A 72,089-nucleotide genomic window follows, 5' to 3' on the forward strand; every position below is an offset into this window, starting at 1 on the left:
CGGATTAATGGAAACCACGCGCTCATCAGTCAACCAGTGGGCACTTGTTCCTGATTGTACCCCTCTGGCCTCTGGCCATCCACCACGGGCTCTCGTAGCCATACAGTTAAAGGGCAGGCTGGTAAATTTGTCTGGCTAGTAGTAGGCAGAGTTGGTGGATTCCTGTCTTATTCTCCATCGTTCGTTTGTTTGTTTGTCCGACTCTTTCTTCTTATTGGACGCCCAAAAACCCAAACCATTGGCGTTGCATAATCATGTCTGAAACCGCCGCTGGTTTTATTATACTGAACTCGACGAATTTGATCAATCTCTCTCACCCCCTCTCTATATATAACAATCCCAGATCCAATCTTCTTCCCCAGGGCACAGACGAGTCAAGCAATACTTCTAAACCAAAATTCAGAAACAATCAACCAAAAGAAAAGAAAGATGAGTTCCACAACCAGAGCTTGGGTTGCCGCTTCAAGCATTGCAGCTGTTGAGGCATTGAAAGATCAAGGCATCTGCAGATGGAATTACACTCTGAGGTCGTTGCATCAACACGCCAAGAATAACCTGGGGTCGTTTTCTCAGGCTAAGAGGAGCATCTCTTCTTCCTTAGCGATGGCCTATAACAAGACATTGAGAGATGAGCAGCAGATGAAGCAATCTGAGGAATCTCTCAGAAAAGTTATGTACTTGAGCTGCTGGGGTCCCAATTGATCCACTCCCACACCTCCCTTAACACTACCAGTGTTACAGATTTTGACCCAGCAAACGAAGAATGGCAAAATTGGGGTCGGACAAGAAGCTGAGGTTGCTGCATCCCCAACATACGCAAACGCTGCTCATCGGTGGAGGCTGAGAATGAAATATACCAAGAATTTTGTAATTACTACTGCATATAAACACCATTAAATCGTGATCTTAATTACAAAAATATATACTTCCTTATTATCTCAAATTCTTCATTTTCTTTTATATTGGCCTTCATGATTCAACGGTGAATATGTAAATGTTTCATGCATGGATGGGTTGAATCACGATTGGTTTCCTGGATAAGTGGACAGTGCAGAGGTTTGGCTATCTATGAATCATTATCTGTTCTTCAATAGGTGGTGATCGTCCAAGTTATCCGTCTAAGGAGAATGAATCAATGACCATCGCCTACACATACTTTCTAGTAAAATTAGGGCTGTTTTGCTTTAATATATTATAGATTAGGCTTTCTCTCAAGCCAAATTTGGTTTAAGCTAAAATAGTGAAAATTTGAGAGAATAAAGCACTAGTCCTATGGTCTTCCTCCCTCGGTTGTGAAATATACTTATATAATTGCATTGCAATTGTTACAGGGATAAGCTAAAAACAGTGTGAGAGACTACAAAGTTGGGGTCATCAAAATGCCCATTCAAACTTATGCTCACTTATCTTCCAAACTGCTGCCCAGTTGGATATCTTGTATGGCATGGGACCCAGACATTGATCTACATCAGACACATGGGTTCAGCCCATCCTCTGTTACAAGGCCTGGCCAAATTCATTATAGGAGACAGTGAACCCCTGAGTCCATCATCATGAGCTCTTAATGGGCCAAACATTTACACTAAATGGTCATTGGGTCAAGCCACCTTATAAAAATCTAAGGACTATGGGCCGATGCAAGATTAACCCATCAGGTATTACCCACAATGGTCTTACACTTAACCTCTCAGCCCATAATGATCAAACACTGCCTGACAAGAGAGGACCTCTCCCTCAGCTGCAAGGAACAGTGTTGCACTCTCTACTCACATGAATCTCAGGAATTAAAACATTTTGCAAATATTTTGAAACCATAATATGTATATATCTATATAAATATATTTTGCAAAACAAATTTCAACGGTTGAAATCAGCTACTGCCAGCTTTGGTTTTCATCAGAGATAGTGCATCCCTGATCATTCACTTTGTTTGATAAAGGGGCTGATCCTATCACTACGATCACCTATCAGATGAATTCTCGGACAGTCCCAACATACTTAGGTTTTGACCCCCTCTAAGGATCTCACTGATTGGCATACCAAAGGTAGCCCAAGACACCTAGTGCAGTATCATAATCGAGTCTAGGGGTCAGGTGTAACATTTCAGTTTTGCCTATCTATCTCCAAGGTCCAGGGCAATACTGGAATTCTGGTCTAGTTTAGGGTTTCAAGAAAACCCACACTGCATGTACCTCATGTCTCACCCTGGCAGCTGAGACAAGCCACCCTAACCAATTTGGCAGCACATCAGTGTCAGCCTTGGCAGGATAAATCTCCCCAGATCCATCCAACGACTGTGCAAATTCTAAACTAACACGAGTCTCACATGTGTACAGTTTACGGGTATTACACAGAAACACACCATAATAACATGAATCAAATATGTACTTTATTCAATTACATTAAATGTAATAAGGTGCATCATTCTTATTGGAGCTAAGGGCAAACACTGTCTAACAACTCCCACTTACACTTAGGTCCAATCTGGTATAAGCTTGAGTTCCATGCTTTCCACGTGTTTCTCAAACACTTTCTGTGTCAATGGATTAGTCAATGGGTCTGCTACATTTTCCATTGATGCTACCTTCTGAATTAGGACGTCCCCTCTTCCAACTATCTCCCGCAGTACGTGATACTTCTTTTGATGTGCTTTGACTTCAAGTGGGCTCGTGGCTCCTTAGCCTGAGCGATAGCTCCAGTGTTGTCACACAACAATGGAATGGGTGATGTGCTGGATGGAACTACTCCCAATTCATGAATGAACTTCATCATCCAAACAACTTCTTTGGCAGCTTCACTTGCGGCAGTGTATTCGGCTTCTGGTGTAACCATTTCAGCTCACGTATCATTTTTTGGCTAAGTACCTCGTCAGCTCGCCTGCTCCCAAGTGGCCGATGACTCAGAGGCTGAAGTGGTGCTCCCTAGCGTAGCGCAACCCGGCTGCTCCCGCGGAAGCCATGAAGAGCTCGTCTTTGTAGAGAGGACCTCGTAAAGAGGACTGGTGATGTTTTATCTGAATCGAAAGTAAAGTTGATAGAGCTGCTTAGTCTGTTAGCTCCCTGCACCGTCTTTGAGTTCATAAAAAAAAGGGAACTATAAAGTGAGAGCTTCAATTTCTAAAAAGTGAGGGCTTAGCTTTTTGGGAGAAGAGGACTTAGCTTTTTGTAGGATGAGAACTTCGCTTTTTGTAGCGTGTTCCCATAGACGGCGCCAAATGATGTAATCGTTTCTGGTCACGTATCATTTTTTGGCTAAGTACCTCGTCACCTCTCCTGCTCCCAAGTGGCCGATGACTCAGAGGCTGAAGTGGTGCTCCCTAGCGTAGCGCAACCCGGATGCTCCCGTGGAAGCCACAAAGAGCTCATTTTTGTAGAGGGTACCTCGTGAAGAGAACTGGTGAAGTTTTATCTGAATTGAAAGTAAAGTTGGTAAAGCTGCTTAGTTTGTTAACTCCCTGCATAGTCTTTGAGTTCATAAAAAAGGGGAACTATAAAGCGAGAGCTTCAGTTTCTAAAAAGTGAGGGCTTAGCTTTCTGGGAGAAGAGGACTTAGCTTTTTGTAGGATGAGAACTTAGCTTTTTGTAGCGTGTTCCCACAAACGGCGCCAAATGATGTAATCATTTTTGGTAACGTATCATTTTTTGGCTAATTACCTCGTCACCTCGCTTGCTCCCAAGTGGTCAATGACTCGGAGGCTGAAGTGGTGCTCTCTAGCGTAGCGCAACCCGGCTGCTCTCGAGCTGAAGGTGATCTGCTCATCTTTATAGACGATGACAACTGAGGAACCCATCCTCCCTACAGGAGATGACCTGCATGAATTGAATTAGAGAACCCGGGGGTGCTTACCTGACGAGGGCACTCCGATGGCTAAGTCAACACTTAGTAGTGAGCTGAGAATGATATTAGAGAGTGAGAGAGCTAGAGAGCAGGGGTTACCATCCATTTTTTCTTGCCTCTCCTTTGCCCCTAGGGGGTGAGGTCTTTATATACTGGAGTCCTCGTGGGTTTGGTGGAGCAGTTCCTGGATTCCCGCTGTGATGGGACCTGCTTTCGTGTTAGGTGGACATAAAGCCACCAACCGGAAATGTTGCCCATTTCCAACTAAATCGGGGAGTGGATGAGCTAATATAGCCGTTACAAGTCACAATCCCGTAAAACATGGGGTATGGTGGTGGGCTCCTCAGGGTTGTCATGCAGTGGTCGGTCTGACTAGGAGGCGAGCTACTCGTAAGTGGCGAGCTGTCTAGTGGCAAACTGCCTAGTGGCGTGCTGCTTGGTCGCAAGCTGCCTAGTGGCTAGCTGCCTGTGCAATGCCGAGTTGTCTAAGTTGCTATGCTACACGATGGTGAGCTACCTGTGAAAAGTGCCAGGCTGACCAGGTGTCGGGCTGCCTGTGAGGGGTGAGCTACCTGTGGCGAGCTACCTGTAAGTGGCGAGCTATCAAGTTGTCATGAGGCTGCACTTAGTTGTCATGAGGTGCCAAGTGTCATAATGTCATTGGAGGGCCAAATCCGCCCTCACCAGTCCTCTTCGTGAGGTCTCCTCTACAAAGACGAGCTCTTCGTGGCTTCCGCGGGAGTTGGCGACCAACAGACTACATGGGTGCCCTTGCTGGTTGAGCCTTTCAAGGCTCCTGTGCGAGCTGCTGACCTAAAGTTAGTGGTACTGCCCCCGAAGGTTGAGTTCCTAGTAGCTTCTTGTAGGAGTGGGTGATCGGCGTCACGAGACTGATGCAGCGCAATCATAGCTCTAAGGCACCCACCCGGCAGCCTAGCTGCCTGGCCCTGGCGTGACCTGGCGGCCTGGCCCTCGCGCGATCTGGCCTAGGCATGACTTGGCAGCCTGGCGACCAGGCACATGCGCTGGCGACTTGCAAGACGTTCTCACCGACGAATTTGACATGCATATCCAAACACTCCCACGATCCTTGGAAGTTAGTTCACGTGCCTCGCGTTCTGAAGGGTGGTCAATGTGCATGGCGGTTACCTCCAGGAATCTCGAACCACTTAGAGGACCTTGCAGAAATCTCAGATATGGTGCGTGAAGCCCACGCTAAACAATGTCTATATAAAGGCACCAACCCCCAAAGCAAGTAAGCAAGTTCTAGCTCTCAGACTGTGATTTTTAGCTCGTAGTTTACTATGAGAGTACTGACTTAGCCATTGGAGGGACCTCACCGGGTTAGCCAACCTGGGTCCTCTGACATTTAGTTCCTTGCAGGTCTCTAAAGAGCAACGAATCTCATCAATCCAACTCAGTACTTGGTCAGCCCGGTGCCTCACAGGCAGCCCGGCACCTCACAGGCAGCTCGACACTTGGTCAGCCCGGCACCTCACAGGCTACTCGGCACCTGGTCAGCCTAGCACCTCACAGGCAGCTCGGCACCTCACAGGTAGCTCGATACCTAGCCAGCCCAGCACCTCACAGGCAGCTCGGCACCTCACAGGTAGAGACCTCAGCACTACATAAGACCTAGTGGCCTCTTCGGCATGGGCAAAGTCCAGGAGTGGACTACAAGTTGCTCCCAAAGCCTAAGGGCTACAATATTGCTTAAGACTCAGTCGCCTCTTCGAAATGGGCAAAGTTTAGGAGTGGACTATGAGTCGCTCCCAAAGCCTAAGGGCCACAGTACTTCTTAAGACCCAGTCGCCTCTTAAGCATGGGAAAAGTTCAGGAGTGGACTATGAGTCGCTCCCAAAGCCTAAGGGCCACAATACTGCTCAAGACCCAGTTGCCTCTTTGGCATGGGCAAAGTCCAGGAGTGGACTACGAGTCGCTCCCAAAGCCTAAGGGCTACAATACTGCACAAGACCCAGCCGCCTTGTCGGCATGGGTAAAGTCAAGGAGAGTGGACTACAAGTCACTCCCAGAGCCTAAGGTCTAAAATACCGAACTGGCAGAGACCTCGGCACCTTATGGCCAACTCGCTTCCAAGCAGCTCCTAGAGCCTAAGAAATTGAATTAGCACTTACGATCTCATCGAATTACGGGCCAAAAGGAGAAATCTACTCCCTTCACCGAGTTACTTTTAGCTCGGGAGTGGAGGGCAAATGATGAGGGCGGATTTGGCCCTCTAATGACATTATGACACTTGGCACCTCATGACAACTAAGTGCAGCCTCATGACAACTAGACAGCTCGCCCCTCACAGGCAGCCCGACACTTCACAGGCAGCTCACAATTGTGTAGCCTGACAACTTAGACAACTCGGCACTGCACAGGCAGCTCTCCACTAGGCAGCTCGCCACTAGGCAGCTTGCCACTAGGCAGCTCACCACTTATGGGCAGCTCGCCTCCTAGTCAGACCAACCACCGCATGACAACCCCGAGGAGCTCACCATCGTACCCCGCATTTTTTGGGATTGTGACTTGTAATGACTATATTAGCTCACCCACTCCCTGATTTATGTGGAAATGGGCAACCTTACTGGTCGGTGGCTTTATGTCCACCTAACACGAAAGTAGGTCCCATCACAATGGGAATCCAAGAACTACTCCACCAAACCCACGAGGACTCTAGTATATAAAGACCTCACCCCTAGGGGCCAAGGAGAGATAAGAAAAATGGATGGTAACCCCTGCTCTCTAGCTCTCTCGCTCTCTAGCTCTCTCACTCTCTAATATCATTCTTAGCTCGCTATAAGTGCTGACTTAGCCATTGGAGTGACCTCGCCGGGTAAGCACCCCCGGGTTCTCTGATTCAGTTCATGCAGATCATCTCCTGCAGAGAGGATGGGTTCCTCAGTTACCGCCGTCTACAAAGATGAGCATATCACCTTTAGCTCGGGAGCAGCCGGATTGTGTTATGCTAGGGAGCACCACTTCAGCCTCCGAGTCATCGGCCACTTGGGAGCAGGCGAGGTGATGATGTACTTAGCTAAAAAATGATACGTGACCAGAAATGATTACATCAACTTCATTTGTGGAATCCGCCATGGATCCCTGTTTGTTGCTTTTCCAACAAACAACACATGATCCTATCATGAAAACATACCTAGATGTAGACTTTCTATCATCTGGATCTAATTGGAAGCCAACATCAGTATACCATTGGATTTGTAGTGAACTACCATTGAATACCAGACAAAACTCTTTTGTCATTCGAAGGTATTTGAGTATGTTTTTCACAGCAATCCAATGCTCTTGCTCTGGGTTTGACTGGAATCTGCTTACCACACTTACTGCCTGAGCAATGTCAAGATGAGTGCACATCATGGCATACATGATGCTCCCTACGACTAAAACATAGGGAACGTCCTTCATGCCCTCAATCTCTTTGAGAGTCTTGGGAGACATTCCCTTGGAGAGAGTGACTCCATGCCTGAAAGGAACATTTCCTTTCTTGGAGTTCTCCATGCTGTATCTTTTGACTATATTGTCAATATAAGCAGATTGGGATAATCCTATTATCCTCTTCGATTTATCTCTATAGAGTCGAAGACCTAGTATGTAGGAGGCTTCTCCAAGATCTTTCATGGAGAATTGTTGTGAAATCCATACTTTCACCGTAGTTAACATTCCTACATCATTCCAAATGAGTAGAATGTCATCTACATACAGAACCAGGAATGCAACCTTATCTCCACTAGATTTCCTATAAACACAGGGCTCATCCGGATTTTGCTCAAAGTCAAATTTTTTTGATGGTAGAGTCAAACTAGGTGTTCCAACTCCTGAAGCTTACTTAAGTCCATATATGGATCGGTTTAATTTACATACCATGTGTTCTTGACCCGCAGCTATAAAACCTTGCGGTTGCTGCATATTTGTTTGTCGAAGACCCACTAAGATCTCCATTAAAGAATGCAGTTTTGACATCCATTTGCCAAATCTTGTAATCATGGTATGCTGCTACAGCTAGCACAATCCTAATGGATTTAAACATGGCTACTGGAGAAAATGTTTCCTCATAATCGATTCCTTTTTTTTGAGTGTACCCTTTCGCCACAAGACAAGCCTTGTAGGTCTTAACCTTACCATCAGGGCCCTTCTTCCTCTTATAGATCCATTTGCAACCAATTGCTTTTACCCTAAGCGGCGGATCTACTAGAGTCCAGACTCCATTGGTCTCCATTGAGTCCATTTTAGCTCTTATGGCATCTATCCACTTCAAGGAATCTATGTCCAACATAGCCTTTGTATAAGTCATGGGATTTTTCTCACTAGTCGTGGCTTCCACCAAGTAACTATCCTAGTCATAGCCAAATCGAACTAGAGGCCTGGAAACCCGGGTAGATCTTCTAGGTTGGTCATTACCTAGAGCTTGTGGGACATCTCCCACTACCCCTGAGCTCTCCTCATCAAGAACAACTTCTTGACGATGATTGTTCAAGATGTAATCATCTTCCAAGAAATGGGCATTTCGACTATAGAACACCTTCTGTTTTCCTAGGTTATAGAATAGGTAATCCATAGAGACTTTGGGGTAGCCTACGAATAGGCAATGACTGGTCTTGGATTCCAATTTGTCCACACCTGTACTTTTAACATGTGTCGGACAACCCCAAATATTTAAGTGTCTCACACTTGGTTTCTTACCAGAAAAAAGCTCATAAGGAGTCTTCGGAACTGATTTGGTTGGAACCTGGTTCAGCACGTATATTGCAGTCTCCAATGCGTAACCCCAAAAGGATGTGGGTAACTCTGAGTGTATGAGAAGTGATCAGACCATATCCAATAAAGTCTGGTTCCTCTTCTCTGACACACCGTTTAGTTGTGGTGTAGCAGGAGGAGCTAACTGTGATACTATCCCATTGACCTTCAAGTAGTCATTGAATTCATCAGAGAGATACTCGCCACCTCGATCTGATCGAAGGGTCTTAATTTCTCTCCCTAACTGTTTATTGACCTCTTGTCTGAACTCTCTGAACTTTTTAAAGGATTCAGACTTGTGTCTCATTAGGTACACGTAACCATACCGTGAGTAATCATTGGTAAATGTTATAAAATAAATGTGCCGGTTAACACTCATGGGACCACATACATCAGTATTTATAAGGTCAAGCGTGCTTGTACATCTTTCAAACTTACTGTTAAATGGCCGTTTCATCATCTTACCTTGAAAGCAAGGTTCACATGTTGGAAGATCTTCTATAGTTAAAAATCAAAAAGACCATCCTTTACCAACCTCGTGATACGATCTATGTTGATGTGGCCAAGTTGGTAATGCCATAGACACGTGGGATTAACTGTATCACGGGTTCTTTTCTTGGAGATATCATCCGATGTAGTTTCAGTTATATTAGTTTCCAGAGAATGATGGAGAACATAGAGACCATTCTCAAGTTTCTGCATGCGAGGAATTTGTTATTTCTTTTAATAGTAATCATATTAATAAAGAAAATAAAATATCCATTTGCACACAATTTTGAAACAGAAATCAGATTTCTTATCGAATTCTGTACATAAAGATAATCTTTTAGTACAATAATTCTTTCTCTGAAAATTAACTCTACAGTTCCTATAGTTGTAGCTGCAATACTTGTAGAAGTTCCTAAGTGAAGGGTCACTTCTCCATCACTCATTCTTTTGTTTATCTTGAACCCCTATAGTGAATTACACGCATGAGTCGAATCCCCAGAGTCAATACACCAAGAAGCAAAAGTTACTAACAAATTGGTTTCTATGACACAAGATTCAAAATTACCTTGTCTCTTGGATTCTAGGTACTGAGGACAGTTTCTCTTATAGTGGTCGTCCTGCTTGTAGAAGTGACAAGCATCTGATTCTTTTTCCTTTCTCTACCTCTTGGTCTTTGTAGCTTTTTTGGGGGCATTCTCTTTACCTTCCTCTTCTTCTTGCCCGATTTGCCAGCTTCAATAAGCATGACAATGGGCCCATCCTTCTTAATCAGTTCCTCGGCCCTCAACATATTGCTGAGTTCCTGGATGCTAACATTTAGCTTGTTCATGTTATAGTTCATGATGAACTAATTGAAGGAAGGAGGCAAAGAATTTGGGTGGTGTCCACCTTCATGACATGGTCAAGCTCAGATCCAAGAGCCTCAATTTCATTGATATAATCACTCATCTTAAGACAATGGTCATGAACCTATTGGTTCTTGGACATCTACGCGGTCATGAACTGCTTCAAGACCTTCTATCGAGTAGAACAATTTTGCTCTTCGTACATCGTCCTTAGACTATCTAGGATATCCTTGGACAATTCGATCTGATCGAACTATTACTATATCGGATTGTCTAAGGATGCTATGATGTAGCAGCGGGAAAGGGAATTTTTCTCTTCCCATTCTTGGTAGCCCCTCCTACGGGCCTCAGAAGCCCTATCACCCAGACGTTCCGGGGCAGGTTTCTTAGCTACTTTGTCCAGTTTTTCTGATGTCAGGACCAACATAAGATTACGGTACCAATCAACATGGTTAGGGCCCTTAAGTTTGTTGTCATTCAACAATTTTGCGAATTGTTCATTTGCCATTTCTGAAAAAAAGCAAATATTAGTCCACAACCTTATTTGATTCATGTTATCTACATAGATATGGCTTTTAATACTAGAATTCTACTCCGGTTCAGGGTTTCAAGAAAACCCACACTGCATGTACCTCAGGTCTCACCATTGCAACTGAGACAAGCCACTCCAACCAACTTGGCGGCACATCAGTGTCAGTCTTGGCAGGATAAATCTCCCCGAATCTATCCAACAACTGTGAAGATTCTAAACTAACACAAGTTTCATATGTGTTCAGTTTAAGGGTATTATACAGAAACACACCATAATAACATGAATCAAATATGTACTTTATTCATTTACATTAAATGTCATAAGGTACATCATTCTGATTGGAGTTAAGGGCATACACTGTCTAACAAGAAGAAGGTGGGCCGAGAGAAGCAGTACCACAAGAAGATGGAAAGTCTGTTGGAAATGAGTGTTGTGGTGTTGGTGGTAACTATAGAGAGCCAACTACAACCTAATTGGTTATCTGCCATGACCAATTTTGTACTAATTCTTCCCAATTTTATATTAAAATAGTTTAAAATATCCAAAAGGTGGATTTTACAATGGTTAAAATATAACCCTATTTAAAAGGAAAGAGGGTGGCAACTCCATTGGTTATCTACCATGACCATGTTGAATAAATAGTAGCTTAAAAGCTTATGTGAATTTTGATTATTGATTATTTCTTTTGTTTTCATTTTTTATAACTTTCATGGATTAATATGTTCTTTTCTTTATTTTTTATATATATATTTTTATTAACAATTCACATGTCTATGTCAAATAGCAAAAATATCATTGTTAGTAATCGCTTTTCATTTTCAATTTATTCCATTAATATGATTACTTTCTTGTTAGCCCCCAATTTTTGATCGGTCCCTTCACCCTACCTCTTTGTACCCTCATTTTAAGACCCAAAAACTTGAAAACATAATCGGACCAATTTGAGACTTGACGAAACCTAAAAATCCCTCTTTTGATGCAATCCGCATGACAAACGAGAATATTGAGATCAAAACCAAACATCTGATTAGACATGACCCCTATACTTAGGAAGCTATAGCTTAATTATACATTAAATTTCGTGACCAAACTCCAAACATCCTTCATTCATCACACCAACCTCCTCTCTAACGGCCCCAATCTACATGATGTTCAAACCTTAACTCTACAAAGTCAAATCCAACACATCCATTGCCTCTAGCCAATATGACTCAATCAACTCCCAAATCTCACATCAAATCTATGATGATCAACCTAAAAAGATGCCAAGATTCTATTTCAATAACCCCGAATGAATAAAACTAAACAACCAAGACCAACAAGCTTTTTCTTAAATCTAAATAGTCCACCCGACTCCTCATCACAATCCATGCCCACATGCTAAGTTTCAACTAAAAAAATCCCTTATTTAACTGTCCAATCAACAAAAATTCCAATTGGATACATATAATTAAATCACACAAGAAGCCAAATCCAAAACAAAGCGGGTACCTCTCATTAAGTCCAAAAAAACCCTCTTGTCTAATTTCGACCTTAAAATCCTCTAGTTTCTCCGAAAATGAGCAAAAATCTTTTTCAAGCCTTCTCATTAGTTGATAAGTCATAAGCCAAAACTTGATCTGAACCCAATCTTTTAATCCACATCTTTGAACACAGATTCATATTTTCCATCACATTCGAGATCCATATTTTCCATGATGGCTGATGTCAACCCTATATTTAACTAGTTCAAACACCTAGACCAATAAAATTTAGTCTAATAGACTTAAAAAAACCTAAAAACCCAAAGATACCCCATTTAAAGTTATGAAAAGACAAAATAATATTTATGGGTGAGTCAATTTTTTGTTTTATGTGATTGGGAGCCCAAAATATGAGATTGCAATGTTAGACATGCCCCAAACTCTCATTGGATGTACGAAATTCATGAAAAAACCCTAAATTGAGGAAAATCATTGCACCAAGATGGAATGCTTGACTGAAAACCATTTCTTTGAAAATCTTTGCCCTTTTTCATAAAACAAACTCTTTTAAAGCCTAAGATCTGTGATTGCTCCATTCATGAGAAACCTCCAAATATTTGTACCTTAGACTTCAAAACCATCAACTATGTTTTAGATCTGAGATTTGCACGAAATCTTCATGCCCTTATTAGTTTCAGACCTCTCTTGAGCTCGTCCAAGCACTCTCGAGTTTATTTTATTTCTGGGTTGCTTGAAGTTCTAAAACTTTGGAGAATTTGCATTTCAGCTTCTTCTAAGGTAAAAGAAAGAGTTCGAGAGGTGAGGGTTTTAGAGAAAATAGTACATAAGGCTCGATAACATTACCTTAAATCAATTTTGGGAGAAGTTGGGAAAGGTTTTACCAAAATTTGGGGACTTTTAGCAATCATTTTGTTAGTGTTTCACTGTAAATTAAGTATTAAAAAACTCCTGTATTGTGCTATTGCAACAGCTTGGAGAGAGGAGTTCCTAACACTTTCCCTCTCCTAATCTTTGGAATCCGGAATCTCTTGGCTAAATGCCTTTCTCGTGTAGAATGAAGTCATTATTTTGAAGATAAATCAAAATTTTCAAAGCTGAAATGAGGGCACATTTCTTTTGAGAAATGGGTGGTGATTCTATCTTATTTGAGCTGATCATGAGATTCCTAGAGCTCACATTCCTAAATCTAGAATATAAATAATAGGTTACGAGTGGTTCCTGAAAAGTAATTAATTGTGTTACTAAATCTTTTAATGGTTAAATTTTTGTAGTAGAAAATCTCCCAAAATTTTATTTTATTTATTTTTCAACTGTGTATATGTACTCTTGCATTGCTTGTTACTCTAATAACTTTTGGCTAATGATATTCAAGTTTCCTTGAGAACCTTTAGAGTTAATGAAATTTTATTTTCATAACTATGATCTTACAATTTGTTGTTTATTGTTACGGACTTCCTCTTTTACCTTTAGTTATGGAGAAACTTGACTTTTTTGCTCGTTTGGTGGCATCCAAAGCCTTATGTTCTAGATTTTTATGATGAAATGTTTTCCCATATTCAACATTTATTTTTGAAAGAAGAGAAACTGATGAAAGTAAAAAGGGCCAACTCTGTTTCCGAGTCATTGTCTATTTTTAGAGTTTGGATCACGAGGAGCAAATGTGTTCCATTGAAGGCATTTGGGGACATTTTTTATAGTCATAGTAAGCAATCAAATTTTAATTGCGACACATGACCCCTACATAGCAACAATATTAAAAGAATGAAAACGATAAACAAATAAGCAATGGTTAAATAATTATGAAGTATGAAATTAACACATTGTGTTGAATTTACAGAGGGCCTTCCATGTTTATAACATTATTTGGCAAAGATGGATCAAGTGGATTTTGGTCAATTTACTCTTATTATGAGTAGTATTATCACCATCTTCCGACAATTCCTCTAAAAAGTACCAAACATATTAATATAAATATTAAATAAATAAAAACAAAGATAAATATGAATAGAAAATGTACCAAATCTGTTTGGGTTTTCTTTATGCAATGCTTGCATTTCTCCAAACAACTAACTTTTCTAATGTTGCTTCCATGCCCTTTGTTATCCTATGTCTTTATAGCTAACCCTTTGACATTGATTTCATTACCTTTGGATACCACTTTATCATCTTCCTCTAAATTATCTTTTGAATCTTGAATTACATCACATGGTCCGTATTCACAATCAAGATTCAAATTGGTGCTATGGGAAACAACATCAAAACTTGGGGAGCTTTTGCCTTTAGAATCTCTTCTACCTCTTTCTTGCATGGTTATACACATTTAATAAATATATGAATGTCTCCTTATTATTTGTAGCTTGTGTTGAAACCTCTTTAACAACTCTTTAAAGTTCCATAAACATTTTAGAAAACTCAACATTAGGGTCAAGTTCAATTGAATGGCCACAATAATCAGTTACTTCTCAAGACCTTGCATTATTTATCAATCCTTTTAAGACATATTGTAATAAGAGTTCTTTTATTTGTGTTTGAGAAAGAATATATAATGCAAGCATATGTAAAATTCCCGCAAACTCAAACTTCTTACAATTACAAACAATTTCTACACAAGAAAGATTAATTGTCACAATATTCTCACCATGTTTATTCAAGTATTTCACTTTGTACTCATTGTTCCAACCTCTACTGCATTTTGGATAAGACAATCATGACTTTTTTAATATTTCTTTTCTTCAATTTCTCTAAGCACTGTTGGAGCGTATATAGATGCAACCCGCTTTAACATGTATATTGGAAAAGTTAAGTGAGGGATATTCTGGCTCATTTTCACTTCTATTTGTAACTCTCTATGTTGACGATCTGACATAACTCTACCAAAGTGCTTAAAAAATTAATGCAAATCGAGATAGGGATTTAAATAGCCTCTCAATGAACTATTCATGCTCTCATTCCTTTGTGTAGTTTTCATGTTAACACAAAAATTGTTTCTTTCATGTGCTAAAACCCATTTCTTTTTCATTTGAAACAATCATGGTAACCAAAATTTTTCAACTAAATCATATTTTGAGATCATCTCATGTCATGCCATTTGAAATTCTTCATCCTCTTCATGTTCATATATGCATCTATTAAAGTCCTTATCAAAAGAAGAAGAAGTAGCAAAAACTTGCTTCAAATGTTTGGTTGCATTTTACCATTTCCACTAATGAGCTTTCTCGCGAGCTCTTTCTTCTCACGAACATCTCGAAATCGAGCGGGCAACAAGAATAAATAAATATGTATATATATACATACATACATATGCAAAGACAATGACATGTGTTTAGAAACATTTGTTTAATTGCATTTGCCATCACTAGATCTTGGTCAGTTAGAATTATCCTTCAATGTTTTCTAGACATTGATTTAAAAAAAAAGATTGAAATACCTATATGAAGAGCTTAATGCTCTCAGCATACATTAATGCAACTCCAAAAATGATAGTTTTCTTATGATGATTAATCCAACAAAAGTTGTAAATGGTTGTCAATTGTCATTTTCCCTAAAGTGGTATCAAAGTAAGCAACACAACCAAAATAACTATAATCAGCCACCATTCTTGTATCTGCCCAAAATATGTTCGTTATTAGACATTTGTTATCAATTTGAATTGAGTGAAATGATGATATATTCTTTTTTTGCAACTTATCAAAATACTCTAGTATAGCTCATGCACCTTCATTTTCTATGTCCATTTTCCTTTTAGCATAAAAGTAGTTATTATAATCAACTAGTAAACCCAAGATTTTGGACTCCTCCCTTTTTGCCTATGAATTCTACCGTTGAATCATCTACAAGATTTGCTTTGGCTTTTCGTGCTACTACTATTTTCCTTTGTAGTCACCACAACATATATGATCTACTTGGAGTTACAATCAAATGGTTTTGAGTTGCTTCAAAATTTGTAACACAACATTGCCCATTACTTTGCAACGCAAGTCATTCATGCAAGATAACCAGTTCTTTTTATATCATTGCAACATTTTACTTCTACTCGTCATTTGTCCTCACGATGATATCCTTATTGACAATAAACAAATATTCTTTTTCTAAAATCACCAGTTTTTCACTTATGTCCATCCTGTATTGAACACTAAAACCAACATTTGTAGCATATTCATTATAGAAATGATATGCATTCTCCTATGTTGAAAATGTCATCCCAACTTTTGGTTCCTCATATTGTTTATCTTCTGCCATAAGAACATTAGTTTATAATACACTAAGAAATGTTATAAGGATCAATTAACTAATTGTTGACAATGAAGCATAATTTTTCTTAAGAACCTTTTATTTTTCTTATTTTCAATTAATCAAATGAGAACATTCTATATAGAGAAAAAAAGGTATAATATCTTTACTGTATTTTCAAAATCTTTTGAAATAATTGAAACCAAATAAAGTGGCATAAAGGGGGGAAAATAATCAAGAAAAATAATTATGATAATGCTAACTAAGAAACCATGTGGTGGGGGTTGTCAAACCATAATAGGTACATGCTTATAAATTATGATTCCTTGATACATTCCATCAATGTAAAAGTAATTTTATAATTTTATTTGGTGGCCATGTAAAAACATGTATTGGGTTTTCATATATGTGTACAAATTTGCATTAAGAGAACTATTATAAGCAAGGCCCTTTTGGTCCTAAATTCTTTACAACTAAATCTTTAATCTAGAAATACTAGTGAGGATTCATTTGGAAAGAGTGCAAAATCTGGTTCAATGCATATATGCACTCTGGTTCAGGCCATGCCATGGGCCTGGGCAGATTGGGCCAGGTCAGGCCAGGCCTTGGGTCTAGGCTAAACCGGGCCAAACAATTTTTTTTTTGTTTTTTTTGAAATTTTGATTTTTTTTACTAAAATACTTCACTTTCCTTAATTCAATAATTCCCTTGAGCTTTGGGAACAAATTAGAAAAATAAAAAATCTAACAAAGAAATTAAAAAAAATACTTAAGTACTTAACAAAATGCAAAATGGACAAAAAATTGGAAAAATAGGAATTTTATTTCTTGAATTTGAATAATACAATGGTCAATGGACAATGGATGAATGAAATATAGAAAATGGAATAAATATAAAAAAATATAATACAATTATAAATTGAAAATAAAAAAATTACATTATTGAAAAAAAAACTAATATAAATAAAATTGAAAAAAAATTACAATAACTTTAAAAATTGAAAAAAAATTACAATAATTGAAATAATGAAATATTGAGTATATAAAAGAATAAAAATATTGACTCCATCATTTTTCTTCAAGTTCCACCTCTACTTGCATCTTCATGTAATAATCTCCTTAATTGCCATCATATGCTTCAGGTGAAACATCAAGTGTAATGTCATGATGCCCTCATTTGTCTTGTAATCTAGCTTTAGCATCCAATCAATCTTTAAGGTAGTTGCACATCTCCAGACTTTCATCATTCTTACAACTTCTCTTGTCGTCTAGCACCTTAGTACCTACACTAAAACAAGACTCCGATGGAACTGTAGACACTGGAGGGGTTAGTATATCACGTGTCATGGTGGCAAGGACTGGATAGTTTTTTTTCATGTACTTTCCATCAGGCTAAAATATCAAAATTATCCCATCCCTCATTGTTGTAGGAATCAATTAAAGTAGAAACACTTGCTTGTAAATAAAAATTAAGTTCAGTAAATGAATTTGTTGATTAATTGGTAGTAGATTTCTGTCTCTTATGTAGTAGAGGTTGAATCTTGTCTCCACTACTGGAAATAGAATTAGTTGTTTTAGAAGTGGAACTTTCACCTATACAAGATTTCTTGTATCAAACTTGAGATTCATATAAATTACACATTTCAAATAATAAATTATTAATTTATTCTATTTTATTTCCAACTTCAATATTCATATTTTCACAATATGATTCAAGTAAAATTTTTAAACCATCTTTCCTAATCCTAGGATCTAATATTATAGCTAAGCAAAAAAGGAGTGAAATTTTCTCTCAATATTTTTTAAATTTATTTTCCATTATTTCAGTAATACTTTGAAATTGTGGATTTTCCTATATTTTGTAAAACATTCACTAATTACAAATAATTGATTAATTAAAAGACAACTAGTTGAGTAATAAACACATAAAATTTCATTAGTTGCATCATAAAAAATTTATAAAATATCTTTATACAAATTGCCATTTCCCAATCTTCCTCATGTATAGGATCAGGTAGCATTTTTGCATTATGAAAATCATTAAGAATTTGTTTGTAAGCAATACAACTTTCTAACATAGAATAGGTAGAATTCCATCTATGTTAAACATCTAATACAAAATGTTTATATTTTAAACCATAATTTTGACAAATATTTAAATTCTTGTTTTCTTGCTTTAGAACTTTTAATATATATTATACAATTTCTAATTTTAGAAATATGATAAGAAATAATATTTAAAGCATCTTGAATACATAAATTTAAAATGTGACATTCACATCTAATATGTAATAATTTACCATCTAAAAATGGTTTTAATTGAGATTTTAAAATATTTATTGTTGAATCATTATTAGTAGCATTATCAAAACTAATAGAAAAAAGTTTATTTTCAATTCCATAAATATGTAAAGTATTTAAACTACTTGTAGCAATAATTGGGCCAGTATGTGGCCATTCAACTCTAGTAAAACTTAAAATTCTTTTATATAAAGGCTATTTTTCATCAATAAACTGATTAGTAACACAAATACAACTTATGTTAAATCTAGATGTCCAAATATCAAAAGTAATTGCAATTTTTAAATTAAGATTTGATAACATAGAAATTAAATTTTGTTTATATGATTAAAAAATTTTTAAAGCATCTATTCTAATAGTATTTCTAGAAACTTTTTTTACATTGTGGATTTACAGATCTAAGTAAAATTTTTTCAAGTTTAGTATCTTCAACTAATAAAAATGGATGCTCAGAATGCACAATATATTTTGCTAATTCTTGCCTCATTTTTTCTTGGGAATATTTAAAAATAACAAAAATCTCACTTCCTATTTTTGCTTGTGATGTTTCTTTCCCTTTTTCTTTCATTAAATGGCGTTTCAAATGTCTGTCCAAGTGACCAGTACCACCACTACTACATTACTACTATACCTAAATTCACTCCTACATTTTTGACAAATGACTTTCTTTCCCTTCCCCTCAACCTCCTCTATTTTAAATATTGTCCAAACCGGTCTAATCAACCTAGTGTTCTCCTTTTTCTTTCCCTTACCTCTATTAGCAGTACAAGGGGTGGGAACATCAACAATATTAGTAGCATCCATATCAGCGCAAATGAACATTGACATTATTGACATTGATTATGTTGGGGAATTGGTGTCAAGAGTGAAAGGAGCCGACCATTTTTTTTTAATTAGAAGAAGATAAAAATTAATTTAATTGCACCTACTTAGATTGCCAATTCAGAATTTCAACTTGATTTCAACGGTTGAAGTCTCTAAGTTTCCTAAATTGCTAACTTGAGATACCCGTGCAAGCCTTTTTCTTGTTGAAACTTGAATCAAGTTGAGAATTGGAGAGTAGAGAGAGTATGGGGGTATATGTGAGAGTATGATGTATAAGAAGAGATTGAGATTTGAGAGAATATAAGAGACTAAGAGAGTATGAGAATTGGTGTGATGATAATGGTGGAGGATAAGGCTATTTATAGGAATTGAAAATAATTTTATTCCCCAAAATACCCTAAAAATTAGTTATTTTTTAGTTATTGGAGGGGTATTTTTGTCATTATAAAGTCATTTATCACTTTACCATACTTCTAAACTAGTTGTTATATAGTTGTTGGGTGGACATTATTGTCATTTTATCTCCCCCAAAGCCAAAATACATACGTACCCCTTATATAGCATTTTATAATTGTTGGGGGTATTTCTATAACCCGCCCCCCTCCCAAAAAAAAAAAAGTTGTAACTAGCTATTGGAGGGGGGGGGGTGTCTCCAACGGCTAGTTCTTTGGACAGGCCGAGTGGAGCCCATTGCGGGCTGGGCCATGCCGAGCTGTGCTAGCCCACCGGCCATGGGCGGCATGGCACAACAATGCAGGCCATGCCGCCTTGGCCTGTCGACTTGAAATCCCAAGCCCGACACTGTTCATCGGCCCATACAATCATGTCGGGCCACGGGCAGGACGGGCTGATTTACACCTCAAGTAGGTCTTAATTGTAATGAAATCTTATCAATCAAAAGGAAAAAAGAAAATCTAACAAGAATGGATAAGATAGCTACAAAAATACAAGACAAAATAAATAAGATAAAAAAATAAAACCTACATACTAGACAAAAGTAAACAACAGAAAAAGTGGAACCTGCATTTGGTTGTGTGGTCTTTCCTTTGGACATTTATTTTATTAATTAATTAATTAATTAAATTAATTGACAAACTAAACTAATTAATAGAATTATAATCATAAATGTTAATTGCAAAACAAGATGTTTGCAGATTTTTGTTTCTTTTTGGTCCTTGCGTGTTTCTTTCCCTTCCAAACGTTGTATTATTTTTAATTACAATTACGTTTCAATGATTATTGTTCCTGGTTGAAGGATTTGCATATAAGCGTTTGGTTTTATATAAACAAGAAAATAAATAAACCAAGAGAAAAAAAAAAACCCGGCATTACTATTAAAGTAGATTAAGAACCAATGGACGTTCTTAGAGTAGATAAATAATCAGTGGGAAAATCACCAAATTAAAAGAGTTGGCATCTGCCATATGGTTTTGTTTGGTGATGGGAAATCATGAAGTGAAGTTTTGTTTTGATTTGAACTCTGTAAAATAAAAACACTTTGAGACAACGGTGGGCAAAACTAATATGGGTGAGGCCATCATTAGGTTTGAGTGGCCCTTCCCTCTTAATTCTAATTGGCATATTAATTTAAGTAAGCACGTTGAATAAGCACTTGACAAGTATTTTGACAACTGTCAAAAGTGGGTTTTAATCTTTTTCAATGGGGAAAAACTTTAGCTGTTAGGGGCCAACAGCCTATGCTGTTGAGAGAATTTCTATTAATGCCACGTTACCATGAGAATGGGTAAATTAGTAATTACATCTTAATTTGTTTTTACTAAAAACCAAAGCATGGGCGTGAATAGGTGAACTGCCCTGAACGTGCCCAGCCCAGAAATTGTCTCAACAGCCTATGCTGTTAGGCCCCAACAGCCAAAGTTAACCGTTTCAATGGTGGGCTAAGGGTATTTTAAGGGCTAGGTTTCAAAAAAAAATTTAAGTGCTCATTAACCTAAAGGAAAAAACTATTTAGCCTCAAAGTCAATTTTAAAAACACTGGTTTTATTTGTTGAGTGAATTAAATAATATTTATTTTGAAATACAAATTACTTAATTAATTCAATTAAAAATTAATTATCTTGTAAATCAAAGTAGATTATTTAGCCTAATATTATATCATTGAATATACCCACTTTAATATAATTATTTTTATTGATAATTATAATTTAAATATATATATATATATATATATATATATATATATATATAATGTATATAAAATTATATTTAAATTAAAACGTATATGTATATATATAAAGTTAAAGATTTTAGGAAATTTAATGGATTAATGAAGAGCAAAGAGAATTAATATCAAGAGTTATTGAAAGAGTGAATTAATGGCATAATTAATGAAATATGATAATTAAAGGAGTTAACTAGAGAGAGAAGAGGGAGTCAATGGTTAGTTAATGAGAGGATATAAAAGTTTTAAATCTTATTGGTCACTTGTGTTATTTTGTCCAATTTTAAAATGAGAAAATTCAAAAAAAAATACAAAAAAAAAAGATAAATACTTCTCAAAAACCACCAGAAAAAAATAAATGCTAGCTTCTAAAAAATAACCAAAAATCAAGAAAGTGCCACCTTGGCACATTCCATTTTAATACATAGATATAGATAGGTATGTAAATTTGACAAGGTATTAATTGAAGAAAAACAAAATAGTCTTTAAAAAACACAAACATTTTTTAACCATTTTCGTCATGTATATTTTAAACAAAATGAGGTTATACATGTCTTTTTACAAAACATAAATGATATAAAAATCAAATTATAGAGAGGACAAATTGGGATTTTTTTTCTTGGCTCATTCAAGGAAGGATGAATTTGTCCTCCCTTGATTTGTTACTGGTCCAAGTCAATTTATACAGTTCAGATCAGGTAAGCAGAATGTTGTAAGCACTTTTAATGAGCACTTGAAAATTTTTTTGGCACCTGTCCCTTAAAATACCCTTAGCCCACCATTGAAAAAGATTAAAACCCACTTTTGATAGTTGTCAAAATATTTGTAAAGTGCTCATTTAATGTGCTTACTTATGTTATGCCTACTAGATCCGGTCCTATGTGTCAATGGTTTAACTATCCAAATTAGACAAATCAAACTGTGACGCATCACCCATCTGTATATGTATAATAAGATTACATTTTGTGTCAGTATATATTATTTAGGTTTAGTACTTTTTATTTTAGCTTTTAATTTTTTAAATAAAAGAGTTAGAAATTGAGATTTGTGACCACAAAATATACATATCTATATCTATATATATATATATATATATATATATATTTGTAATTGTGGGGTTATATATATATATATATATATATATTATAATTGTGGGGTTGCAAAGATCATGAAAAGTTACCCATAATAAAAAAAATCACCCTAATCAGACAACTGAGCACAAAGTTAAGTCATTTAGAAGTTTTCAATACATTGTATTTGTAACCCTTGATCCAATGAGTAGATAAAAAAAGGTTAATGGTTCAACTACCTAGGTTGAATGGGTTTTGACAAAATAGTAGGTCTTAAGAAACCTTGAATTACAAATAGGGCCAGGAGATGGTTCACATGGTTTAACCATCTTAGCCAATGACGAGTTTAAAACATTGAATAAAACTTCATAAAAATTATAATTTATTAATTAACCATAGTAAAAATTACAATTTATTAATTAACCATGGTTCGCATGGTTTAATCCTTTTATATTCCATTTGAAATAATAAAAATTAATGAACCATAGTAAAAATAATTTATTAAATTACTTAAATAAGACACAAATAATTATTAATAAAAAGAAATAAATTAATAAAAAGTAATAAGATAAATTAAAAACTAATGTTCATTTAAAATTAATACAAAATAGTATACCATTTATTAGTTTTATAATTAATTTTTTCTAATGAACTTAAATTCCATTGAAAATAAAAATTTAATATAATTAACTAAATTTAATAAGGATTAATAAAAAGAAAATTTAATAAAAGCCTTATATATAGTTTAATTAACATAAAATAAACTTAGATTCTATTTTAAAAAAGAGAAAATTATAAAAACCTCCTTGGGGTTTCTAACAATCCTATGAACCTCTCCTATATATGTTTTGTCCTTAACAAAGATCTCTTATATTGTTTTGATAGAAGGTGCAAATACTTTCCTTTAGTTAGCATTTGAAATAGAAAATGTTAATGTAATGCATTAATTTTCTTTAAAAACCAAAATTTTCCTTAACCACTTATTCAGAAATAATTACAAACAAAACTTTAGCATTAAGACACCAAAAATAATTATAAAAATTAATAAAAAAATTTATCATTAAGATACGAAAAATAATACAAATTTATCTTGAGCATAGGGAATTAGCCACTCTCACTAAAGTGCAACTTGAATTGGAGTTAGATGAGCACCGTTTAACTGAAAATATATTAAATCTCTTTCCTCAACTTCTCTTAATGACACCCGTGCATCACATGGGTCCCGACTAATTGCTAATTAAATCTGATTGATCAGATTTGCATATCAAACATCGTTAATGTAATTGAAATTGAATTTGGATTAATCTTTGTAAGATCTGTTAAATCATGAGATCGGATATAAGATTTTAACTATTGGAGATTTAGATATACTCCAATTTGAAAATAATTAATATAAAATAATAAATAATGCTCGGATTGGACTCTGACCGACTCACCCAATTAGAAATGTCATAGTTCTTTTTACTCAACTTCACTTGATGAAACCCATTGCCTTGGTCCTGATTATAAAAGAAATATAAAATCACTATAAGTAGACTAATCGTTTTTTTTTTTTTTTTCTTTTTGACGGCTGGGAATTTTCGATCAGAATTTGAATGGACCTGGCTCAAAGTCTCTAGCCTAAAACAGTGTAAAATATTAACTCGGGCCAATCCTATTTGCACCCCTAAACACAAGGTAATATAACAAAGGCCAATGCGGCAATGCCTCAGCCTCCACAGTTGATTTTTTATAGCATGATAGATGCTAGGGTATTTTTCTCTATTTTAAAATTCAATCATCAAATTCTAAGCTCTTGCTGGGCTGGGCTGGGCCTGAGCACCTATGGTAAGGGCTATAACTTGGGCCTGGCCCTGGCCCAAAAACCGGGCTGAAGCCTGGCTGAAAATGATCACTCCTAATACTTTCCTTGTTTTATATCTTTCCCACCATCCACAATCCTTGTCATTATTTTGCAGGCTAAGAAAAAAGAGCGTGTTTGGATCTGCTAATTATATATCTTTTTAGTGGGATCTGTTGATGCAACTTTTAATTTTTGCTGGTAGAAAATAAGAATGCATCTATTTTGTTTATTTATTTGTTAATAGTTCAAATGATATTCAGGCTGTGTTTGGTTGCAATATAAATAAATCTGCACCGATGCAAAATTATGACAGTACAAATGATTTGAGTGTAAAATTTGACCTATTTATCTTATTTGATTGTAGTATAAATGAATTAAATTAAGACATGAAGTAAAATAAGGTAAAACCTAAAAAAAATTAAATGAGGATTTACAATTTTTTTTTTCATTTGCACTCTCATGAATTTGTACTAGTGCAAATAAAATTGCACTGCAACCAAATGCAGCCTCAAGTTAAATCTATTTGTTTGCAAAATACAATGCAGAACCTTATATATGATATTTTTAATCTTTATACTTGTATTATACATATTTGTATTTATATTATTTTCAAATTAGCCCTTAATTTCTTTTTAGTTGGCATTTCACCTGATGAGGACCCAAGGAAAGATTTTTCTTTTTTTTTTTTTTTAAGTTAAATCAATTAAATTTCTATACAGTTTCTCTCATATGCCAACTGGATTACCTAGCCTGACCATGATTAGGTTATAAGCTGATTTTACTAAAAAATGTCTGTTTCATCAACTAAAAAATTGTCTTTAGGGCATGGATCACCGATTGTAGTTAATTTTCTTTTTCGTGAATGTAACTATATTAGTTATGGTTTAATCAAGTTAAATACAGAGCTTATGATAAAAGTTGCCTTATTTGCAAACGGAAAAAGCTCAGGTCCCCTACGTGGGACCCACCCATTGATTGAAGACTCAGATGATCATCTGTATATTTAACAGGTGGCAAGTTTCCCAGGCCACACACCCACGAGCCCGTGAGCTCAAGATCCAATACAAAACCTCCAACTGGCAACTGACATGAAAGAGTGAGAAAGATCAATGATAGACAAGACAACAATATATATCAGAATTGCCTAAAGAGAAAACAACCCAAAGGAATCACTCCAATAATTCTGGCAAAAGCGGATTAATGGAAACCACGCGCTCATCAGTCAACCAGTGGGCACCAATTTTTGATTCACTTGAGACCGGAGTTCCTGATTGTACCCCTCTGGCTATCCACCACGGGCTCTTGTAGCCATCCATGGAGCATACAGTAAAGGGCAAGCTAGTAAAACTCGTCTAGCTCTAGTCCTAGGAAGAGATGGTGGATTGCTGTCTTATTTATCCATCCTTTCTTTCTGCTTTTGTTTGTCTGTTTGTCTGCTTCTTTCTTCTTATTGGACGCCCAAAAGCCCAAACCATTGGCGTCGCAGAACCATGTCTGGAACCGCCACTGGTTTTGTTGTACTGAATTTGATGAGTTTGATCGATCTCCCTCACCCCTTATCTCTATATATAACAACCCCAGATCCAATCTGCTTCACCAGAGCACAGACAAACAAGAAATACATCTAAACCGAAATTATCAGAAACAATCAACAAACAGAAAAGAAAGATGAGTTCCACAAGCCGAGCTTGGGTTGCTGCTGCAAGCATTGCAGCTGTGGAGGCATTGAAAGATCAAGGCATCTGCAGATGGAATTACACTCTGAGGTCGTTGTATCAACACGCCAAGAACAACCTGGGATCGTTTTCTCAGGCTAAGAGGAGCATCTCTTCTTCCTTAGTGATGGCCTATAACAAGACATTGAGAGATGAGCAGCAGATGAAGCAATCTGAAGAATCTCTCAGAAAAGTTATGTACTTGAGCTGTTGGGGTCCCAATTGATCCATCCCCACACCTCCTTTAACACTACCAGTGTTACAGGTTTTGGCCTAGCAAACGAAGAATGGAAAATTAAATTGGTCGGACAAAGAAGCTGAGATAGCTGCATCCCCAACTAATGCAAACGCTGCTCATCGATGGGGTCCTGAGAATGAAATATACCAAGAATTTTGTAATTACTGCATGTAAACACCATTAAATTGTTTTCTTACACAAATATATACTTCCTTATTATCTCAAGTCTTCATTTTCTTTTCCATTGGCCTTCATTATCCAACGGTGAATATATAGATGTTTCATGGATGGGTTGAAACACGATTGATTATTTGCTGGATATGTGGACAATGCAGAGGTTTGGCTATTTATGAATCGATCATCCGTTCTTCAATAGGTAAGGATCATCCAAGTTATCCATCCGAGGAGAATCAATGACCTTCTCTCTTGAGGCACTTCCTTCAAATTAAGGCTGTTCTTCTTTAATAGGTTAGACCTTCTTTCAAGCCAAATTTGGTTTAAGCAATACACATAATAGCTTATGATGGAGTCTATTACACATCTACTTAGTTACCCACACCAATATCTCTTGTGTTGGTACCTTGAATTCCTGTTGCGATCTCACTCAATGCCTTAACCTGAACAAAGTTGGGGAAAAATCCAAAGGAAAAATTTCCTTGTACTTTGTGGTGGAAGCAGAGGTAACACAGCGAAGATTGAAGAATGGTTTGATAAGTTAGGTGATCTAACCCTTATGTATTTATGAAGAATGGTTTGATAAGTTAGGTGATCTAACCCTTATGTATTTATAGTGATCAATCAATTATAGTTTGATTACATTATAAACATCACTTAGGTGTTAAGTTGGGTTATAACACTAATAATTATAAGTTAGGAGATAAGGTACTATAAGAGAGAGTGACATGAAATCCAGATCTGTTAAGGAGTCTATATGAAACATGTTCTAATACGCCCCCTCAAGTGAAATGTCTAGGAAGGACATGAAGCTTGGACTGGAGAGAAATGAAGCAAGTACCGCTATACTAGTTTGGTGAGAAGATCCGCGACCTGATCACTAGAGGATATGAATTGAACTGAGAGAGAATGTTTGAGTACAAGATCCCTCAAGAAATGGAAATTGACCTCAATGTGACTCGTACGAGCATAGAAGGCAGGGTTGGATGCAAGATACATGGCGCTAATATTGCAACACCAAATAACTGATGTCTGAGTCAGTGAGTGACAGGCCCAAATCTTGTAGCAAGGAACAAACCCAAAACATCTTCGTTGAAACATTAGCGCAAGCTTGGAATTCAGACTCAATATTATATTGAGCAATGGCGGGTTTCTTCTTAGAGCTCCAGGCAACCAAGTTTCATCCTAAATAAATGAGATAACCACTAGTAAAACACTTGTTGTCATGGCAACTGGCCTAATCAGCATCAGAGAAAGCTTGAAGAGTGAGCAGAGCTGAAGTGGAGTAGAAATGGAGTCCATGATCGATTGTGTTCCTGAGGTACCATAAGATCCATTTCATAGTGGCCTAGTGTTCCATTGTCGGAGAGTGAAGAAACTGACAAACTTTGTTGATGGAGAACAAGATATCTGGTAGTGTAATAATAAGATATCGGAGTGCACCAAAGATACTCTAATACAACAATATTCCAATACTCCGAGGGATCTAAGAGAGAGTCACCACCGACCATAGAAAGTTTAGAGTTCATAGCCATAGGGGAAGTGAGAGGTTTGGCCTTAGCCATGTTAGCACGCTTCAGGAGATCCAAGATGTACTACCATTGAGTGAGAATAATGCCATGAGGTTGAGTTGTAATCTCCATGACAAGGAAATAGTGTGCTAGACCAAGATCTTTCAAGGAGAAGGTTCGACCCAAAGAAGAAACAAAGGCATCAAGTGCAAATAGTGAGGAGCCAGTAAGGAGAATGCCATCAACATAGGTGGCTGACATGCAAAACCCACTAGGAGGAGATGAGAGCTGAGACGAGAATACCATGCTCGAGGTGCCTGATGCAGGTTGTAGAGTGCTTTATTGAGTTTACAAACATGGTGAGGGTCAGTGAAGTCCTCAAAACCTTTTGGTTGATGAACATAAATGTCCTTAGAGACATAACCATTGAGAAAATCATTGTCAAATTCAACTGCCAAAGGGGCCAACTAAGAATAGTGGAGAGAGTAAGAATAGTATGGATGGTGACCAGCTTCACTACCAGAATAATAGTACCCATGAAATCAACTCTTAGAGTCTGATTGAAACCCTAAGTGACAAGTCATTCTTTACATCATTCAACAAACACGTCAACCCGCCATTTGAGTTTGTATACCCATTTTGTGCCAATGACATGCATATGAGGTTGATAGGGTACTAAGGTCCATGTGCTGTTAGCAACAAGAGCATGGAACTTTGGAGACATTGCCTTATGTCAACATGGTTCTTTAATGGCTTCAGAAAAGCAACCAGGCTCATGAAGAGCAACAAGAAGAGCCTTCAAAATAGGGTACATAGTAGACAAAAATATGAGATTGAGTGTGTAGAGAGCTTGTTATGGAATGAGTGAGCATAGAATGAGTCCGAATGGAGGGTTCTAGGACTGGTTGAGTAGCGTCAAGAAACTCTTGTATAAGCTGAGTGCCACACGGAGGAGGAGAGGGAACATCACCAAAAACAACACTGTCTATAGGCAGAGATTGAGCAGCTAGAGATGAAGTCAAGCAAGAAGATTGGGCCAGTTTGACATACTATGTAGAGGGAATCGCCAGCGTTATAGCTGACAAAGATGCAATGAAGTGAATAGAAGTAGAACTTGTTGGGGTTGTACGACCGAAGTAGAGGATAGCAAGCACAACCTAAATTGCGTAGCATTGTATAATTAGGTGTGGTGCCGAATAGTGTTTCAAAGGGAGACTGATTGTGCAACACCTTGGTATGAATCCGATTAATCAAATAAATAGTTATAGAGGCTACGCCATCCCAAAATGTGAAGGGTAGAGTTGAGGATGCCAATAGAGATAGGGTAGACTCGATGATGTGGCGATATTTTCTTTTAATGGAACTTTTGTTCATTAGTGTGTGGGTAGGCAAAGTGATTAGTGATATTGTGTTCAAGTAGAAACGATGACAACCATCCATATTATCCTCCGTAGTTGGACTATAAACACTTAATTTTTTTTCTTAAACAACATTTCTACATGCCTCTTAAATTTAAGAAAAATGTCAAATACATCAGACTTATTTCACATCAAGGATAACCAGGTAAACTTGATATAATCATGGAGAAAAATTACACAATATCTATAACCATTATTGGACACAATAGGGGATGGACCCCAAACATCTAAAAAAATTAAATCTAGAGGTGCGTTAGACTGACTAGTAGAAGAAGATAAATGCAACCTACGACTCTTCCATAACTGTCAAGACTCACACACAGATGGAACATCGTTGGCATAAATGGGAGTCTAAACATAGAGATCACTTGTCGTACCACTTGAAGAGCTGGATGTCCCAGTCATTGATGAGAACCATGAATGGAAGAACGTTAACATATGAAAGTAGATGGAAAATCATTCTTAATGCCAAGACTACCCAGGAAAAAATAAAGCCAATCTCTATGGGTCCTCGTAGAATTTGTCTCCCTGTATAATCCTTCAAAACAAAATAGTTGCAATAGAATTTAAATAAGAGATCATTATCACGAGTAAACTTGCTAACAAATAATAAATTCTTGGAGATGTGAGGCACATGGATCAAATCATTCAACTTAAAAATATGAGAATCATGAGACATCAAAGAAGAACCAATATGAGAAATCTGCAAACCTACCCCATTTCCAACCTTAACTTGATTTGAACCACCATAATCGGAATGATTTTGCAGATTATCAATGTTGGCATCATATGATGTGTGGCTCCATGAAAAGTTGCTGGTTTAGATTCCTCTTTTTGTAGATTATTAAATTAAGATCATACAATCACTTACATTTTAGTGCACGACACTCGGAACTGTTGCACACTTGATAGACATGTTAGACAATTATATGCTCTTAGCTCCAATTAGAATGATGTACATTATGAATTTATTGTAAATGGATAAAGTACATATTTGATTCATGTTCTTTTGGTGTGTTTCTGTGTAATACCCTTAAACTAAACAGTTATGAGACTCGTGTTAGTTTAGAATGTTCACAACCATTGGATAAGTTTGGAGAGATTTATCCTATCAAGGCTAACACTGGTGTGCTACCAAATGTTGGGGTGGCCTGTATCAGCCGCCAAGGTGAGACCCAAGGCACATGCAGTGTAGGATTAATTGAATCTTTGAACCGGACCAGATTTTTAGTATTGCTCTGGACCTTGGAGATTGATGAGCAAAACTGGAAAATTACACTTGACCCCTAGACTCGATTATGATACTACACTAAGTGTTGGATTGGGCTGCCTTTGATATGCCAATCAATGAGATCCTTAGTGGGGTCAAAACTTGGGTATGTTGGGACAGTCTGAGAAATCATTTGAGTGGGTGATCATAGTGACAGGATTAGCCCATTTGTCGGACAAAGGTAATGATCGGGGTTGCACTTTCTCTAATGGAAACCAAGATTGCTGACATTCGATTTCAATCGTTGAAATTTTGTTTTGCAAAATATATTTATATATTGATACACACACACACACACACACACACATATATATATATATATTATTGTTTCCGAACGTTTGCAAAAAAGGTTTTAATTCCCGGGATCCATGTGAGTAGAGAGTGCAACACTGTTTCTTGTAGCCGAGGGAGATGTCCTCTCTTGTCAGGCAGTGTTTGATCATTATGGGTTGAGAGGTTAAGTGTAAGACCATTAAGGGTAATACCTGATGGGCTAATCTTGAATCTGCCCACAGTCCCTAGGTGTTACAAGGTGGCTTGGCCCAGGGACCACTTAGGGTAAGTGTTAGGCCCATAGAGCCCATGTGATGGGTTTTAGGGGGTGCACTGTCCATAATAGTGTATTTGGCCAGGCCTTGTAACAAAGGCTGAGCTGAACCCATGTGGTTGATGTGTAGATCAATGTTTGGGTCCCACGCCATACAAGGAAGCCCAACTGGGCAACAGTTTGGAAGGCTGAGTGAGCACATAACCTTATTGGGCCTAAAGCCCATTTCGAACTAGGCTGATTTGATCAATTAAATGAGGGGCGAATTCTGAGATTAGATTAGTAGATAGGACTGGGCTTAACCCTATCCACTCAGAGAATCCATATCTGAATGTGATTCAGATCTGGAAACCTCCTAATAGGATTTGGAGGGGGTTGATTTAATCTGCAGATAAGATAAGGGTTTACCCTTATCACTTAAAGGGAATTCTAATCCAAATATGATTTGGATCAGCAACTCCTAATGGGATTAGGAGCTGATCCCTTTAAGCTTATAAAAGGAGGAGGGGGCGGCAGCCTTTAGAAGAGATTCATATTCACATCCTCTCTAGAGCTGAAATCACGGAAGAAAGAATTCAGCATCACTGCATTAAAATCTCTCTTGCCGCCTCCTTCCTGCTGCCACCATATTTGCCAGTTCGATCTCCTATTATCAGTAGGAGTGATCAAGATTGGATCTTGATATCAGTCCTTTGTGAAATGGCTGATTAGAAGAAGTGATCACGTGCCATCCAGTTGATACTTGCGAAGGATCTGGTTCTTTTGAAGAATGCTGCTGGTTCTGCTCCATCCTGCACTGCGCCATCTTCAGTGGGAGCAGTTTTTGGTTCCTTCCTTGGGCCTGAACACCTCCATTGAGAGATACTATTTCTTCATATTAGGTATATCCCTTTCCTACTGCTTTTGTTCAGATCTGATTCAGTTCATAGTTCAAGATCGATCATTGAAAAATGTGATTTTTCTAAAATAGGGAATACGATTCCTAGTAGGATGGAGATAAATTTTTGAAATTCGCCCATTCTATTCTGCAAGATTCGGGCGTCCATACGATGGATATCTCATCCCTTCAAGACAATGGTAGAATAACCACAACCTCAACCTCCATTATATCGACCATCTGATCCACCACGTCCATGACCACGACCACAATTGTTAGAATAAGAACCATTCCAAGGTTGTTGTTGATAGGACTGAGTTTTGCCTTTGAAAGAACTGGGATTGGCTGATGGCGAATTTTTCATGGAGTGAGGATGATGTTTCTCTAACCATGCTTCATTGCTAAGAAGGATACCCAAAATATCATCAATGCCAAAATGGTATTTATCAGATCAGTTGGTGAAAACAATGACCATTGATTCATACTCCAAACCTAGACTAACTAAGACAAATAACACGAGATTTGTAGAATTAATGGGATCAACAACAACAGATAAGTTATTAGAGAGACACTTAGCTTTACTAATATATTTAGAGATAGAAAGATTTTCTTTCTTTAAGACCTGTAACTATCTGCACATCTAAAGAATCCGGGGTTGAGAATAAGTAGAAAAAGATTTCATAAGAGCAGTTCATACCTCATGAGATGATCAAAGGCTACAACTTGAGAAAATATCCCTTCGGTGAGAGTAGAAATAATCTATCTAAGGATCAGTTGGTCTTGTTGAAACCATTCAACATAACTAGGGTTCATCACCTTGTTGTTGGGATCACTAGGACCAACGACTTCTTTGGGAGGAGCCTTGGTGGTACCGTCCACAATTCCCATGACCTTGTGAGTGTAAAAGGTAGGAGTAGTTGCGCCTTCCAAAGTAAGTAATTATCTCTACTCAGTTTGATGGGGAGAGATAGTGAGAGGAGGAAGAGATGAAAGAAGAAATCACACCACCGGTTGAGGACATGTTGGATTGAGAACTCTGAGAGTTTTGGATTGAAGTAGACATTGAATCACCGTTGGAGGCCATGGCATTAGGCTCTGATACCAATTATTCGATAAGTTAGGTGATCGGACCCTTATGTCTTTATAGTGATCAATTGATCATAGTTTGATTACAACACAAACACTTAGGCGTTAGAGTTGGGTTACAATTTAACTATAAGTTAGGAGATAAGGTACAGTGGAGATAAGAGAGAGTGACATGTGATCCAAATCTGTTAAGGACTCTATTTGAAACATGCTCTAATAAGTGGAGATCATTAGTATCCATGTATTGTAGCATATTGGATCATCTTGCAGATATTTGATCTCATAGCATAGGTGATTTTGTGGCTTATCAGATGTGACTCATCTGAATCTTGGTTGATCATGAAAATAGGATTTCTTGTGATCTTATTGGGCTCGGAGGACTTTTGTCCTAGGAGGATCAAGATTAGTTAGTTAACAACTTTTGGGGACCATTTAGAATAGGGGTTTTCTAATATAAATCACCTTGTATCTTACATAAAAATTTATCTTGTATCTTGGGGTCCAAGAAAGAAAATATAAGAGTTAATGCTTTGGTGATGGGTTGTAAACATTGTAATTGTAAATTTCCATTGATGGTAGTGGATTTATTCTCCTCTAACATTTGTGGATGTAGACTATAAGTCAAACCACTTAAATCTCTTTGTATTTTGTGTGCTTTGTTCTATGTATTTCTTTCTATTGTCACTACTTTCCAATCATTTTAATCATTATTGTGTTTGTTAGTACCACAACAACATCTTATCTCTCTATTTCTTTATTTGTTGTAGCCTAGTTAGAGTCTCTATTTTCCTTTGAAGAGTTATAGTTGATTTTAATCTCTTCTATCTATAAAATTATGTTTTGAACATATCAATCAAATCATCAACTCACTTCACCATATGTTATCTGAGTAGGAGATAATGATTACCAACGCTTGCTCTTCTTCAACCTTCTCCAATCTCGACTTCTGCAAACCCAATCTCATGAACTTCAGATCGGCAACATCTTTACAACAAACCTCGTTTAGCTTGTCATAGTTAAGCTAGGTTGATGTAATTACTTACCTTGGAGAGGTTCTACCAACACTTAAGGGATCGGATCTCATTATCCATGCTGATGGATCTCTTTTATGCCCAACCAAAAGCATTGAACAAGACAACACATTAGTCACAAATCTTGAATATACACAATGGAGGAAGTAAGGCCGGTTGCTATTAATGAAAAGGATGCTGTTCACATTTATCGAAAGTGTTCTTTGGAAAGTCACCAGTTGCACCATGATAAGAGCTGTATGGTGCACCTCAGGAAACTTGTATGTGTCCCTGTTTAGGGTCCTAAATATGCAACTTCAGTCTAAGTTGATTAACCTGAGGAAAATAGATACTTTAACTAGGCTACGAACAACTTGAGAAGATAGAGAGATAAGATGTTGATGTGCATAACTAAGTAGATGCATAATAAACTCCATCCTAAGATATTACAAGCATTGAACCATGCTAGATTTGTAGAAAAAAGAACCATATTTCCAGAAACTACCATTTTAGGTATACCATAAGGATAATGACACAAGTCAATCAAAACATGCTCTACAAATATTGCTTCAATAGATAATGATGGAAATTAGTCATGGACTTTGAAGCTATTAACCATCTTATTATTGATCTTGGCAACTTGAAACTCCATTCATCCTACATTGGGATAGATCAAATTAGAATAACAAATGGAGCAGGTTTGAAGATTCAAAACATTGGTTTGTCATATATAATCTCCTTTCCATACTATTTTTCTTAAAAATGTGTTGATTGTTTTAGAGATTACAAAAACATTCCTATCATTGATTTAATTTTCTACGAACAATGATGTATTTTTTGAGGTTCATCCTCATTTCTTTATTGTGAAGGATTGGCAAATGAAGAGCCTGTTTGATTTTTTTGGTTATACATTCTTTTATTTGGTCTTCCTCTTTCTTTTCTTCTCTCTTCTCTCTTCTCTCATCTCTTCCTTATTTCTTCATTCCATGAATAATATGGTATCAGAGCCTGTCTGACCAAGTAGTCTAGCGTTTGATCATCATTTCTCCCATTATAATTAATTAATTTCAATACAAGGTATGGGTAGGCCTATGCTTGTCCGCACTTTAAGTCCAATAGTCACCAAGGGCTTGGTTTACCATATTTCACTTGGATATACAACAAGTGGGATTTGGATAGTGTCAATGAGACCACACCCTCTTTATGAAGAAGGAGCATTGTAGCTTTGAAATAAAGATCTAGGCCCCTTATGCTATTTCCTTGGAATTGAAGTTGCATGTTCTCACTAAGGAAATGTGTCATAGATCTCTTGTGGGGCACAAGTAAGCTAAGAGTAAAACCTACTAAAACTCTTATTGACACAAACCATAGGTTGGGCAATTGTAATGGGGATCCCATAAAAGATGTGAAATAGTTCTAGAGACTCGTGGGAGACTCTTATATCTATCAATGTTCAGGCTTGATATTGCCTTATGCAGTGGGTGTCTTTAGTCAACTGGTGCATGCTCCCAATGCTGCTCATTTAGAGGTAGTAAAGAGAGTGCTTAGATACCTTAAGAAGTTTATAGGGATTGGTTTGTTGTTCAAGAAGCATGGGCATTTGAAGGTTGACGTTTATACAAATGCAAACTAGGCTAGGTTAGTGGATGATGGGAAGTGTACAAATAGATATTGCACCTTTGTTGGGGGGAATCTAATAACTTGGAGGAATAAGAAACAAAGTGTTGTGCCTCGATCTAGTGTCGAAGTCAAGTATAGGGCTATGTTTCATGGAGTTGTAGAGGTTATGTGGATAAAGAGTGAAATGTCACTCTATTGCAACAATAAGGTAGCCATCAATATTGCAGCCAATCCAGTCCTACATGATTGTACAAAGCACATTAAAGTGGAAAAACACTACTTTTATTGGGAAAAAACTTGAAAGTGGGGATGTGTGTACAAAAGGGCTTTCTCACTTGTGGCATAATGGCATTTGTGAGAAGTTAGGCATGAAAGAGATAGATGTCATAGGCACAAAATTAACTGCCACAACCATTTCTGTTTCACCCCTAAATTGTTCCTTTGCTAAAAAATATTGATTTGGTTAGTGACTATTGACCTGGGTTGTTTAACCGTTGGCCCATTTGATATTCAGGCAACGGTTTTTAGCTATTTTTATTTTAATTAATTTTTTAAATTACAACAACGAGCCATTTATTTGAACTGGTTGGTTAAACCACTGACCTGAAATCGGTGACAAAAATGGTTCCGATTCCGAGTTGGTTTTTAAATCATTCCACTAAATTTTCAGTTATTCAAGACATATTTTTGTGATTTATGTATAACTGTACCCTCAACATTGGATGCTTCTTTTGTATTGTTGGTATCGTTGCTCATTCATACAATCGATTGTGCCTTGTGGGGCAATAAAAAGAAAGAAGCAGAGTAATGGTTTATCACTAATTCCACTATGGGGGCAGGCAAAAGTCGCAATTCACAATAAAATAAATCAGTGGATAATGGGGCCCATTCTCCACTATCTTTTCTTTTTTCTATTGGTTTCTTGTTCTCTTTCAGTAACCGTAGATAGTGTGGGGATTTTCTCTCTTTGCTGATATCTTCTTCTTTAAGAGAACAAAGGAAGAAATCAATCTATTTGCTAGCATTTGGTAATGTAAGATAATCTATTCTCCTTTTCTTAATAAATGAACAGTGATGGTATTTTCATTTTCTTTCAAAATTACTAAATCAAGATTTTTGAACTGTTGTTGACCCGCATAGTTGGCTTCAGCCCAGAAATCATCTAGGCAACCATTTCTGTTTCACCCCTAAATTATTTCTTTGCTAAAAATCATTAATTTGGTTAGTGACTATTGACCTGGCTTGTTTAACCATTGGCCTGTTTGATTCAGGCAATGGTTTTTAGGCATTTTTTATTTTAATTAATTTTTAATTTTATTTTTTTAAATTGCAACAACGAGCCATCTGTTTGAACTGGATGGTTTAACCACTGACCCGAAATTGATGGTCAAAGGGGTTCTGATTCCGAAATGATTTTTGAAACATTCAACTAAATTTTCAGTTATTCAAGACGTATTTTTGTGATTTATGTATAATTGTAATTAACCTCAACATTGAATGCTTAAGTTTGAGCTACGTCGCTTCTTTTGCTCCTCATTTATGTGGTTCTTCCCTTTCGTCCACTCTTCACCTCTGTATTGTTCGGTATCCTTGCTCATTTATGCAATCTATTGTGCCTTGTGGGGCAATTAAAGAAAAAGAAGCAGAGTAATAGTTTATCACTAATCCCACTATGGGGCCCATTCTCCACTATCTTTTCTTGGGAAAATCTATGCTACGGGAATGATTTGATATGAAAGTAGTTTTGACCAATTAAAATCCACTCGTAAATTTTGATAAATGACACACTATTCGTTGCCACATTTATGATTCAAATTTATTGGTCAGCTTTCAGATATCATATCTTTTTCATATCATAGTCCAACCATATTTTCTTTTTTTCTTTTTGGTTCCTTTTCTATGGGGTTTTTCTTTCTTTGCTGATATCTTCTTCTCTAATCAAATAAAGGAAGAAATCAATCTATTTGCTAGTTGTTTTAAATCCTTTTCTACCAAGTTCTTGGTTGTGGTTTCTTATATTCTCTATCAAGGCTTTGGTGTGCGTTTCTTGCCTTTTAATTGATTGGTTCGAAAGGCTCTTTTAGAATTATTTGGTAAGATCTTCCCTTTACTACTTTTTATTTGAAACGAACCTTGTTTAGTGGTTATCTTATACATAAGAGGTGATTTTTATGTTGATGTTGAAGTCTAGTTGTAATCTATATCTATATATATGATAGAAAGAAGAAAGAGGGGAGGTGAGGGGTACTTTCACCACAGAGCTCACATGTGCCTCTTCCTACTCTCCTTTCTCACATAACTATATATTTACTTTTAAATGAAATAATTAAAAATATAACAAGCTAAAATTAAAATCCTTATAGATATTCATTGTCTCTCATGAAACCCATATTTAATTACTCTCTAATAGGACCATTCTTCTTCTTCTTCTTCTTCTCCTTCTTATTCTTCACTCTCTCTCTCTCTCTCCTTAATAGCCAATGTTTGTAACATCTTCCCCGTCCAATAAATCCCTATTTTCCTCTTAAATCGCCTTTAGTCCCTTTTATTTATTTCTAATAAAGTAGGGGTGTAAATTATATGGATTTTTTTTTGAAAAAGCCCACAGGCAATTCATTCATTCATATCATCAACAAGTACAAGCAAAAGGAAATCAGGAGGAATCCACCAAGTAAAGGTCCTTGAGAGATTACAAGCAAATTTTGTGATTAAATGTGCTGCTCTATTGCCTGTACAAGGCCTAAAAGAAACAACTGAAGACTGAAATTCTTTCAAAACGTCCCTGCAATCAGTGATAATGGGAAATAACTGCCAAGGGAAATCCAGACGGTCATTCAACAGGGCTCGTCCCTGCATTGTCACTTGCAATTAGTGATAATGCAATAAAGATTAGTTTTAGTATATATAAATTAATGTAAAATAAATATAGATTCAGATTTAAATTATTATTAACAAATATTAATTTTTCGAATGTTATTTTCCAGAATTATTAATTGATATAAGTGAAATTGGTTTACTATATTATTTTTCTACTTAAATAATATCATTATTTAAAATTTTAAAATATTAATTATTTATTGAATTTCTTAATCTATAAAATTATAACTTATACTATTATTACATAATTTTGTTATTAATTTTATAAAATATTAAATTAGTATTAATTTGAATGTTATGAAATGTATTATAATTATTTTTCTACTTTTAAGAAAAATTTTAAATTTGTTACATAATTTCGTTATTTTAACTATTTAAAACTTAGTTATTTTAAATATTTTGTTTTTTAAAATATTTAGTTATCTAAATATTTAAATAATATGTAAAATATTTAAAATATTTCGTTAGTTGAATTTTATTTATTTAAATGTTATTGCATAATGTTAAATATTTTGTGATATAATTATTTAGATATTCTTAATATATTGTTCTTTAAGATATTTAGTTATTAAAATATTTAAATAATATTTTGTTTTCAATGTTAAATTGAATAATCTATAAAATTATAATTTATATTGTTAGTACATAATTTCGTGAATTTTGGAAAAATGAAAAATTGTTACTAATATGAATTTTGTTAAATCTATTATAATTATTTTTGGAGGTTTTAATTAATATTTTAAATTATTTTATAATTTCATTATTATATTTACATAATATTTAAATTTGTTAATTCAAACTTTCTTTAGATGGACATAGATAAAAAGTCGGGGGGGGGGGGGGAAGGATAAATAGGAATTCGAGATAATTTGGTAGAAAGTGGGGGATAATGGTGCCACTTGGCAAAGTAGGGGAGAAGATAAATAGGAATTAGAGATAATTTAGGAGAAAGTGGGGGATAATGGTGCCACTTGGCTAAGTAGGGGAGAAGATAAATTGGAATAAGAGATAATTTAGGAGAAAGTGGGAGACAATGGTGCCACTTGGTTAGACATTAGAAAATCAAATTTCTCTTTTTTTATCTATTGGTTAGAGATCATTTAGCCTATGTTGTTTCCTTATTGGTTTAATAGGAAATTATGTAGAATTTAAACAAAAATAAAACATTCATAAAAACAATAAATTATGAAGGGGGGGGGGGTTGGAGCAAGGAGAGGCATGCTGACCTGGACTGTCTTGCTATATATATAATAGAAAGGGGAAAGAGGAGAGGCGGGGGGTACTCTCACCATAGAGCTCACATGTGCCTCTTACTCTCCTTTCTCACACATTTGCATATTTATTTTTAAATGAAATCATTAAAAATATAACAAGTCAAAATTAAAATCCTCATAGGTTTTCATTATCTCTCATAAAACCCATATTTAATTACTCTCTAATAAGACCATTCTTTTCTCTCTCTCTCTCTCTCTCTCTCTCTCTCTCCCCCCCCCCCCCCCCCTTAATAGCCAATATTTGTAGCATCTTCCCTCCCCAATAAATCCCTATTTTCCTCTTAAATTTCCTTTAATCCCATTTAGCTATTTCTAATAAAGTGGGGGGGGTGTAAATTATATGGATTTGGTTAGCTTAAGGTCCAACCTAAATATGAACCCTAAATTGGACCAAACTAATGTAAATGGGATGAACTAGTTTTCTTCTTATATAAAAGTCTAAAGAAACAATTTCTCCTTTCCATAGGTTATTAGGATTTCTTTATTTTTTATTAATTTAAAGTAGGTTTGTCATTTCAATTTTAAAATTATTTTTGAAATTAGTGGCCACGGGATTTGGTCCTAGGTCTCTACTACAACTAGCTAGACAAAGAACCTATCAACTAAACCACCATCAGTTGGTTCTCATGCTAAGCAGTTGATGTATGTATTCCTCATACTTCTCATAATTATTTTTTCTACTATTTTGTATGTAAAGAACTAGAAATATATAAAAACTTTGAAAAATCATTATTACTTCATTTTTCCATTAAAAACATATTTTTAAAAGGAAGCCCCGTGCATTATAGAAGTGCTTCCTCCTACTCTTCTTTTTGACACGTGCATATTTATTTTTAAATGAAATCACTAAAAATATAAGAAGGCAAAATTTAAACTCCCATAGCTCTTCATTGTATCTCATAAAATCCATATTTACTCTCTAATAAGACCATTCTCTCTCTCTCTCTCTCTCTCTCTCTATCAACTGAGCCACCATGAATTGATTTATGTTCTTCTTAGCTTTATCAAAAGGAAAGTTTGAAGCTCAATAAGTAAAAAAGATAAGAAAATTATTTTTTATACTATTATACATGTAAAGGAAAGGAAGAAATATATAAAAACTGTGGTGAATCACTATTTCTTCATTTTCTCCCTAAGTATAATTTTAAACAGCATTGCATGCATAACATGACCACTAATATATAATAGAAAGAGGGAAAGAGGGGAGTTCAGGGGTTCACTCACTATAGAGCTCACATGTACCTATTGCTCATCTTCTCACACATGCACATTTATTTTTAAATTAAATCACTAAAAACACATTAATCAAATTTAAAACTGACATGGGTCTTCATTGTCTCTCATAAAATCCATACTTATTCTTTAATAAGACCAATCTTAAATCTCTCCCTCTCTCTTTTCACCCAATGTTTGTAACATCTCCCCTCCCCATTAAATCACTCTTTTCCTCTTAAATCTCTCTTAATCCCTTTTGTCTCTTTCTAATTAAGTAGAAGTATAAATTAGATGAATTGATCTAGGTTAAGGGCCAATCCTAAATAGGAGCCCAAGTTTGGACCCAAACAAATATAAAAATCCAAATTTGCCCACCTTGTACATGGGGTGAACTAATCTTCTTTTCCTAAGAATGTCTAAAGAAGCCATGGCTCATTTCCATGGGTATAAGATTTTTCTCTTTTTTATTAATTTAATATAGATTTATTTCATGGATTGTTTAGGTTCAATAATAAATGCAGTAAGAAAGCACTTAATATGAGCCTTTACTTATATTTGTTAGTTCAATTTTGAAATTTTTTTAACTTGGTCATTCATCTAATGTTCAGTACATTTTTTGGCATTATAGGATATATTTTTAGAAAGTAGCTTGTGCATCATATAGGTCACCGCTAGTCAATGTTTGTAATAACTCCCCTCCCCTTTAAGCCCCTCTTTTTCCTTTTAAATCTTTCTTAATCCCTTTTTACTTTTGGCTGTGTGTAATAAAGTTGAAGAGTAAATTAGAAGAATTGGGCTAGGTTAAGGGCCAGCCTTAAATATGAACCCTGGCTTGGACCCAAAACTTATAATGTCAAAACTCAAATTTTCCCACCCAATACATGGGGTGACCCAAACTAGAAAAGTCTAAAAAGCCATTGCTCATTTCCATGGATTATTAGATTATTTTCTGATTTTGATTAATTTAATGTAGATTTATTTTACAGATTGGTATGGTTCAATCATAAAATGTAGAAAGAAAACACTTAATATGAGCCTTTGGTTATTTTTGTTAGTTCAAATTTGAAATTATTTTTTTAACTTTGTTATTTCTCTCATGATAAGTACAATTTTTTGGCATTATATGACTACACAATGGAGGGGCGTATCCCATCCTCCAAATCCTTAACCCCCAACCCTAGTGGTAATGGGATTTGGTCTGAGATCTCTGTTACAACTAATTGAGCCACCATCAGTTAGTTCTCCTGCTAAGTAATTGATTTATACTTGGGTTCTTGTACCTAAACCCAAGTATCATAACATTGGCACTTGTAAGTCGGTATTTCATTTGAAAGGAGGACTTGATGGCAATATGTCTTGCTACAAGGTTGTTAGCATTGTATTGTGTTTGTTTTCAACAATAAAGAGTGGATTTTCATGACATTTTCAGTCTACTTGTTAAATTGATAGCCATCCATCTTTTTCTCTCTATTGCTATGTAAGAAAAGGGGCAAGGGTGTAGGGAGAGGGAGGGTCATGCGGAATCACTTTGTTTTATATATAGTATAGATTATGATTGAAGTGGTGGTCACACAACCAAATTCATATCCTTCTTGGATTCGAATACGTCCATGGATGCAAACCCATATCCAACTCATTTTTGAATTAGCCATTTATCCAAGCCAATTAAATATGGACACGATACAAGTTTGAATCTTAGTTGATTCAGCCCATTTGATGTTCCAGTTAAAATTCCCCATATTTGGTATCTAATAGAGTAGTTGATCATGGAAAGATTGAGTAGACATTTGAGGACTTAATGGAATTTAGGATATCAAGGTAAACAGACATTTGAGTAGACACTCAAAAAGATTTTAATGGGTACACAAACCTTCTCTTGAGACACTTCCTTCAAATTATGGCTGTTATTTAATAGGTTAGACATTCTTTCAAGCCAAATTTGGTTTAAGCAATACACATAATAGCTTATGATGGAGTCTGTAACATATCTACTTAGTAACCCACAACAATATGTGTTGGTGCCTTGAATTCCTGTTCCTGTTGCGATCTCCCTCCATGTCACAACCTGAACAAAATTGAGAAAAATTTTGATAGTAATTTGTGGTGGAAGCGGAAGGTATGCACTCATAGAGATAAGTGGAGATCTGATAGACGCATGGCCCATACAAATATCACGTAACCTGAACCTTATGGTTGGAAGATCTACATCAGCAGATAGTTGTTTAGTCAGTTCTTTTTGTTGCATAAGAGTCGGTCAAAGAAGTTAGCTTGCTAGCCCATTGCCATAAGAATCGGTCAGTCTGTTAAGAGAGTTAGTTTGTTAGTCTGCTGCATAAGAATAGGTGTAAGAGAGTTAGTTTGTTAGTTTGCTGCATAAGAGTAGGTCAATTTGTTAAAGGGGTTAGCTTGTTAGACTATGGCATAGGAATCTGTCAGTTAGTTAGAAGGGATAATCTCATAATTAGGGGCTAGTTTAGTGGTAATTAGTTAAGTTCTTGTATTTAAACACCAACAACCAGCTGAAGTGGTGTTGGAAATTAAATAAAAATCTTGTGGGTTTCATTCTCACCCTAAGCAGAATACTCTTTCAACTCTAGCTTTGACTGGGACCTATCATTGGTATCAGAGCTAGGCACAATGGCTACTAACAAGAAGAGAATTGAGAGTTTAGAGGCTGGACTTGGAGGACTCTAAGACAGCTTTAGTCGTATGGAGGTGGGCGTAGCTGATAAGTTTCATCAGTTGGAAGATGCCATCAACAAATTATCGGAAGCCCTACTCTCCAACCGAGCTGCATCGACCAACAACAATTTCGAGCTTAAGGCAAACTCTCCTACGGGACGTTCTCGCAACATGAGAGAAGAATCTCGAGACAATTCCGAAGTCGGACGATAGCTGTTCTCTTCCAAATTAGCCAAGTTAGAGTTTCCTCGGTTTGCCGGAGATGACCCCACCGAATAATTCACAAGAGTGGACCAATTTTTTGAATATGAAGGCACCATTGAATCTCACAAGGTGTCATTGGCCTCTTTCCATTTGGAAGGAGAGGCTAACCAATGGTGGCAATGGTTACGCAGATCCTATAAGGAAGAAGGCAAGGAGGTGACATGGGAGATGTTTTAGGAGGAACTTTGGGCAAGATTTGGTCCTACCGATTGTGAGGATTTTGACGAAACATTATCAAAAATCCAACAGGTAGGCTCCTTATGTGACTATCAAAAAGAGTTAGAGCGGCTGGGCAACCGGGTACAAGGTTGGACGCAAAAAGCCTTAGTCAGGACGTTCATGGGAGGCCTCAAACCATACATAGCTGACGACATCCGGATGTTCAAACCAAGGTTGCTGAAAGAAGCTATCAGCCTTGCATGGATGCGAGACGAGCAACTAAACCGTCAAGATAAGGCTACATGTCCATTCAATAGGACCACTATCGACTCTTCTCCAACGAAGTTGAAGTCTGCTTCACCAATGAAACGACTCACTTGGATGGAGATGCAAAGGAGGCGTGCTCAAGGCCTTTGTTTTAATTGTGATGAGAAATTTGTACCATGGAACAAATGCAAAGAACCACAGTTAATGTTGCTTGAAGGAAATTATGACGAAAGTGAGATAGATGACGAAGAGGGAGGTCACACCAACCTTCGACGAGCTACGGAACAAATACATCAAATTGGACATTGAGGACAAGGTCCCTCTAAAAGACGGGGGCAATGATAGACGCATGGCCCATACAAATATCACGTAACCTGAACCTTCGGCGTATGGTTGGAAGATCTACATCAGCAAATAGTTGTTTAGTCAGTTCTTTTCGTTGCATAAGAGTCGGTCAAAGAAGTTAGCTTGCTAGCCCATTGCCATAAGAATCGGTCAGTCTGTTAAGAGAGTTAGTTTGTTAGTCTGCTGCATAAGAATAGGTGTCAGTCTGTTAAGAGCGTTAGTTTGTTAGTCTGCTGCATAAGAATAGGTCAATTTGTTAAAGGGGTTAGCTTGTTAGACTATGGCATAGGAATCTGTCAGTTAGTTAGAAGGGATAATCCCATAATTAGGGGCTAGTTTAGTGGTAATTAGTTAAGTTCTTGTACTTAAACACCAACAACCAGCTGAAGTGGTGTTGGAAATTAAATAAAAATCTTGTGGGTTTCATTCTCACCTTAAGCAGAATACTCTTTCAAATCTAGCTTTGACTGGGACCTATCAAGATCATTAGTACCCATGTCTTGTAGCATATTGGATCATCTAGCAGATATCTGATCTCGCAGCATAGCCAATTTTGCGGCTTATCCAATGTGGTTCATCTAAATCTTGGTTGATCTTGCAATTAGGATTTCCTGTGATCTTGTTGCACTCGGAGGAGTGATGTTCTAGGAGGATCAATATCAGTAAGTTAAGAGCATTCAGAATAGGGGTTTAATTTTCTCAAATAAATAGCTTTGTATCTTACATAGAAATTTGTCTTGTATCTTGGGGTCCTTGAAAGAAAAATATAAGTGTGAGACAAGGGAGAGGGATATTCAAGTCGTATTGGGAGCTAGTGCTTTGGTAATGGGATCTAAACATTGTAAATTCCCATTGTTGATGGTGGATTTATTCTCCTTTAAGCTTGTGGACTTGGGCTATAAGCTGAAACACTAAAATCTCTTTGTGTTTTGTGTGCTCTGTTCTATGTATTTCTTTCTATTTTCACTACTTTCCAGTCGTTTCTATCATTCTTGTGTTTGTTATACAGCAATAAAATCTTATCTTTCTATTTCTCTAGTTGTTGTAGCCTAGTTAGAGTCTGTGTTTCCCTTTGAAGAGTTATAGTTGATTTTAATATCTTCTATCTATAAAATTATGTTTTGAACATATCAATCAAATCGACAATTCACTTCACTATCCTTTAGATTTTATGGTATCAAAGCGGGAGATAATGGTTACCAACGTTTGCTCTTCTTAAACTTCTCCAATCTCAACTTCTGTAAACCCAATCTCGTCAACTTCAGATTGGCGACATCTTTACAACAAACCTCCGTGGGGTCCTGAGAATGAAATATACCAAAAATTTTGTAATTACTGCATGTAAACACCATTAAATTGTTCGCTTACACAAATATATACTTATTATCTCAAAGTCTTCATTTTCTTTTCTATTGGCCTTCATTATCCAACGGTGAATATATAGATGCTTCATGGATGGGTTGAAACACGATTGATTATTTCCTGGATATGTGGAAAATGTAGAGGTTTGGCTATTTATGAATCGATCATCCGTTCTTCAATAGGTAAGGATCATCCAAGTTATCCATCCGAGAAAGATGAATGACCTTCTTTCTTGAGGCACTTCCTTCAAATTAAGGCTGTTCTTCTTTAATAGGTTAGACCTTCTTTCAAGCCAAATTTGGTTTAAGCAATACACATAATAGCTTTGATGGAGTCTGTTACACATCTACTTGGTTACCCACACCAATATCAGTTCTGTTGGTACTTTCAATTCCTGTTGCGATCTCACTCAATGCCTTAACCTGAACAAAGTTGGGGAAAAATCCAAAGGAAAATTTTCGTTTTACTTTGTGGTGGAAGCGGAACACAGTGAAAATTGAAGAATGGTTTGATAAGTTAGGTGATCTAACCCTTATGTACTTATAGTGATCAATCAATTATAATTTGATTACAATATAAACATCACTTAGGTGTTACAGTTGGGTTACAACACATAACTATAAGTTAGGAGATAAGGTACTATAAGAGAGAGTGACATGAAATCTAGATCTGTTAAGAAGTTTATATGAAACATATTCTAATACACCCCCTCAAGTGAAATGTCCAGGAAGGACATGAAGCTTGGACCAGAGAGAAAAGAAGCAAGTACTACTATATTGGTTTGGTGAGAAGTTCCATGACCTGATCACCAGAGGATATGAATTGAACCAAGAGAGAATGTTTGAGTACAAGATCTCTCAAGAAATGGAACTCGACCTCATTGTGTCTCGTACGAGCATAGAAGGCAAGGTTGGATGGAAGATACATGGCGCCAATATTGCCACACCAAATAACCGACGTCTGAGTCAGTGACAGACCCAAATCTTGTAGCAAGGAATGAACCCAAAACATCTTCGTTGAAACATTAGCACAACCTTGGAATTCTGACTCAATACTAGATTGAGCAATGGCGGGTTTCTTCTTAGAGCTCCAGGCAACCAAATATCATCCTAAATAAATGAGATTGATGGGATGAGAGATTCATCAAATGGACGGCCGAACCCTACAGGAAGGTTGGGCAAAATTTCAAAAAATTCTCTCTCTCCCACGTGGGAATCACATTCCCGATTTTAGAAAATTGCATTTTCGAGGATCAATCTTGAACTTAAACCAGACCAGATCTGAAACCAAAAGGGAGTGGGGGGTTATACTTGATACTAAGTAACAATAAACTCCAATAAATGTGTTCACGCCCAAGGAAAGATCCAAAGACTGCTTCCACCAAAGATGACATGGTGTAGGATGAAGCAAAATCAACAGGATGGCTTTTCAGCAAGAACTTGATTCTTTAGCAGGAATCTAATGGAGGGCTAGTGAGAAAAACTTTTGATTACCTTTTCTGCCAAAAGGTAATATCAAGAACACTTCTTGATCGCTCCCACAGGTGGGGATTGAACTGGTATGGCGGCAAGAGCAGGAAAGAGCAGAAGACAAGAGCAGTCGAACTACAGGTTGTTCTCTCTTTGTAATCTCTTAACTGAGAATTGTATTTTGAAGATTCTCTCTGCTCCTCTATTTATAGCCTTTAAAGAGAGCATCTACTAATCCCATTAGGAATTTTCTAATCCAAATCTTGTATTTGGATCTGGACTATCTTTAAGAGATAAGGATAATCCCTTATCTTATCTGCAGATAAAGATCAACCCTCCTAATATGATTATGAGTTTCCTAATCCAAATCTTTATTTGGATCTGAACTATCTAAGTGGATAGAGACAATCCCTTATGCTATTTGTTGATCGAAATTCCAGAACCGCCCCTCTTTAATTAATCTCATTAAGCCAGTTGAATTAGGCTTTAGGCCCATTAAGTCCATCTGCTCACTTACCCTCCAAACAACTACCCAATTGGATATCCTTGTATGGTGTGAGACCCAAATATTGATTTACTCATCAGCCACATGGGTTCAGCCCAACCTCTATTATAAGGCCTGGCCGAATTCACTGTAAGAGACAGTGAACCCTTGAGTCCATCACCATGGGCTCTTAATGGGCCCAACATTTACACTAAATGGTCATTGGGTCAAGCCACCTTATAAAAACCCAGGGACCGTGGGCAGATGCAAGATTAGCCCATCAGGTATTACCCTACCCTCAATGGTCTTACACTCAACCTCTCAGCCCTTAATGATTAAACACTACGCGACAAGAGAGATCTCTCCCTCGGCTGCAAGGTACAATGCTGCACTCTCTACTCACATGGATCCCTGGAATTAAAACCTTTTACAAACATTTTGAAACCATACTATATATATATATATATATATATATATATATATATATATATATATATATATATATGTATATCTTTATATAACTATATTTTGCAAAACAAATTTCAACAGTTGAAATCGACTGTCGATACTTTTGGTTTCCATCAGAGAGAGTGCATTCTCGATATTCACTTTGTCCGACAAAGGGGCTGATCCTGTCACTATGATCACCCACTCGGATGAATTCTCGGACTGTCCCAACATACTCAGGTTTTGACCCCCTCTAAGGATCTCACTGATTGGCATATCAAAGACAGCCCAATCTGACACCTATTGCAGTATCATAATCGAGTGTAGGGGTCAGGTGTAACATTTCAGTTTTGCCCATCTATCTCCAAGGTCCAGGGCAATACTGAAATTCTGATTCGATTCAGGGTTTCAAGAAAACCCACACTCCATGTACCTCAGGTCTCACCCTGGCAGCTAAGACAAGCCACCCCAACCAACTTGGTGGCACATCAGTGTCAGCTTTGGTAGGATAAATCTCCCTAGATCTATCCAACGGCTGTGAATATTTTAAACTAACACGAGTCTCATATGTATCCAGTTTAAGTGTATTACACAGAAACACACCATAATAACATGAATCAAATATGTACTTTATTCATTTACATTAAATGTCATAATGTACATCATTCTGATTGAAGCTAAGGGCATACACTGTCTAACAGAGATAATCACCAGTAGAACACTGGTTGTCAAGGCAACTGGCCTAATCAGCATCAGAGAAAGCCTGAAGAGTGAGTAGAGATAAAGTGGAGTAGAAATGGAGTCCATGATCGATTGTGTTCTTGAGCTATTGTAAGATCCATTTCATACCGGCCCAGTGTTCCATCGTTGAAGAGTGAAGAAACTGACAAACTTTGTTGATGGAGAGCAAGATATCCAGTCGTGTAATCATAAGATATCGGAGCGCACCAAAGATACTCTGATACAACAATATTCCAATACTCCAAGGGATCTTTGAGAGAGTCACCATCGACCATAGAAAGCTTAGAATTCATAGTCATAGGAGAAGTGAGAGGTTTGGCCTCAACCATGTTAGCACGCTTAAGGAGATCCAAGATGTACTGCCATTGAATGAGAATAATGCCATGAGGTTGAGTTGTAATCTCTATGACAAGTAAATAGTTTACTGGACCAAGATCTTTCAAGGAGAAGGTCCTACCCCAAGAAGAAACAAAGGCATCAAGTGAAAACAGTGAGGAGCCAGTAAGGAGTATGCCATCAACATAGGCGACTGACATGCAAAACCCACTAGGAGGAGATGAGAGCTGAGACGAGAATACCATGCTCGAGGAGCCTGACATAGGTTGTAGAGTGCTTTATTGAGTTTACAAACATGGTGAGGGTCAGTGAAGTCCTCAAAACTTTTTGGTAGATGAACATAAATGTCCTCAGAGACATAACCATTGAGAAAATCATTGTCAAATCCAACTACTGAAGGGGCCAACTAAGAGCAGTGGAGAGAGCAAGAATAGTATGGATGGTGACCGGCTTCACTACCAGACTAAAAGTACCCATGAAATCAACTCTTATAGCCTGATAGAAACCCTAAGTGACCAATCGTTCTTTACATCATTCAACAAACATGTCAACCTGCCATTTGGGTTTGTATGCCCATTTTGTGCCAACGACATGCATATGAGGTTGATAGGGTACTAAGGTCCATGTGTTGTTAGCAATAAGAGCATGGAATTCTGGAGACACTGCCTCATGCCAACATGGTTCTTTAATGGCTTTAGAAAAGCAACTACACTCATGAAGATCATCATGAAGAGCAACAAGAAGAGCCTTCGGAATAGGGTACATAGTAGACAAAAATATGAGATTGAGTGTGTAGAGAGCTCGTTAGGAAATGCGTGAGCATAGTATGAGTCCGGATGTAGGGTCCTAGGACTGGTTGAGTAGCGTCAAGAAACTCTTGTATAAGCTGAGTGCCACACGGAGGAGGAGAGGGAACATCACAAAAAGCAACACTATCTATAGGCGGAGATGGAGTAGCTAGAGACAAAGTCAAGCAAGAAGATTGGGCCAGTTTGACATACTATGTAGAGAGAATCACCGGCATTATAGCTGAAAAAGATGCAATGAAGTGAACAGAAGTAGAACTTGTTGGGGTTGTACGACCGAAGTAGAGGATAGCGAGCACAACCTAAAGTGCGTAGCATTGTATAATTAGGTGTGGTGCCGAATAGTGTTTCAAAGGAAGATTGATTGTGCAACACCTTGGTATGAATCCGATTAATCAAATAAACTGTAATAGAGGCTACATCATCCCAAAATGTGAAGGGGAGAGTTGAGGGAGGATGCCAATAGAGATAGGGTAGAATCGATGATGTGGCGATATTTTCTTTCATCGAAACTTCTGTTCATCAGTGTGTGGGCGGGCAAGGTGATGAGTGATATTGTGTTCAAGCAAAAATGGTGATAGCCATCCATATTATCCTCTGTAGTTGGGCTATAAGCACTTAATTTTTTTCTTAAACAACACTTCTACATGCCTCTTAAATTTAAGAAAAATGTCAAATGCATTAGACTTATTTCACATCAAGGATAACCAGGTAAACTTGCTATAATCATCAAGAAAAATTACATAATATCTATAACCATTATTGGACACAATAGGGGATGGACCCCAAGCATATGAGAAAATTAAATCTAGAGGAGCGCTAGATTGACTACTAGAAGAAGATAAATGCAACCTACGAATCTTCCCTAACTGATAAGACTCACACATAGATGGAACATCGCTGGCATAAATGGGAGTCCGAACATAGAGATCACTTGCCGTACCACTTGAAGAGCCGGTTGTCCTAGTCATTGATGCCAACCATGAATGAAAGAATGTTAACGTATGAAAGTTGTTGGAAAATCATTCTTAATGCCAAGACTACCTAGGAACAAATAAAGCCCATCTCTATGGGTCCTCATAGAATTTGTCTCCCCGAATAATCCTTCAAAGCAAAATAGTCGTAATGGAATTTAAATACGAGATAATTATCACGAGTAAACTTGCTAACAAATAATAAATTTTTGGAGATGTGAGGCACATGGATCAAATCATTCAACTTAAAAATATGAGAATCATGAGACATCAAAAAAGAACCAATACGAGAAATCTGCAAACCTACCCCATTGCCAACCTTAACCTGATTTGAACCACCATAATCAGAATGATTTTGCAGATTATCAACATTTGGCATCATATGATGTGTGGCTCCATGAAAAGTTGCTGGTTCAGATTCTTCTATTTGTAGATTATTAAAATTAAGATCATATAGTCGCTTACATTTTAGTGCACGATTTTCAGACTTTTGCACACTTGATAGACAATGGTAGAATAACCACGGCCTCAACCTCCATTATATCGACCATCTAATCCACCACGTCCATGACTATGAACACGATTGTTAGAATAAGAACCATTCCAAGGTTATTGTTGAGAGGACTAAGTTTTTCCTTTGAAAGAACTGGGATTGGCTGATGGCGAATTTTCCATGGAGTCAGGATGATGTTTCTCTAGCCATGCTTCATTGGTGACAACAATGACCATTGGTTCATACTCCAAACCTAGACTAGCTAAGACAAATAACATGAGATCTGTAGAATTAATGTGATCAACAACAATAGATAAGTTATTAGAGAGACACATAGCTTTACTAATATATTTAGAGATAGAAAGATTTCCTTTCTTTAAGATCTGTAATTGTCTACACATCTAAAGAACCATATTACAAGCATTGAACCATGTTAGATATTACAAGCACTGAACCATGCTAGGTTTGTAGAAAAAAGAACCATATTTCCAGAAACTATCATTTTAGGTATACTATAAGGATAATGACACAAGTCGATCAAAAGATGCTCTACAAATATTACTTCAATAGATAATGATGGAAACTAGTCCTGGACTTTAAAGCTATTAACCATCTTATTATTGATCTTTGCAAGTTGAAACTCCACTCATCCTACATTGGGATAGATCAAATTAGAATAACAAATGGAGTAGGTTTGAAGATTCAAAACATTGGTTTCTCATATATAATCTCCTTTCCATACTCTTTTTCTTAAAAAATGTGTTGAATGTTTTAGAGATTACAACAACATTCCTATTATTGATTTAATTTTCTATGTATATTTTGAGGTTCATCCTCATTTCTTTATTGTGAAGGATTGGCAAATGAAGTGCCTGCTTGATTTTTTTGGTTATACATTCTTTTTTTTTGTCTTCCTCTTTCTTTTCTTCTCTCTTCTCTCATCTCCTCCTTATTTCTTCATTCCATGAATAATATGGCATCAAAGCCTGTTTGACAAAGTAGTCTAGCGTTTGATCCTCATTTCTCCCATTATAATTAATTAATTTTCAGTACAAGGTATGGATAGGCCTATGCTTGTCCACACTTTAAGGCTAATAGTCACCAAGGGCTTGGTTTAGTATATTTCACTTGGATATACAAGTGGGATTTGGATAGTGTCAGTTAGACCACACCCATGAAGAAGGAACATTGTAACTTTGATAGTCTATGTTAATGACATTGTCAGCACCGGTGATTGGGTTTTAGAAGGCAAAAGATTTCTAGCTACTCAGTTTGAAATAAAGATTTGGGCCCCTTATGCTATTTCCTTGGAATTGAAGTTGCATGTTCTCACTAAGGAAATGTGTCCTAGATCTCTTGTGGGACACAAGTAAACTAAGAGTAAAGCTTACTAAAACTCTTATTGACACAAACCATAGGTTGGGCAATTGTAGTGGGGATTCCATAAAAAATGTGAAACAGTTCTAGAGACTCGTGGGAGGCTCTTATATCTATCAATGTTTAGGCTTGATGTTGCCCATGTAGTGGGTGTCTTTAGTCAACTGGTGCATGCTCCCAATGCTGCTCATATAGAGGTAGAAAAGAGAGTGCTTAGATACCTCAAGAAGTTTATAGGGATTGGTTTGTTGTTCAAGAAGAATGGGCACTTGAAGGTTGAAAATTCTACAAATTCAAACTAGGTTAGGTTAGTGGATGATAGGAAGTGTACAAGTAGATATTGCACCTTTGTTGGGGGCAATATAATCACTTGGAGAAATAAGAAACAAAGTGTTGTGCCTCGATCTAGTGTCAAAGCCAAGTACAGGGTTATGTTTCATGGAGTTGTAGAGGTTATGTGATAAAGAGTGAAATGTCACTCTATTTTCACAATAAGATTGCCATCAATGTTGCACCCAATCCAATCCTACATGATTGTACAAAGTACATTGAAGTGAAAAAACACTACTTTTATTAGAATAAAACTTGAAAGTGAGGAGGTATGTACAAAAGGGACTTCTCCACTTGTGGCACAATGACCTTTGTGAGAAGTTAGGCATGAAACTTGAGATAGATGTCATAAGGCCACTTTTAACTTTTTACAACATGAGATAGATGTCCCCGAAAACATTGTATTTGTTAATGTTTATGCCATAAGGCCACTTTTAACGTTTTACATTTATTTGTATTTTGCCGTGACAATTGATTTTTTAGGTATATTCTGTTCTCTCATCTTCCCTTCTCTTCTCTTTTTCTTCTCTCATCTCCTCCTTATTATTTTTCCATGAATAATAACTATTAAGCACAATTACACTTGGGTTCTTGTACCTAAACCCAAGGATCATAACATTGGCGTCGGTATTTCATTTGAAAGGAGGACTTGATGGCAATATGTCTTGCTACAAGGTTGTTAGCATTGTATGGTGTTTGTTTTCAACAATAAAGAGTGGATTTTCATGACATTTTCAGTCTACTTCTCAAATTGATAGCCATTCATCTTTTTCTCTCTATTGCTATGTAAGAAAAGGGGCAAGGGTGTAGGGAGAGGGAGGGTCATGCGGAATCACTTTGTTTTATATATAGTATAGATTATGATTGAAGTGGTGGTCACACAACCAAATTCATATCCTTCTTGGATTCGAATATGTCCATGGATGCAAACCCATATCCAACTCATTTTTGAATTAGCCATTTATCCAAGCCAATTAAATATGGGCACGATACAAGTTTGAATCTTAGTTGATTCAGCCCATTTGATGTTCCAGTTAAAATTCCCCATATTTGGTATCTAATAGAGTAGTTGATCATGGAAAGATTGAGTAGACATTTGAGGACTTAATGGAATTTAGGATATCAAGGTAAACAGTCATTTGAGTAGACACTCAAAAAGATTTTAATGGGTACACAAACTTTCTGAGGTAAACAAGATACTCAAAGCTTGTCTCATCTCTCTTCTCTCTCTCTCTCTCTCTCTCTCTTCCCCAATCAACTAAGTCTTCTCCTCTCCTAAATTATCTCCCCCACCTAAAACTTCCTCCTAAAACTTCTCCTAATCTATCTTACAATAAGCCATCTACTTTTATTGTCTCTTTTCCACCCCTATTTCTATCTAAAATACTAATAAGAAAAAATAAATAATACAATAAGCTAAATGATAAAAGTAATAAAATTTAATAATTAAAAAACTATTACAATTATGAATAATGTTTTCATATTGTCATTATAAAATTTAATAATTGATTATAATAATTATACAATTATAAAGTAATAAAATTTAATTTCACTTTAGAAATTATTTTTAAAATTAATTACAATAATACTATACTTAATATATAATAACAAACTCTAACATTATTAAAAATTTTAAATATTAATAAACTTATCATAATATCATAACTTAACTTGTGCATCAATAACAATTTACTAAATAAGTTGGCATTTAATAAAAGTAAAAAATATTAGTTTAAACTCAGTTTGAATTCAATATTTAGAAAATAATGAAAAATAAACGCAACAATCGAGTTTAGTATGAGCTTGCCTTTACCCTACCCAAGCCCATCATTTTGCCACATTACCGAGTTCTTAGTCCTTAGTCACATCACCTTGCATCCCATCTCACTGTTGTAACAAAGGTGGAAACTTCCAAAACATTAAACATATAGGATAATTACAATAATTAAAATATAAATATATTTTGGTTTTTTTAGTAATAATTATTCATAAATACATAACTTTTTAAAAATTAATATATTTATATGAATAGTTATTAAACAATAAATTTTAATATTTAAATATTCATTTAGTATTATATGAAATTTATTATATAATAGTATTATCTAAAATTGATAATTTTTACCTAAAATTGTCAATAATATTTTGATAATTATTTTAAAATAAAAATAATATTTTTTAGAAATTTATTAATTTTTAAAATTAATAAGAATTATTTATTTAAATTTTCATTTACATTGGTTTATGGAAATTGTTAAATATTAAATTGGAAAATTATTGGGAAATTTTTATTATATTTATAATTTTCATAACTATTTAGAAAATTTAGTATTTTTTGAAAATAATTAAATTGGAAAATTATTGGGGAACTTTAATATTGATAATTATAAATAATTTTGATAATTATCGATAATTTACACAGGTTTTTGGTATTTATTGAGAAATTTTAATCTACTAATTGTCATAAACTAATTTTCAAGTTTTTGGTAATTTAATTTAATGAAAGTTAATTTAAAAAATCTAATTTGCTGATGTTTTTCATATTTTTAGTAATTAATTATTCATTCAGATTTTTAAAATTAATTTATTCATATCAATCCAGAAGTTTTTGAAATGTAATTTATTCATGTCAAAGCTTTTAGGCAAAGCAGACTCTTCTCTACTAGTTGATACCAGTACCATACACTACCACTTGACCAGTCCCCTTCGGGGACAGGTTCTCCCCCTCTGGTGATCTATCAAACTATATATAACCTGGAGCCCACTCCCTCCTTAATTCTAAAAATCTCCATTGTCTGGTCTGGGATGGTGGGACTCCCGTCTCTTTCTTCTTTATGTCCCGATTTGTATTCCGTTAGTCTCTTAACATGCACGTTCAGAACCGGTGGCTTCTTTGTTCTTTCTGAAACCAATTGTAAATCCGCCTCTGGTTTTCTTCAAAACTCTGGAACACATCATGAGCTTGTTGTCATCCACTTTTTCTATATATACATAAAAGAGCTCCTGGGTTCATTTCATCCAAACACAGATTCATAAGTTATGTACCCTTCTTTACTAGAGAGAAAAAACAGATAAAGAGAGAAAGAAAAATGAGTTCAACCAGCAGAGCATGGATTGCAGCAGCTACTGTTGGGGCTGTTGAAGTGATGAAAGATCAAGGCCTATGCAGATGGAATTACACCCTCAGATCGTTGCACCAACATGCCAAGAGCAATCTTGGATCATTTTCTCAGGCTACGAAGAGCCTATCTTCTTCTTCTTCCATGGACATGGCGAGCAATAATAAAGCCATGAGAGAGGAGCAGTAGATGAAGCAAACCGAGGATTCTCTTAGAAAAGTTATGTACTTGAGCTGCTGGGGTCCCAATTGATCCATCCAGACATTGAATGCACGGACGGAGTCTGTCTGAAAGTTTTGGACCAACAACGCTAGAATGGAAATCGAGAATAAACCGGAAAAAAGAAAATAGAGAAACCCGAGAAAAGTCATACGCTCTAGCCTGAAGATTTTCATTTTTGAAGATTGTGATTGTGAAACGAAAACCTCTGTAAATGTTGTAAATGTCTATTAATTGTTCTCATACATGTAAAGAATACTTTATCCCATTTTTACCTTTTTTTCCCTTTTAAACTAACACTCAACTAGCCAACCCAACTCGTCAGAAATGCAGGGAACCGATTAAACTGATATTAAATAAAATGAAATTTAAAATTGGTTTTCTCTCTTTATTGGTCAGTTTCGGTTCACTTCAAATTCAACCCGACTTTTTGGTTTAGTTGACAAAATCAAGTGCAACCGAACCAAATCAACCCAAGAACAACCCTAGAAATTAGTAAAGAAACTCTATACAGTGGTTGAATTTTGGATCCTATCTACATTTTCACACAAGTCCTACTAATGTGCCATTCGCTTTTCTGTAAGCCACTTATTCATATTCTTTTATTTCTCATGTAAATAATGCAATGACCATCTTAACCATAAAAATTCCATTATTAAAAGGGGCATTTTTGTACCATCTAAGTATTGGTAACTTTCCTCTAGATGGGAAAGTTAATTTACCCACCTAGAAGATGGGTATCACTTACCCAAATTTTTCATGTAAATAAGGCAATAAACTTTTGCTGGTCCCCACACAAATCTGAAAAATGAACATGAATTTCTTAATTAATGAAAATCAAAATCCCACCGACCAATTTTCCCTCCTCTCAAAAAAAAAAAAAAAAGGACACCCCCTCAAGAATTCCTCCCTACACAAAATATCATGATCAGAGGGATTTGTCAATCTGTTTGTGCATCATAGAGATTTCTATGAATTGTAATCAAAATTTTCTACCAAACAAGCCCTTCGTATTATCTAATTTGGTCTCTCGAATATTAGAAGAAACCAATTGATCTCTCGATTTCTTCAATTAAAAATTTTAAACATCCATGGTTCAAACTATAGGTATCTGACACAAAAATACACTAGGGAAACTTGCATAAGCTATAATCCAAAAATTGAAGACGTGCTTTTGAATTTCAAACTTTTTGTAACAAAAATACCCTTATATGTTAATTTGCCACTATCATATGCTAGAGAAAAATCGAGGCGAGGCGTCTGATTTGATCATGTATTTATTATTCATTATAATTAATTAAGTAATAATTAATATGAAAAAGTACCATTAATATTTTCAGATATTTTTCTAACTAATATTTGGTAATCTATCTTGAACGTAAGATAATCTATTCTCCTTTTCTTAATAAATGAACGGTGATTGTATTTTCATTTTGGTTCAAAATGATTAAATCATGGTTTTTGAATCATTGTCTTCCTAGATAGTTGGACTGTTCAGTCCGGAAATCACCTAGGCAACCATTTCTATTTCATCCCTAAATTGTTCTTTTGCTAAAACTCATTGATTTGGTTAATGACTATTGACCCGAATTATAGAATCACTGATCTGTTTGATTTAAACAATGTCTTTTAGCCATTTTTATTTTAATTAATTTTAAATTATAATGGGCCATCCATTTGAAGTGGATGGTTAAACCACTAACCTGAAAATTGGTGACTAAAGCCTTTCTGATTCCGAGTCAGTTTTTAAAATATTCGACTAAATTTTCAGTTATTTACAAACCTGTTCATGGGCCGGGTAGCCCAATGGCCCGACCCGGCCCGGCCTGCACTCCGATCGGGCTTGGTCATGTAATTAGGCCCACGTGCCTAACACAGTAAGCCCGACTGTATTACAGGCCGGGTTCGGGATTTGTCAAAAAAGCCTGGCCTGGCCTGATTCAGCATTATATATTTTATAAAATACATATATTATATAAAATATATAAATGATATAATAATTATTAAAATATATATATTTATAATTTAATATATACATTTTTTTTATTTTTTCCTTTATAATTTCTCTCTCACTCTCTCTCTCCCTATTCAGCCACTTCAGCAATAGTAACAACATGGGATAAATTTCGGGTTCGGGCTCAGGCCCGGGCTTTGAACTTTTTATGAGGATTGTGCTCGAGCCCAAGTTTTAGGCCCGATGGTCAGGCCGAACTTGAGCTCGGGCCTTATAAAAATCTGTTAATACAGAGTGAAAGCCCAACTTAAACCCGGCCCATGAACAGGTGATGTATATAACCATGCTGAAATTTGAGCTAAGTCGCTTTTTTGCTCATCATTTCTGTGGTTCTTCCTTTCATGCACTGTTCTCTGTTTTGTTGGCTATTGTTGCTCATTTATACAATCCATTGTGCCTTGTGGCCAATAAAAAGGAAAGATTTATCACTAATGGAGCAGGCAAAAGCCGCAATACACAATAAAATAAATCAGGGGATAATGGGACCCATTCTCCACTATCTTTTCTCTTTTATTTATTTTAGTATCTTTTTTCTATTTAAGTAATTGTAGAATAGGTGTGGAGTTTTTTTCTCTTTGCTTGGTTGTGGTTTCTTATATTCTCTATCAAGGCTTTGGTGTCCGCTTTTTGTCTTTCAATTGATTGGTTCGAAGGACTTTTTTAGTACTCTTTGGTAAGATCTCCCCTTTAATACTTTTTAACTGAAGTGAACCTTGTTTAGTGGTTATTTTATACATAAAGGTGATTTTTATGTTGATGTTGAAGTACTTAGTTGTAATCATTTGTAGTAATTTTAATAACTGTAATTATTTATTAATTTTATTATTTTAAAATGAAAATTTGACTGACTTTAAATAAATAAAAATAATTAGCTAACATTTTTACTAGTTTCATTAATAATTAACAATTATATAAGAAGGGCAACGGGGCGGGGCACCCTATTCCTATCCTTACCCCGTACTCAAGACATTCTACCCTATCCTTAGTGTCAGGTGGATACAAGGCAAGACACACACTCCCCGTTAGGAATGAGGAATCCTTGAATTTCCCGACCTCATCCTCAATGTCATGTGAGTTCAGGGCAAGGCACACACTCCTCATCAAGGATTGGGAATCCTCAAATTTTTGCCGACCTATCCACAGTGTCGAGCAGGCTCAAGGCAAGACACCCACTCCCCATCCTAAGTTTTTAAAATCGGACCAGATAGGGAACCATTATGGGGCCCAGTTCTTGGGTTGAATGGTTCGATTGTCCGGTCCGAATGGATGACCCACTCTAACAAAAAGATATAAAAAATAAAAACACAAAAAAATGGCCAAACACCGTTGTTCGGTTTGACGGTTCGATCGCCCAGGTTAGTAGTTCGCTAACCAAATCAACGGTTTTTGGCCAAAAAGTGGTTTTGGGGTGAAACGGAACTGGCCAAGTGACCGATTCCCAGTTTTTCCGATCTAACCATTTAGTTTGATCTGGTTTGAAAACATTGTCCCCTCAACCCAATATTCAATTTGATGATAGAAATGATCAAGAGGATAAATTGAGTATTAGCCAAATGGTAAATTTCTAAAACTACACTAAATTGTCTTTAATTTTCAAAAAATGTAATTTTATGAAAGTTTTGGAAAATTTATTACACTTGTATAATTTTGAAAATTTATTCAAAATTATTTTTAAGTTGTCATTAAAAATTTCCTTTTTCCAATGTTATACAAATTTATCTTATATTTTCTAATATAAACTAATCAATAATTTCCTTTTTCCAATGTTATACAAATTTATCTTAATAATTTGTGTAATTATTGGTTTAACTTACAGTTTTCCATTTCCGATAGTCATTTATCTTTAATAATTTTCAATAATTTACAATGAAAGTTACATAAATTTTCAATAGTTTTCCAAAATCTATTAAATGTAATAAATTTTCCTAAAATTTCCAAAATATGCTAATATTTTTAGATAATTATTTAATACATTTTAAATAAAATTTCAAAAATTTTATATCTTTTAGTTTCAAAAAATGTCATTTTATGAAGACGTAGTTTTATGGAAATTTTTGAAAATTTTATTACATTTGTGTAATTATTGAGATTTATTGAAAATTATTTAAATTGTTATTAAATATTTATTTTTGTTAGGTAACTTACTAACAAAATTAAACTAATTTATCTTTTATTATTCAAAATAAATTAATTAATAATTCCATTTTCCAACATTATAATATTTTATTCCCCCATCTACTTTCTATTATTACCTATAATAATAGAAATAACTAAAATTTTATAATTTTTAATAATTGTTAAATATAATTCTCAATTTTGTAGAAATTAGTTAAATTGTTTTCAATTTCTATAAAATGTTGTTAATTAACATGAAAATATTAGTATTTGCCCAAAATACATTAAAAATTCATGATGAGTTAATTAATAGCAATATTTTTTAATTTTTGGTTATTTACTAACCGTATTTATTAACTTTTGGTAATTACACTATTTAATACTCATTGCATATGGGTTGTATTAAATATTAACCGTATTTAACTATTTATTAATTAATATGAATATTTTAAGTGAGAGAGAGTGGACATAGATCGGAGGAGAGATTTTAGAAATTGATTAGGGACTGGGGTTAGATGATATATTTCTAATGGCTTAACGGAAATACATAGGAGAGAATTTCTAGGAATATTTTTAGGTAGATGGGTTGGGAATGTTGACATGGCTTAATGGGAGTAGTGGGAAGGAGAGAGGAGAGAGAGAGTCAAGGAGAATGCAGGGTGGGGGTAATGAAGCAAGGAGAAGCATGTTGACGTTGACCATCCTGCTATATATACAAATAGATAGAGGGGACCCATGATGCACATGCTTTTTTAAGCAAAAAAAAAAAATTATAGAAATGCAGAAATACACAATTGACCAATATGACCCACTACTTTTAATAATTTTTTTTACAATACAAAAATAACAATAATTAATTTCAGCTAGGGTTGTTCATGAAACTGAAGAAACTAACCAATCTGACCCAATTCAACCTGAGTTGGTTAGTTTCTAATATTTTTTATCAGCTTTGGTTCAACAATTTCCCAACCTGGTTGGATCAATTTTGTTTTGGCCATTTGTAAACCAACCAAAACCAACTTAGCATGAACATAGATATATATTAATATTTTATATTTTAAATATATTTTTTAATAGGGGAAAGTGGGAAAACTCACATATTCCTTAGTCCAAAATATTTTATATTATAAATTTAATTTTTTAATTGGATTTTCAGAAATACCACTATAATTTTTTAAATTTAAATTTAAATTTTAAGTTTAAATCTTTTATACAACCAACCAAAGTAAAAATTTACCCAAACCATTACAACCCAAGTTGGCTAGTTTTCACTAATAGTTAGTCTGTTTTGGGTGACCAACTCCCCAACTTGACTAGGTTGATTTGGTTGGCCAAACAACTAGCAAACCAAAGGGAACCAACCAATTACCACTCCTAATTTCAGATAATTTAATAGTCGAATCTCTAATAAATAACAATAGTTTAATTTCCAATAATTATTGAAAATCTATAGTGAAAATACACAATTATTGAAAATAAATTTATAATGAAAATACAATACAGAACTAATAAAAATGCAATAATTAGAAAAATAAAATAAATACCAAAAATATATTAAATTTGTCAATAAATGTTATTGACAAATTTGTCAATAAATGTCAATAAGTATAATCTCAAATAATAGTTTAATCTCTAATAAATGTTAACTAAAATACATAATTACTAAAAATAAATTTATAACAAATATACAATAAATTCAATAAGTAAAATAAATTAAATTTAAAATGTTAAATAGTTGTATTTTAATCTCCAACAATTATTGAAAATTTTCTGTTAAATAGCATAAGAAAATAGATTTATACATAATTGTTGAAAATATGTTTATCACAAAAAAACAAAAATAATTAGTGAAAATGCAATAAATATTAATTTCAGTATATATAAATATAAAATAAATATAGATTCAGATTTTAAATTATTATTAAAAAATATTAATTTTTTGAATGTTATTTTCCATAATTATTAATTGATATAGGTGAAATTAGTTTACAATATTATTTTTCTACTTAAATAATAATCTGTAAAATTATTATTTATACTATTATCACATAATTTTGTTATAAATTTTGTAAAATATTAAATGAGTATTAATTTGAATGCTATGAAACCATTTTTCCTTTACATGGGTTATTAGGATTTTCTTTATTTTTTATTAATTTAATGTTGATTTGTTTCATGTATTCCCTTGGTTCAACAACAAAATGCAATAAAAAAGCACGTAACATGAGCCTTTGGTTATCTTTGTCATTTCAATTTTAAAATTGTTTTTGAAGTTAGTGGCCATGGGATTTGATCCCATGTCTCTGCTACAACTAGAAATATATAAAAACATTGGCAAATCATTATTACTTCATTTTTCCCTTAAAAATATATTTTTAAAAAGAAGCCTTGTGCATCATACAAGTCACTTCTAGTAAGCCTAGTATATAATAGAAAGAAGAAAGGGGGTGAGGGGTCCTCTGACCATGCATATAGCTCACATGTGCTTCTTCCTACTCTTCTTTGTAGGACATGTGCATATTTATTTTTAAATGAAATCATTAAAAATATAAGAAGGCAAAATTTAAACTCTCACAGGTCTTCATTGTATCTCATAAAATCTATATTTACTCTCTAATAAGAGCCTTCTGAAATCTCTCTCTTTCTATCTCTCTCTCAAACCTTAATAGTCAATGTTTGTAACATTTCCCCTCCCCATTAAATCCTAATTTCCTCTTAAATATCTCTTAATCCCTTTTGTCTCTCTCTAATAAAGTATGGGTATAAATTAGATGGATTTGGTTAATTAGGTTAAGAATTGACCTAAATATGAAACAATCTAAAGAAATCATTATTAGGTTAGAACTTAAGGGTCAACCTAAATATGAGTCAATGTAAAGAAATCATTATTTCTCCTTTACTTGGGTTATTAGGTTTTTCCCACTACTTTTTTTTTTATTTAATTTAATGTAGATTTGTTTCATGTATTATTTTGGTTCAATACTAAAATGTAATGAGAAAGAACTTAATGTAAGTCTTTGGTTATCTTTATCAGTTCAATTTTGAAATTGTTTTTTCAACTTGGTTATTAATCTTATGCTAAGCACATTTTTTTGGCTTTGTAGAGCAACACAATGCGGGGTAGCCCATCCCCCCAACCCAAGTCTCTAGTACAACTAGATAGAAAACATATCAACTGAGCCATCATCAATTGATTTATGTTCTTCTCATAATATACAAGCTTTATCAGAAGGAATGTTTGAACCTCAATAATTAAAAAAGATAAGAAAATTATTTTTTATACCATTCTACATGTAAAGAAAAGGGAGAAATATATAAAAATTGTGGTGATTCACTATTACTTCATTTTCTCCCTGTATAATTTTAAACAGCATTGCATGCATCACATGACCACTAGTATATAATAGAAAGAGTTAAAGAGGGGAGTTCAGGTGCTCACTCACTACAATGCTAACATGTACCTATTCCTCATTTTCTTACATGTGCATATTTATTTTTAAATTAAATCACTAAAAACACAATAAGTCAAAATTAAAACCCACATGGGTCTTCATTGTCTCTCATAAAATCCATACGTATTCTTTAATAAGACCATTCTTAAATCTCTCCCTCTCTCTCTCCACCCAATGTTTGTAACATCTCCCCTCCCCATTAAATCACTCTTTTCCTCTTACATATCTCTTAATCCCTTTTGTCTCTTTCTAATTAAGTAGAAGTGTAAATTAGGTGGATTGGTCTAGGTTAAGGGCCAATCCTAAATAGGAACCCTAATTTGGACCCAAACTAATATAAAAACCCAAATTTGCCCACCTTGTACATGGGGTGAACCAATCTTGTTTTTCTAAGAATGTCTAAAGAAGCCATGGCTCATTTCCATGGGTTATAAGATTTTTCTCTCTTTTTTATTAATTTAATATAGATTTATTTCATGGATTGTTTAGGTTCAATAATAAATGCAGTAAGAAAGCACTTGATATGAACCTTTTCTTATATTTGTTAGTTCAATTTTGAATTTTTTTTTTTAACTTGGTCATTCATCTCATGTTAAGTACATTTTTTGGCATTATAGGGTTACACAATGGGGGGGGGAGGGGAGGGGTATCCCATTCTCCAAACCCTTTACCCCCCAAACCTAGTGGCTAGCAATGGGATTTGATCCTAGGTCTCAATAAATAAGAAACTATTTTTTACTATTATTTTACATAATAGTTTAAAGAAACCATTTCTCCTTTCTATGGGTTATTAGTTTTTTTCTACTATTTTATATGTAAATTACTAGAAATATATAAAAACTTTGGTGAATCACTGTTACTATATTTTTTTCATTAAAAACACATTTTTAGAAAGTAGCTTGTGCATCACACAGGTCACTACTAGTCATTGTTTGTAAAATCTCCCGTCCCCTTAAAGTCCCTCTTTTTCCTTTTAAATCTCTCTTAATCCCTTCTCCTTTTGGCTGTATCTAATAAAATAGAAGTGTAAATTAGATGAATTGGGCTAGGTTAAGGGCCAGCCCTAAATATGAACCCTAACTTGGACCCAAAACTTATAATGTCAAAACCCAAATTTGCCCAATCAATACATGGTGTGACCCAGACTAGAAAAGTCTAAGAAGCCATTGCTCATTTCCATGGGTTATTAGATTTTTCTCTGATTTTGATTAATTTAATGTAGATTTATTTTACGGACTGGTTTGGTTCAATCATAAAATGCAAAAAGAAAACACTTAATATGAGCCTTTGGTTATCTTTGTTACTTCAATTTTGAAATTATATTTTCTTATTTATTTATCTCATGGTAAGTACATATTTTTGGTATTATAGGGCTACACAATGGAAGGGTTATCTAGGCTTATAAACGGTATTCAAAAATTTGAATTCGAATTCGAGATCCGAATTAAATGAATCAAATTCGGATATTCGAATTGAATGAATGGTCGAATTCGAATATATTTTTTATACCGATTAGTTAGCCGAATCAAATTCGGATATAACATGATTGGATTCAACAAACATCTGATTCGATTACAATATTATAAATATATAAATTATATATTTATTTAACAATATCTGTGATGATTCATAAATATTGATTTCTTATAAAGAAATATATTATGAAGTACAATGCATAGTGACTTTTAGTAAAATCGCTCAATATAATATTATTTTAATAATAAAAAGTTAGTGAAAAGACAATGAAGACACAAGCTATCGTTACCTTTTCAAATAAAATTTGATTTTTTAGTATTTTGTAGGAGAAGCCCGCCTAATAGCCTATCCTTTTAGCTTGACCTTTTCAGTTGATTGTTTTCACATCGTCTCCATCCTTTCCTCACCGTCTTCGTCTCCATCCTGCATCTCCGTTCTTCCCAGTTGCAGACTTTCTCCTCAGCGTCTCCATACTTCTCGGTTGCAGACTTTCTCCTTAGTCCTCAGCATCTTCGTTCTTCCCGGTTGCAGACTTTGTCCTCAGCATCTCTGTTCTTCCCGATTGCAGACATTGTCCTTAGCGCCTCTGATGCTCTTCCTAGTTGTAGACTTTCTCCTCAGTGTTTCCATCCTCTCTCCATCATTCAAAGACGATTACTAGACCTGTAAACGATTTCTATCAAGCCGAGTAAAATAAACTTGACTTCTCAACCAGGTCCTCAGAGATAACAGGCGAAAATCTGATTATTGCACCTGAACTGAATCAATAAGATATCAGATTATTGGTCGACAATTCCTCTTTGAGGTATGTTTTTCTCTAAATGTAACGAGCAACCCAATCAATCGAATTCATTTTATGTTCTTTCATTAAATTAAGTTTGAATTCAAATTGAATTCAGATATTCGACTTATTCGACGAATTCGAATTCAAATGATTATTTAAAAAAACTGTCGAATATCAGATAGAATTCGAATTGTCCCTTGTTTAATCGGTTTCGAATTGGAATCAAGTCATATCCGATTCGAATTTGCTCCGTTTACTGGCCTAGGGGTATCCCATTCCTCAAATCCTTAACCCCCAACCCTAGTGGCAGTGGGATTTGATCTCAAATCTCTGTTACAACTAATTGAGTCACCATCAGTTAGTTCTCATGCTAAGTAATTGATTTATGTATTTCTCATAATATTAGTAAGTGTGCACATGCTCCCAAAGCTCTCCATTTTCATATCTTATAGATCCATTCTTCCCCTCTAGTGATCTATCAAACTATAAACTGGAGCCCACCTCCTCCTTAATTCTAAAATTCTCCATTGTCTGGTCTGGGGTGGTGGGACTCCCGTCTCTTTCTTCTTTACGTCTCGATTTGTATTTCTTTTGTCTCTTGTCATGCACGTTCAGAACCAGTGGCTTCTTTGTCTTTCTTAAACCACTTCTAAATCCGCCTCTGGTTTTCTTCAAAACTCTGAAACTCATGAGCATGTTGTCACCCATTTTTTCTATATATACATAAAAGAACTCCTGGGTTTATTTCATCCAAACACAGATTCATAAGCTTATGTACCCTTCTTTACTAGAGAGAAAAAAACAGATAAAAAGAGAGAGAGAGAGAAAGAAAAATGAGTTCAACGAGCAGAGCATGGATTGCAGCAGCTACTGTTGGGGCTGTTGAAGTGATGAAAGATCAAGGCCTATGCAGATGGAATTACACCCTCAGATCGTTGCACCAACATGCCAAGAGCAATCTTGGATCATTTTCTCAGGCTACGAAGAGCCTATCTTCTTCTTCTTCTTCTTCCATGGCCATGGCGAGCAGTAATAAAGCCATGAGAGAGGAGCAGCAGATGAAGCAATCCGAGGATTCTCTTAGAAAAGTTATGTACTTGAGCTGCTGGGGTCCCAATTGATCCATCCATACATTGAATGCACGGAAGGAGTCTGAAAGTTTTGGACAACGCCAGAATGGAAATCGAGAATAAACCGGAAAAAAGAAAATAGAGAAACCCCAGAAAAGTCATAAGCTCGAGCCTGAAGATTTTCCTTCTTGAAGATTGTGATTGTGAAGCGAAAACCTCTGTAAATGTCTGATAATTGTTCTCATACATGTAAAGAACACTTTGTCCCTTTTCTTCCTTTTTTTCCCTTTTAAACATCTACAGCTCTGACCCATGTTCAAGATGAAATCCCTTTTACACACCTAAACGTGCATCAAGTTCATGATTTTTGATGAAATTAATCCCACTGTATGACCATGGATACCTGCATGTTCAAGATGAAATGGCATGAAATTAGTAAAGAAACTATACAGTGGCTGAGTTTTGGATCCTACCTACATTTTCTCACGAATCCTACTTAAGAGTTCCTCCCTACATCAAAAATCATGATTAGAGGGATTTGTCAATCTGTTTGTGTATCATAGAGATTTCTATGAATTATAATAAAAAATTTCTACCAAACAACGTCATCCTATTTACTAATTTGGAGTGGATTGGGTGCCGAGCTAACTAGGTCAAGCTGGGGGTAGATTGGGTGCCGAGCTGGGTTGATTGCTGAGTTGAGTAGCTCTTCAGAGAAACCTGTAAGGAATCAATGTTAGAGTATCCGGGGTGGCTAACCCGACAAGTCCGCTCTGATAATTAAGTTAGTACTCTCGTAGTAAATCACGAGCTAAAAAATCATAAAGTATGAGAGCTAGAATGTGTTTACTCGCCCCTCTCGTGTGTTATTGGGGTTGGTGCCTTTATATAGGCATTGTTTGTTTTGGGCCTCACGCACCGCATCCGAGATTTCCGAGAGGCTGTGCCTAACTGATTCGAGATCCTTGGAGGTAACCGCCGTGCGTGTTCACCATCCTCTGGAACATTCGATACGTGGGCCAACTTCTGATAAACTTGGGAGTGTCAGGATATGCATGTCGAATTTGTCGGTGAGAAAATCTCGTAGGTCGCCGCCTGGTCCCCAGTCAGGTCGGCAAGCCCTCGAGAGATGTCACTCCTTGCATCGAGGTCACTTCAGCCGGTGACGAGATGCTGCAAGCTGACCTATGTTGTGGTCGAGGCCGCTAGGTCGGCGTAAAGGCAGGTCGCCAAGTCGACGGTGAAGACAGGTCGCAAGGTCGGCAGTAAAGGTAGGTCGCCATGTTGGGGTAAAGACAAGCCACAATTTGGGACTCCAAATCATCACTTAGATGGCGTCTAGGTGTCATTTAGCTATTCTGAGATGCCATATGTCACAATGTCATTGGAGGGCCAAATCCGCCCTCACCAATTGCCCCCCACTCCTGAGTTGAAAGTAACTTGGCGAAGAGAGTAGATCACTCCTTTTGGCCTGGAATGACCGATTCAATAAGCTCATAGTCTAAGTGTCAGTCCAAATTTGCTTCTCAAGTCGGAAGAGTCCAAGTGTTTCCAGCCTTACGTAGGACTTCGTCGTCTTGATTATCGAGGTACGGGAATGAATTCGTTTGCTCGAGGAGAGGTGGAGTAGGTACCCCAAGGGCATATACCTTATTAGGAATACGACCATCAGGGAGGTCTACAGTCCAACTAAGTACCTCAATAGTGAAGCTCATCATGCCATCCTCAAGAAGAGGTTCTGTGTGGTTGTTTTATCAGGTCCTCCACCTAGGTAGACTTCAATATAGTGTTTCTTGAGCTAGTTCTTGAAAGAGTAGCTGGTGAGTTCAATGCGGAGCTAGGAACCAAGGTGGAGGTCGACCATGAAGAGATCGACCAAGTTTGCGTCTATCATGATGTTGAAAGCAAACTAGTCTTTCCTTTGTTTTTTCTTTCTTGTGTTGAATTAATGTTCCTTCCGTCGTTTCTTTTTCTCCAAAAAAATTTCTATGTGTCAATTCACCCGAGGTGCCGAACTAGTGGGATGGGCATAGTTAGGAATAATCCGAGGTCGATGTAAGCCGAGGGGTGTGAGCACTATAGGGAATGTATCAGACATGTTTGCACACCAATGAACGCAAACTACTTTTTTATTTCGCCCATGCCAGAGAGGAGACTAGGGTTTAGGTTGCCCATGCCGAAGTGATTGGGTCTTGTATGGTGTCAAGTTCTTCTATCAGCTCGCCACCATAACCCTTAGGCTTAGGGAGCAACTCGTACTCCACTCTCCTTACTCTTGACTTTGCCCATGCTGAAGGGGCGACTGGGTCTCAGGTTATGCCGATGTCTTTATTAGCTCGGCACCTTAGCCATTAGGCTTTGGGAGCGACTTCGTAGTCCACTCTCCTTAATATTATTTGGCTGATGTGCAGCTTGATCTTTCCGCCTACATGGGTGGTCATTATGTAGTAACTTCTCATATGGCTTCTTCTACGTCATCATGTGGGATTATCTTCTTGGGTGAGTGCTTGCGAGACCACGACACACATATCCTGCCCCCCCCCCCCCACCCGCGAGGGCATAATGTTGTTGTCAATGTGAGTCGGCAGTTCAGGGCCATGGCTACATTACATTAGCTTCATAATGACACCGGTCATTACTAACTATGGTTGCACCATAGGGAGCTCAACCTGTGGGAGCAACTCCACTAATTGTAGGTCGCCAACTCGCTTGGGAGACTTGAGTGGCTCGACCTGCAAGGGCGTTCGTATAGTTTATAAGCCGCTAACTCCTGTGGGAGCCGCGAAGGGTTCAATCTATAGGGGAGACCTCGCAAAGAGGACTGATGATGCTTATCTGAGCTAAAATAAAGTCGGTAAAGCTACTTAGTCTGTTGGCCATCAACTTCATGCGGGAACCATGATTGGCTCAACCTGCGGGGACATCCTTACTCTGAGGTGCTTGTCGCCAGACTGCTGGTTGTTAAGATCGTTCTACTGCTGCCTATTCTGCATTGACATGAATATGTCGAGCTGTTCTCATGCTCACATTTGGAAATTCATACTTCATCTCATGGAACTGCCACGCTTCGATCCGGCGTGAAATGCTTATGGCTCTACCATGGGGAGAGGGGCGTTCACATGTGGTAGTGAGGTATTTATCTAGGGCACTAGGGATGCTGAGTTTGGCCTGAACTTGTCTGATTGTCATAGGGGAGTTCTCCAGGTTCATCACAGATGTTTTTGCCCCCAGTAATTGGTATTCTGAGTGTTGATGCCGCTCAAAAGTGCCTTTAATTTCATAAAAAATGAAAATTAGAAAGTGAGAACTTTAATTTCTAAAATGTGAGATCTTCGCTTTTTGGAAGGTAAGGACTTAGCATTTTAGAGGTGAGAACTTAGTTTCTTGTAGCGTTTCCCACTGACGACGCCAATTGATAAAGAGTTTTTTGGCAGTACCCTATTGTTCGGAATACTTCTAGGTGGCCGATGACTCAGAGGCCAAAATGGAGGATTTTTGTTGGATGAGGACTTGGATGCCGAGCTAACTAGGCCAAGCTGGGGGTAGATTGGGTGCCAAGTTGGGTTGATTGCTGAACTTGATAGCTCTTTAGAGAAACCTGTAAGAAATCAATGTTAGAGAACCCGGGGTGGCTAACCTGGTGAGGTCGCTCCGATGATTAAGTTAGTACTCTCGTAGTAGATCGCAAGCTAAAAAATCATAAAGTATGAGAGATAGAACGTGCTTACTCGCCCCTCTCTTGTGTCATTGGGGTTGGTGTTTTTATATAGGCATTGTTTGGTTTGGGCCTCACGCACCGCATCCGAGATTTCCGAGAGGTCATGCTTAACCGGTCCAATATCCTTGGAGGTAACTGCCATGCACGTTGACCATCCTTCGGAACATTCGATACGTGAGCCAACTTTTGAGAAACTTTGGAGCGTTGGGATATGCATGCCGAATTTGTCGGTGAGCACATCTCGTAGGTCATCGCTTGGTCCCCAGTTAGGTCGGCAAGCCCTCGAGGGATGTCGCTTCTCGCGTCGAGGTCACTTCGGCCGGTGATGAGGTGCTACAGGCTAACCCTGGATGAGGTGCTGC

General features: G+C 36.1%; 3 protein-coding genes and 1 pseudogene across 3 annotated transcripts; all 4 read left to right on the top strand.

Moving 5' to 3' along the window:
• Positions 1 to 246: 246 nt before the first annotated feature.
• On the top strand, positions 247 to 943 carry LOC148874775 (uncharacterized). The gene has a single exon (XM_088966557.1). The coding sequence runs from the start codon at positions 430 to 432 to the stop codon at positions 700 to 702; it is 273 nt and encodes a 90-aa protein (XP_088822683.1). The 5' UTR covers positions 247 to 429; the 3' UTR covers positions 703 to 943.
• A 24,892-nt stretch (positions 944 to 25,835) lies between these two features.
• LOC148874776 (uncharacterized) lies at positions 25,836 to 26,570 on the top strand. The gene has a single exon (XM_088966558.1). The coding sequence runs from the start codon at positions 26,061 to 26,063 to the stop codon at positions 26,331 to 26,333; it is 273 nt and encodes a 90-aa protein (XP_088822684.1). The 5' UTR covers positions 25,836 to 26,060; the 3' UTR covers positions 26,334 to 26,570.
• A 30,279-nt stretch (positions 26,571 to 56,849) lies between these two features.
• LOC148874777 (uncharacterized) lies at positions 56,850 to 57,332 on the top strand (annotated as a pseudogene).
• Positions 57,333 to 67,578: 10,246 nt separating this feature from the next.
• LOC148874778 (uncharacterized) lies at positions 67,579 to 68,429 on the top strand. The gene has a single exon (XM_088967616.1). The coding sequence runs from the start codon at positions 67,773 to 67,775 to the stop codon at positions 68,058 to 68,060; it is 288 nt and encodes a 95-aa protein (XP_088823742.1). The 5' UTR covers positions 67,579 to 67,772; the 3' UTR covers positions 68,061 to 68,429.
• Positions 68,430 to 72,089: the final 3,660 nt, after the last annotated feature.

The sequence above is a fragment of the Nelumbo lutea genome, chromosome 1 (genome assembly GCF_056320005.1).
Source record: "Nelumbo lutea isolate HS-2025 chromosome 1, American lotus-T2T, whole genome shotgun sequence".
NCBI lineage: Eukaryota > Viridiplantae > Streptophyta > Magnoliopsida > Proteales > Nelumbonaceae > Nelumbo > Nelumbo lutea.

What these genes read in the sequence shown, in the direction of transcription:
- LOC148874775 (XM_088966557.1), top strand. Translation starts at nt 430, where the DNA reads ATGAGTTCCACAACCAGAGCTTGGGTTGCCGCTTCAAGCATTGCAGCT.
- LOC148874776 (XM_088966558.1), top strand. Translation starts at nt 26,061, where the DNA reads ATGAGTTCCACAAGCCGAGCTTGGGTTGCTGCTGCAAGCATTGCAGCT.
- LOC148874778 (XM_088967616.1), top strand. Translation starts at nt 67,773, where the DNA reads ATGAGTTCAACGAGCAGAGCATGGATTGCAGCAGCTACTGTTGGGGCT.